Below are 72,089 nucleotides of genomic sequence, written 5' to 3' on the forward strand. Positions count from 1 at the left end.
ATTCAGTCTCCATCATAGCTGAACTCCCTGGGTTCTTCGACTTTGATTTCTCTCAACTGCTTAAAACTTTCTGACTTGGGCTTCTTTGACACCTGGCTGTCTTGAGGTTCTCTTCCTACCTCTGACAGTGTGTAGTTAGGCTTTATCCATAATTCCTTTTCCACCTAATCATCTAGTAGGTACTTTCCCATCCAACTTGTCTTCTCCCCGTCCCTACTCTTTCCAAGAAGCAACACCATGTACTAGGATTGCGCGTTGTCATGAAACATAACAACTCTTGAATACACATTTCCAAAGTTGACTTCTCTCTTGCAATTCAGCTCCATGTTACTTCTTTCTGCCTCCTTGAAGTCTTGACTAGAACATCCATGGGTACTTTTGTGTTCAACATGCGTAACATGGGGAACTCCTACAAAACTGGACCTCCCCAGATGAGTTCATGGCAACTTTCAAGTAATAAGAACAGGAATAATAACAGAAATTATTCCCTATAAAATTCACATGGAGGTCATATTGTTAATCCATTTCTATAATTTTTGTCTTTTGTGTCCAACAACATATCTTTAGACTCATACATTTTAAAAAGTTCTTATGAGTTATGATTTTTAAAATTTTTATGATTTAAACTTTTCTGGTTTATGAACTTGTGTTAGTCAGCTTTTCATTGCTGTGATCAAAAGACCCCAAAAGAACAACTTAGAATAGAAAACACTATGTGGAGCTCATAGTTTCAGAGGTTTGGTCCATGGTTATCTGACTTTATTCCACTGGTCCCGGGTGAAACAGAATATCATGAAGGAAAGGTGTGGCAGAGGAAGGTGCTCAGCTCCTGACTGCCTGAAAGCAGAGAGTGAGAGGAGGAGGATCAGGGACAAAATATAATCCCCCAAAGCATGCCTCCCAGTGACCTGCTTCCTCCAGCCATACCCTACTTGCATACAGTTACCGCCCAGCAATCCATTCACATTATTAAGCCATCAAATACAAACCATAACAGAACTGTTGTGTTCAAATCATCTCTTATCTTTTTACCACATCTCTGTAATATTTTCCCTGCACCTTTTCCTCATTTTGCTATGAGAGCACATCCCTGATATACAGGCATTACCAATGCCATATTGTATCATAGCCACACTTAATTTTCTACCTCTTGTACTGTGAGCTGCTTGGGTAAAATAAGATCATTTCCTCTCTATTGATATCTCCTGTTCATGCTGATGTTTGGGGACAGATGTAGACCTATTTGATTTAACTGCTGCCTAGAGTCCTCTCATAAGGACATATTATGTCATATTTATCTAATCCCAGTTAATATGCTCTTCAGTTATTTCCATATTTCATTGTTTTGAATAATATTGTGATGAACTACTGCAATGATTTCCTAAGCCCTAGTACTCATTTCCCATATTTTTCATTTATAAACAAAGAAATCTGGAGTATTTGTTTAATTATTTGAAACATATTTCTTTCCCCCCAAAAAATTAAACAATGTATTTTCTAGCTGTGAATAGAATATAAATACACCTTGGTAGAGATTTCAGCTTACAGTTGGCTAGAAATTCTCAAAATTCTTACAGTGGATGTGTTTACATGCATGCTAACAACTTGCCACCCTTCCTTCTTTTACGTGTATCATGTAAATTGCTGTTTAGATCGCTCTGTTTATAATGGTAATCTGCTTATGTTCGATATTTCTTGATCCTTTTGCATATTTGAAAACGTCTGTCTCTGAAACAATTGTAGTAAAAGGTATTCTAAGTGTTCTTCTTTGTTCAAAGAGCAGCTTATGGGTCTGTGTTAATTTTCTTTCCTCCCTTTCACAGATAATTAATAGAAGATACTGGGAAGTACTTAACTTCAACCTATTTGAAGTTTATTACCCTTGTGACACACATCACAACCACCCAAAATGGATAAATTGTAAAACCTACCCGAGTAGATCTCCCCTTGAAGAATTGTGACTCCCAAATCTCCGAACAGTACATTTTCAGACTGCCCTCTTTAATAACTCTGTTTCCCACAGAGTAAAAAGCTTTTAGTGCATTGCAAATGCTACACTGTTGGTCTTAGCAGCCGATTCTCAAACTCTCATTTCTGATGGGCTTCAGGTTGCTGCACTCTGATCCGCTCGCTCAGCGCTCCCTCTTCATGCCGTCAATATGAAGCTTTCTCTTTTGACCTTTAGTCATTTCAGGAAATGGGCATTTGATTCATGGCACAAAAATCTGTATCTCTAGAGGGCTGAATTTAAAAAGAAAAAAAAAAGTAAAGGAATGAAGTATTGAAACACTGCTTAGCAAACTTTCTATTCCTCAATGAATTATGTAGTAGTTTTATACTGATACAAGTCTGTAGCCTCATTCATTTTTCTTTTGCTTCTTCTGTTTTCTTTGCATTTCCCATTTGTGACTTTGCACATATTACCTGGGTTATATTTTGCTTCTAATCCATCTCTCTATGCTTTTTTTATTGTCTACCTTTCCCATACCCAGGGCTGACTCTTGATATCCTCATTACATGTTATGACAAGCATTCCATTTCTTTCCATGTCTGTACTATCTCCTTTGCATTTAGACAGACTCATGTGACTGGCTCTGGGTCAATGGGCGGCTAGCACTTCAAAGGTCTCCTCTCTAAATAATGCATCTTCAAGATGGGGAACCTGGTTGCTGAGCAACCTTGCACAGTACATGACAAGATGTGGTATACATGCAGAAATGAAGAAATAAACATCCGTGGAACTAGACTGAGGGGCTCATTTGTTCTAGAAGCATACCATAGCCTATCCTGACTGATAAACAGATCATAGCTATCTGGAGTCTCTTGATAAGAGGTTCAATTTTTTTTTTTTAAACTTGTCTCCCTGGGCTCAGTGGTAGAACACTTTCCTGACATGTGGAGGCACTGGATTCGATTCTCAGCACCAAATATAAATAAATGAATAAAATAAAGGTCCATCAACATCTAAAAAACAAACAAAAAACTTGTCTCCCGAGGTCTTTCAAAATCAAATTCTACTTTATTAATTTCATGGATCTCTCTTCCAAATAATTTGATCTATTCATTCTTCTATACTTGACTTTATCTTGCCCTATTTAATTTTAATTCTGCTTTTCCTACATTCTTCTTTTGCACACCATCTTTCAATTATTCCCAATTACTTACACAGTCCTTGATGTCCTGGCTCTTTCCTACATTTTCAGCTCCCTTGTTTTTTAGTCTTCTCTTTTCATTTTCTTTTTCTTGACTGGAGCCACCCCCTTCTCACAATCATCTCTCCCCCATTTTTACATCCTTATTTTGCTAATTCTTTCTTATCAGCAGATATCCACTAAACAGTCACTCTGGAGACCAAGGCAGGAGGATCACAAGTTTGAGGCCAGCCTCATCAACTTAGACCCTGTCTGAAAGTTAAAAAAAAAAAAAAAGACTGGGGATGTAGCTAGGTGGTAAAGTGCCCTTGGGCCCAATACAAAAAAAAAAAAAAAAGCCCATTTGTTTGAGAGCCTTCCCACATACCAAAAAGATACACAGTTCTTCCTATAGCTGCTCCATCACATGGTGTTCTCATTACCTGTTGCTTGCCTGCGCTCTGACAGTCTGCTGAATTCATGTGTATCCTTCTTCATTGCTAGAGTGGCCCTTGCACATCAAAGAAGTCAATATATATTTCATGCGGAGCACCCACTCCCTTAAAACGTCCTCTTCTTAGTACATACCCCAACTCTTCGTTAAGCCTTCCTTCCATGTGATTTCACCTAGACCAATATTCTCATTCTGAGGCATTTATAGACTTTCCTGTGACACCCCTTGCAGTCTACATAGTTGTTTTATTCCCTGAGTATTATTTCCCCAAGTATAATCTTTGGAAAGCTCAGTTTCAGAAAATTACGGCAATGAACAGAGGCTTAGCTTGAGCCATGCACTATGTTGGGATACAATTATGAATAGGAAAAGATCTGCCCTTGGGTTGTTCAGAAGTTAGCAGATAAAACAAAATATAAAGAGAGAACATATGGCAATCGTTTTATTTTTATAATAGTACGAAGAGCAATATTCTGTGTCCCAGGAGAATATTGCTACAAAAAGTTTTAACATATAAAAAGGCATAGAAAATGTCTTCCCAGAAATATAGTGAAATTATGGAAAGTGTAATTATCTACCCTCGTTGTCAGTCCTGATCACGTAAAGTAAAACTCTCAAGAAAAATAATATGCAAAATTTCTCAATTTTGTTCCCATCACTTAGGAGAAAGGAAGAGAAGAAAGGATGAAGGAAAGAAATAAGTCCTATTGATTTTCACTCTATCTTTCATTATTTCTTCTATGCTACTCTTTTTTCTTATGTATCATTCCAATCTCTCATCCATTACTCTGAAGATAAGATTCTTGTTTTTGTTTTATTGCCGTGCTAGGTGTTGAACCCAGGACCTTGTGTGTACTAGGCATGTGCTCTACCATTGAGCAACATCTCCAGCCCCTAAGAAGTTTTTGATTGCTTTAGGTCCATGCCAGTACTAACATACACACAGTCTAATTAACTAAACCATTTATCCAACCTTGTATTTTTCTGAGTTCTTTCTACATCCCTTATCATCTTGGCCCAATCAAGAGTATGTGAGCATCAAAAAAAAAAAAAAAATAGTGACATTCTTAGTATTTCACTTGTTATCCAAGACGTGCTGAATGGCTCACTGGATGAATTTCTGGTGCTTTCAGAAGATCATTCAATTTTCAAAGATATGCTGACTCTAAGTAGACAGAGATAAAATACCGACTATTCAATCAGCACTGTGATACTTATGGGAGAAAATATGTAAAATATAGCCCTTACTGAGTGCTGAGAATAAAAGAGATGTCATTTAAACCAACAGAAAGGTAAAAGGACCAATGAATTTGACATAGACTCTATTTAAAGAAAACCTAATTTTATGTTATGAATATTCACTCTCCCATCTTATTCTGAAATGTGAAATTGCTCATAGTTGTATTTATTTATTCCTCACTTTGTTCTAAAAAAAGGATTTAAAGTCGCTTACGAGAATATTTAAAATATATCAAAGCAACATAATTAGAAATAGGTGAGAAAGTAAAAAAATAACAAGACAAAGAACTTCAAGTAGAACCCGAAATAGGGCCAAATATAAGAATACTTTCATGAAAGTTTTATATACTTGCTATTGTTTCCAAGATTTTCAGCAATACATGTTGCAGAAATCAAATCAGTTATGACATTTACAATATTAAGTATAACAAAACAAATGAACTGTCGAAGAAGAGATGTTGAAAAGAGGTGGGGTGTTCTCTTGAGAGGTCTCAAGAAAGACACTATATAATATAATGAACAGTATTCACACCAGTCTCCTCAAGATCCTTGCAGCAACTACAGTAAGTTTCAAAAAGCAGTTCCCTGTAGCTTTCTTCTGTAGGCTGATGGCATCGTATTAAAATAAAACTCAGTTTAAGATTCTGTTATGCTGCCCTGCAGGAGGTAGAGGAATGAAGGGACAATAGAGATAGTCTAATATGGAGCTCCACTCAGGTTTGGCTGAATTATTTCTGGTTTGGAAATGTAGAATATTAATACAATGTACTGTTACCATGTCCTTCACTGGATCCTCAGTAAATAGGATGTATTGACATTTCTTTGCCAAAGAAATCAAGAGCTATCTAACCTAACACATTCTAATTCATAAACTCAGAAAGGATTTGCTCTGGTTGTGGACAAATGGACCAAGGTTACAAACAATTAGTAATGTTGTGTAATAGTCTATCCAATAAAAACAGAAGAACAGATGCCCTGAGGATAATAGAGGAACTACAAGTAAAACTATAAAGAATAAAAAGTGGTTTATACTCAGAAACATAAATGTCGAGTCATACATTTTGTTTTTCAATAATTACCAAGGTAAAAGAACTGTTCTTTAAGATTTGTTTTCATATATCACCATATTTTTAAAAAATTTCTATTAATGTTTAGACATGGTCCTGTGAGAGCTGGAAAGTGAGGTTTGGGTGGAGATTCTCCAATATGGCGACTGAGTTGATTTACTTGAAGCCTTGGAATCAGTTCACTCAGTTTCTCTGTAGTTTCTCAGTTTCACCACATGACAATCACCTCCAGTGTTTCCACCCTCCAAACATCTTATGTCAGGTGGATCAAGTTATTGGCATTACAGAACATTTCCACCTAGTCACAGGGTTCTATTGTGCATCACCCCAAGGAAAGAATTAAAGCATAGCATAAATGATACTTTAAATCACTAGTTTGTGACTGAGTGGCCTGTCAGTTATAGGCATGGAGGGGCAGAGACACTCCCTCTGATGTGACAAGCAGCCTTTGACATTAAAATAAGCCTTTCCATTCTTTGCATATTCTGTGCCTGAAAAGTCACTCCTTCTTAGTGGCTATCAGTCCTCAAGGATGGTGTGAAGGGAATGGCATATTAAATCACCAAGAATCCTAACACGGTGATTGCAATGCTTGTTTCCAACTCTCTGTCAGCCACTTACAGATGTTATGTTAAACACCTTCCCTGGGCTGGGGATGTGGCTCAAGCGGTAGCGCGCTCGCCTGGCATGCCTGCAGCCCGGGTTCTGATCCTCAGCACCACATACAAACAAAGATGTTGTGTCCGCCGAAAACTAAAAAATAAATATTAAGAAAATTCTCTCTCTCTCTTTAAAAAAAAACACGACACCTTTCCTCTCCCCTTTGTGAAAAATCGGTGTCTTCCATTGAAAGTCACAAATTAAATTAAATATTTATTTCTGTTTTGATAAATTGTTGGTATTAATGATAAAGCTCTTTATAGGAAAAGTGCATGAAGAAAACACTTCACAAACTGCTTATTTTGTATAAATTATGTCAATAATTTTCCAACCATAACAATAATAATTCAGAAATGAAGGCATTTTATAAAGGATGAGAAACATTTTAATATCTCTGTGCATTAAAGTCCTGCAGCTAATGAGCTATACAATCACAATTTCAACCCAGGTGCCCTGTCCTAAGCCCCCTACACTTGCCCCAGTGTGGGCTGCCATTCACTTTCTTTCTATCACAATCAAAATCTCCCGACATCTAAGGTACCCGAATAGTCTTCAATTTCATCACATTTCTAATTTTAGGTATTTGTTTTCTTTGAAAAGGAAAGTTGACTATTAAAATTCTAATGATAAAGAAATGATAGTTATTAGATTAGGATATATTACAATGTTACTCTAAATTGTGTTCGGTACATTCTGATAATAGATAATGAATTATAATCTTGCTGGGAGAGAATTCAATGCAACTCCTAATTTAATGAAATGACTATTTCTTTGTGTGACATTTCATTACAACACCAGAATCAAGGACTTGAAAATTTATTTTTTCTCCTATTATTCAAGAAATATTACAAAATGCAGTCTCATTGTCATTAGGATGTGCTTAAACTACCGGGTGTTACAGGATCTAATCTGTGGGATAATGTCTGCATTAAAGAGTCTGTGTCAGCTCAACCCTTTCTCTTCCCTGCGAATAATAACAGAAAGCATAACTAAGTGATCTTTAAGGTAGCAATAAAAGCTTTCCCTGCTTTACAATTTCTCATTGCTGGTTTCTTTTCTGATGAGCTCTCAAAATTCCAAAGCTAAAACTTTAGATAAATGAGAGAAACAGTCCCCATTACACGTTCAAACTTATTCCAATGGTGTCTATTTCCTTTCCAATAATAGCACCAAAGATAGTAGACTTAAAAGAGGTGTGCATTTGAATCTCTATATGTCCAGTCTAAACAGGAGGGAAGTCTCTATTCACAGATAACTTAATTAAAGGAATATGAGGAGTGAAAGCTTTGGAAGAAAATATTTGATTAAGAGTGCTTGTGCCGTGAATGACTTTCTTTCTTGAACAGAGATTTAATGGTGGGAGAGCTTGTTTCAAGGTCATAGGCCTTGCTGGATTAATTTATTTTCTATAGCTTTGAAGAGATCTATTCATTTGGGGGCAGAAGGACAAGAGGACTGCATAAATGCAGACTCTAGGTAATTACTGCTACATCTAAACATCTGTGCCTTAGATGCAAAAGACTCCTTCCTGAAAGATTCACATGTGTGTGCCACCGTTCACTTCTAACTCATCTGCCGGAGTGCCAAGTGGGTCAAGACAGCCCGAATATTCCAATTTGCACCAGGCTCCTTCTTGATCATATTTCGTTTTACTGTTTGAGCTTGTCAAGTCTTCATTACAACATGGGGGTATTACAAAGGTCTACATTTCACTCTCCATAATAAGAAATTCCTAAAGGGAATCTTTATTGTCTTTTACGGCAGGAAAGCAATTCATCTTTCATTTTTTATAAAGCATCATGAGTCTTAAATTCAGGAAAAAGGGGAAAAATATAGTCCAAGTTATGAGATTTTAAACATATATATATCCATACATCTATCTATCTATCTATCTATCTATCTATCTATCTATCTATTATCTATCGAAACCTCAAATTCCCCAAATGTTTATGCAGGGATGATTGTTATCAATTTACTATATACTGTACACACACACACACACACACACAACTTGGTTAACATGATTTATTGGGGAGAAAACCGGCAGACCAGAATAAGATCAAGTCTCTGGAAAAATAACAGCAATCACTTTTTTTTTTTCCCCAGCAGATGTTTATTGAGCTTCTACTGTGGGCCAAGCATTGTGCAAAGGTTGGTAAGGATCACAGCAATATTTTTGAACAAGATTCTACTTTCATAAAAGTTATAGCTGAGAAGGACAGATATATCATATGTACAGATCATAACATTGTAAGACAGAAAGTGATGCATGAGCCACATAAGGATCTAGGGAGAAAAGTGTTATGGATATTTAGGGGAGATCTTGGGAAGAAGTTCATGGAGGATAACATACAAGAAAAAACATTTAAAGATCTGATTGAACAGGAAAATTACATAATTCAGTTATCAAGTGATATATTTTAGAAAGGAACTTGCTGAAAGATATGTGTATGTTTAGCAAGATGTGCATTTAACTTGTAGGTCGCTCTTTGAACACGATTCTGAATGCTCTTGTGGTAATTTGAATGGGGATTTTTGAACCTAATTTGTTGAGTAGGATGATAATAACCATAACCTGTTGAAAGAAGGTCTGATGGCCTTCACAGCCCAGGCCATGTCCTGCTGGATAGCTCCCAGCTGGGAACTAAACACAGGATGGTACTAGATCCTGGCCCTTTGGGTCCAATGCAGGACTCCCCTGGGGCCATCCTTGTGCCAGGGTTCACCATGGAACTGGAAAAGGTCCTCAGATATGCACCACCATCTGGTTTTTTCCTTCCTATCCCCTTTCATGTTGCTGTATTGAGGCTCTCCCTGCTGATAGCAGGCCCCTCTCATTTATCTTTAAGAAACACAAACCTCAATTAATTTCTTGGTATCTGCTTTCTGGAGGACCCAAACTGACACTATAGTGGTCACATACTGTGTCCTCAAAACATTGCTTAAATAGTGGAAAGTACTCATAATCATATTTTATCTGTAAAGAAAGAGCCAGGGAGGTAAAAGGGTTTGCCCAATTTCACAAAGCTGGTGAGAGTGGGATTTAATCTCCTTTCAGAATTGAGGATATATGTCCGTAAATACAATTTTCTGTTTAAAGGAACCTATTGTAGTGTATTTTTGTCCAGTGAAATGTCATTTTGAATTGCAAACAATCAAGTTGGCCATTCTCTCTCCCCTCTCAAACCTAGATTTGCATGTACTGGGTTCAAAAGGATTCCTAATAGAAATGTATGTTGTGCTTGATTTGGATGCTTTTTTCTATATAGATAGATACAGGGTAGCATCTATCTATATATCAGGACTGTTCATAGCTTCATTTCATGCTCTAGTTTCAGAAGAATTCTGTGCACACACACAATTTTTTTTTTTTGCACAAACATGGACAAAATATTGCCCTGGCTCTTATTGCTCTGAACTCTTCCATTTTTAAGGTGCAATCATTGCTTATCTTTCTCTCATTCTTCAATCAGCCTGATGGCCTGACTCCTTAGCTTGACATCCAACGTCTCTTCTTCCACTAATTATAAATCTACTTTATACATAATCTGTGTGGCTACAACCACAGAATTTCAGTCATTCTGCAGAAAATCCTGTAAGCCTGAGTACTCTCATAGTCTTTTGACTTCAGTATATTCTTTCTTTCAAATCAGGAGTTTATATATTAAAAGCCCCTTCTCCTTCCAGAAATTTTAAGCCAGGTGAGTTGGGGTGTGGTGGGATGGGTCCTACTATACTTTCAGTCTCTTCTAAATATTTCTTCTATCAGAAGACTTTACTAACTCACTAACATTGATTCAGTGTCCCTGCCACTAGCTCCATACACTAAAGAAAGGCGCAAACTTACAATAGGAGAGACTCTTCAGAGCAGAGCTGAGTCTAAGACAGCACCTTGCACACAGTACAAAGGTTACTTAAATGAATACTGAAATGTTTTTCATTGTAAAAATATCTGTGTCACTAGAGTCTGAATCACTGCGAAATGGAATTCTGTCATTTTGCGTCTTTGAATCTTTTCTCCTTAAAAAAATCTTGCACATATGGCTGCTTGATAAATGTATAACCAGAAAATTAAATTCAAATGGATCAAATTTGAAATCTCAAATGTATAACCAGGGAAACTCATATCCAGAAAATATAGGAATTAAATGTTGAAATGGTATGTAGAAATACATAATCCCAAACTGACTAATTCTATAAAAGGAGCATGGACTATCCATTTTCAATTTGGAAAATAGTATATTTTGCTAAAAGTGATTACTTCTTTTTTAGGTAATGTAGTATAATTGGAAGAAAATATACAGTGCATTTTCAATATGATCTGTCTCCATGAATTAAAATAGCTGCAAAGCTATTCAGCATTCCTGTTATTTTGTGTCAAAAAAAATCACTTTGTTAAAGATTCTTATCCTTCAGTGGAGAAAAGTGCCATAGTCTAAAAGTCATGAATTGCTGCTCTTCTTTACTCATTACATGCTAATAGTTACCCAAAGGTTTTTATGGCTATACCATTAATTGGAATTGAGCAGGGGAAATCACCCGTTATAGTGTTAACCTCTAGGACCTCTTTCAATATATCTGCCCTTAGGGGCAAAAGAATTCCCTGGAGTAGTTGTTTGGAACTTGTCAATTTTTCCAAGAATTGTTAAATTCTCTGGATGACATCTCTAGTGTAAACTTTCTCCAAATAATAAATTTGTATCCCAGCCATACGCTAGATATATCTCAGTGACATTTCCACCTTTGTATGTACGTAGTATGCCCAGACTCTGAGCAAGTGTTCGCTAAAATACAAATTTGATGGAAAAAAATTAAAATATCACCCTCGCATTTTTTTAAAAGAGAAATATTTATAATAGCTGGAAGTCACATTTAAGATGATAACATTTTGGGATATGGCATGTTTGCAGTCAGATGTGAAATCAATGTACTATGTATGGGTCAAGGCAAAAACTATTTCTCCTCTAGGCATTTCTAAAAAGGAAAAAAAAAAAGACTATAGCCTCAACATCTCCAATGACCTAAATTCTCCAGGCAGTTAATAGAAAATGAAAATTTTAAAAGAACACGAGAGAAGAAGAGCATTTCATGATTTGATGATGTTTCTTGGGCAAGTCTGTCTGCAGAAACAGAATATGAACTTCCTTTGAGCCTTGCAACACCCAACCATTAACTTCTTCCTTGCCTCTGCACATTAACTTGTAGTAAGTTGCACCATAAACACAGTGACTTACAAGAAGAAAAGTGACACATTCTTTTTATAAAAGGAGGAAAATCTGTAAAGCTAGAGCTGGGGAAATAAAACCAAAGCACTCAGCAGATAAACTCTGAGTCATTTATCACTTCTCTAGGACTTTGAACAAGGCAAGTCTCCAGAGCTCATAAAATTGGCTAGACAATTCCAGTGATCTATGGGGACTGACCAATACCTTTCTGAACTCTGAGAAGCATAAGTCAGAAGTGCAACCAGAGTCAGAAGCTCTAGGTCTGACAATTGGAAAAAAAAAAGATGTAAAGCAAAATTAAAACCTCATTGGTCATGGTGGTAAAATATTGATCATCAGAAGTTTGTAGAGTTCAATGAGACTGTCACTGGAGTGAAAGGATTCAAGTTTGAATGCTTTTCTTATATGAAGAGGCATGGAGTTGATAGTGTGCCCTTGAGTCCCTTGGAACCCATTTGATTTTGTTTAATGGCATCCTGGTCTTCCATAATCTTCCCTCTCTCAGGATTGTCAAGGATCTACGATCAGGGAAAGTGTAGGAATTAAATGCTGATTAAATGCACGATCCCAAACTGACCAAGTCTATAAATGGAAGATGGACTTTGATTTCTTTTTAAGGCCATAGCTTAGAATAAAAAATGCTTTTCCTCTGGGCATTTTTAAGAATACATGAATTGCAGTTTATCTTCTTTGCTCCACAACTCTGTGCCCCTAGAAAAAAGATTCAGTGGGCTTTATAAATTCTCTGCTCAAGGGAAAAAAAAAAGAGACTCTTCACTTCTCTGATGGGGATATTGAGGCTCAAGGAGCATAAATGAGTTACATGTTAAAAGGTGAAGTAGGCACATGCCAGGAATAGATTCCAGGTGACCCTATGTCACTATTGTAAATAACTATACAAAATTATTTTTAAGTTTTACTCTTCTTATTTCCCCAAGGAAAAGTTGATATGAATTCCAGGATTCCTGGCTACTTTTCCCAGAATGTGATTTTTTTTTTCATTTATCTTTTTTAGGATGAATGAAAAAAAAATTCTCAGCATTTTAAACAAACATTTACTGGTGTCACACAGAAAACGTGCTAGTTTTAGGCATCAGGTATATGGAGAGACAAACATCAAGGATATTAATGAAGGAATAGAATTTATTCCAATGCCACCTACTGATGGGTTTAATTTTTCCATCTCTAATAGCTCATTAGCTGCCTCATAGAGTTTCATCTGTTGAACAGGATATCTTGAGATTGCCAGCTCCTTGCTGATTGCCAAAATTATGTTAGACCCCTCTGGGAAATGTCAGTGGATGTCTGCATGAAGGTTGAGAGGTGTTCATACACAAAATTTGACATCTTTGGGAAAAAAGGAGAAACAGATTTTAATACTCATCTGCCTCTGATAAACTGTGATGTGGGACAAGTGACATTTTCTCCTAAAAATCATGGTTTTATTAAGCAATGTTCTTCAGTTACTTTTAAATATAAAGAACAGTTGAGGATTCCAGGAATTTAACATCAAGAGTTGACTGAAAGAGACAAATTTTAACTAAAGATGTCAAACAGATGACATTTATAATTTAATTATTGTCATTATGAATATAATTATAGTTGCAAGTCCTTGAAATACGAGAACTTTTATTTTTTTCATGGAGTAATTGCTTGTTATATCATGGTGTTAATGGACATCAAGGCCAGGAACTTTTCATCTTACTGGCCACACAGGTGATGTCTCTCTGTTACTCTCCTACAATGCTAATTTGAAGGACATGATCACATTCTATTGTCCTGAGAAGGGCACATTTTTAAAACTCTTAAGAGATCCCTAGACTGAAAATAAAGATAGCTGGATTTGAGGTGTCATTTCCACTGTTTATGAGTACTTGACTAAGTAGCTTAGCTCCCCCAATTGTAAAAGTGAGGTGCTTGTGACAGATTGATTTCAATACTCTTTTTCATAGTTGAAGACCAGAACTTACTCCTTTTGCTGAGACATTCCTCACCTTGGTCTGCTGTGTAGTCTGCAGAATGGGAATGTACGTGACCTTCTCCTCCTTATGCCTAACATTGTCTAGAGCACTGTGTGGAGGAGTATTATGAGACCCCCATCCTCCAGCACTTGCATCATCTAATTGTGATGGGTGTTGGAGATACTGAAATTCTGTGCCATATGTCAGTTTCCTGAAAATCATGCTCATCGAACTTTTCTAGTTGTCCGACATCTTGGCTTAATGATGAGAGTATTTGCTCCCCTGTAGTATTTGTGGGGAGAGCTGGGCTTTGGGAAGAACCCAGGGTCAATGCCAGGGTTTTGTCTTGGGATTCATCATATGCATCCTGTTTCTAGCATCTGTCTGCCAAGCAAGTGTCTGCCAAGCTACTCTGCTGTTCTGTACTATGTAGGGATTTTTATTCCTATGAAAATTGTGAATAATATTCCTCCTAAATAGTAATGAGATATTATTTCAACTACATCAAGAAGAAAGCAGAAGTTAAAGGAAATAACTGAAGTTTGGAGAAGTTGAATAATTTACATAAGATGATTTATTACTAATCAACCATTCCAGCATGTAAACATTCACCTGACTGATTTAAAGCCTATCATGGAATATATAGAAGGTAATATACCATACTAGCATTAAAATCAGGAAAATCTATTTAAGATAGTGTCTTGTCAAACACCTTAATTTTACAAATGAAGTCACTGAGATTTAAAAAGATTGTTGATCTTCCCAAGTCCACCAAGTATCAGCACTGGAAATAGACAAGTAGTATTCCTAGGTCCCATCCCTAAATTCTCCTCACTGTGAGAATTTTTCCTCTTAGAAATATGTGATAATTTCCCTCTCTGCCTCCCATTGGGAATGTGCTTATCATGTGTGAGTTAGTAACCAATGACATCAAGAGGAAAGAGGGGAGTGTTTTTACTGAGCACCTATTTTATTTGAGGCTCCAAGTGAGCCAATTTTGCCCATTAATCCCCCAAAACCATGAAGTGCCAGAGGCAGAGAGGGACACTACTGTCAGAGGTGACATGTCTCCACAAGAGTCAGAGTAGAGCTGGGATTCTAATTCATTGTTAGTTTGGCTCAAAAGCTCTTTAGGTAAAACACTTTGGAAAGTTTAAGTTTGAATCTTAGATTTCATTTATAATACTAAACAGTTTAAGTTAAAACTTGTATTATGTCACCTCATTATATATTAAATTTTATAATGCTCCTTGGGTTCCTATGTTCCCATTTTCCCCCCCAGAAAGCAAGAATAGTTTCTTTAAACTGTGACTGCTGCGGTTTTCTTTTGAGTCACTTTTGGTGTGCTAACTGTGAGTATCTGAATGGTTATTGAGCTACTGATGTCTAGCTGGTACAGTTGTGTCCTGTCATAGCTCTAATACCCAGAGAAGACTAGGAAATGAAATTTCTTTGAATTTATATAATACCTGCATAAGGCATGACTATTGACAAAATTGTAAAAATCTGTTGGGACAGTAATGATCGGAGCTTGATCTTACCATAGAGATATATTTTTAGTATATTTATTGTCTTGATGTTTAGATAAGGCAATACATATGTTGAAATAAATTTCATGGACTTATGGCAAAAAATGCTGAAATTATTTTTTTGTTTCAGGAAGAGACAAGGGAGGAGGAAGGACTAGATAGATTAAATAGATGATTAATTATTAGGAAGAGTTTTATTAACTTTTATCCAGGGTTCAGGCAATCACACATGACAGAGGTAGGTAGGGGAGGGAAGGAAGGAATGAGAAGAGTCACTTTTCTAAGTTAGAGAAGGTGCTAGATAGTTGCAGTTCAGTATCTTGTATAGATTTTTTTTTTTTTTTTTTTTTTTTTTTGGTACCAAGGATTGAACCCAGGAGCACTTAACCACTGAGCCACATCTTCAGCCCTTTTTATATTTTATTTAGAGACAGGGTCTTGCTTAAGGCCTCCCTAAATTACTGAGTCTGGCTTTGAACTCACAATCCTCCTGCCTCAGCCTTCCAAGCCGCTGGGATTAAGGGCCTGTGCCACCTTGCCAGACTCTTACATAGTTTAAAAATAAACAAACAAATGCAAACATGGCTGGACAGAGAGCTCCTGCTGAAAAAAAATATTTTTTTTTTCCAGTTAGGTCCTCACTTTTAACACTACACCTATTAATTCCCTGAGGATTTTTTTTTTCCCTTTAGAGCAAGCTATAGGAATTCTATTCTTTGGGAACTGCACAAAGATACATTCTTAATTAAGAACAACATCCTTTGCTGTTTTTGTTCTGAGTATAGAAAAGCTGCATATCATAAAGACTTTCCATATAAATATTTTAGAATAAAAATTATGCAATACAACTGTGTTTCGCTTAACATTTCAAAACTCAGAATATGGTTTAATGAATAAGCAATGTGGTGAGGAGAAAATATGGAGCAGGGGTCAGCAAACTACATCCCCTAGGCTGAGTTGCACTGCCTGAAGCTAAGAAAGGTTTTTACATTTTTAAAGGCTTATAACCAGAAAAAAAAAGAATATATGTGTGTGTCCCACAAAACGTAAAATATTTACTATATGGCCCTTTACTGAAAAAGGCTTTTTGTACTTCTGATTTAGAACAATATTTTAAAAATATTTAAACTTTATAACTTATTTCTGTTCTTAATAAAATATTTTATCCATGACTTATTTTATTGGAGATTACCTTTTGTATAGGTAGATTATTAGAGACTCTCCTTTATAGGTGAGGAACAGAATTAATCTTTCAAATTTTTGGATTATGTTAGACTTCTAAATTGCACCTGCTGTTTTAGAGCACCAGGGCACCAAAAATCAGTGGTAACATATGTAATATTTTGTCTCTCCATCAATAAGATGGGATCAAACTGAATAAAGCTTTCATTTATATCCATATACTACAATTTACGCAAATGCTGACAAAACTTGATTTGACAGCATCTGCATAGCAAACTCTACACCTTTTTTAGACATGAGTCAATTATGAACCAAACATGTACTATTATTGTTAAATATAGTCTCTAGAATACAGACAGTCCTAGTCTTTTTGAAATTTATATTGGGTACAGTTAGGCCTTACCAGTATTTCAGAATCATGAGAATCACAGAAAATATAAGGGGTAATTTGTAACACATCTGACAGTGCGTCTATCTAAATTCATTCATATAAAGAAAACATTAATGTTAATTAGAATCCCTTAGTATGGAAATAAGAATATATTCTGGAGGTCGATTTATGATGTTAAAGGAAAATGAGGTTCATTGTATTCTCTGGATCAATAATTACAATCACTCAAAATATGTGATGAATTCTGAAAACAGATGAATACTGAAGCACTTCCTAAATGACTCACCAAGAGGGTAACAGACACTCTGTCTTCATTATAATATAATCAATAAGGTGGATGATGATTTAAGAAGCCTCATTAGCAAATATGTAAATTGCACAAAGCTGGGAGAGAAGTATCCAGTTCAATGGCAGTGAGTTTTATCAATCTGTTCTAATATATTCTAGTCTTTTTTTACATTTTGCTTGAAAATATCTTAATAAATGTCTTAGTCAACTAACTGCCATGAAGTTTCAAAACATCAGTTTCAACCGTGGTTGTTTTAGGTATTTTTCTTCATGTGTGGCATGGTTGTTGTCTTGGGTGATGCCTAAAGTGTCCAGATGAATGTAGTAAACAGTTCCCATTTATTTAGCTACCAACTGTTAACGATTAAATGGATTTGAAAAACTAAAAGGATAATTTTATAAGGTCTGTACATACGTGCTCACACTGTGACAGTAAGTGTGCTGAGACAGTGTCAGAAGCACTGGTGCACTATCACATGTGATGGACGGCAGTCAGTTTTGAGAGCAATGCTCACCATACTGGGGTAGATTGAAAACACAGAGCAGAATAGAGTGTTATGATTTGGAAAGGAGATGTCGTCCAAAAGCTCCTGTGCTGATGTTCAGAAGTGAAATTGTTAGATTATGAGAGCTGTAATCTAATCAGTGGGTTAATCTCTTTGATGAATTAATAATTTGAAAGGACACCTGTACTGGGTGTTCAACTGTGAGCTGGTGTGGTGTGACTGGAGGTCACAGGTCCCTGAGTGTATGCCCTTTGGAGATCTCTCTCTCTCTCTCTCTCTCTCTCTCTCTCTCTCTCTCTCTCTCTCTCTCTCTCTCCCCCCCCCTCTCTCTCTCCCTCCCTCCCTCCCTCCCTCTCTCTCTCTCCCTCCCTCCCTCCCTCCTTCTCTCTCTCTCCCTCCCTCCCTCTTTCTCTCTCTCCTTCCTGGCTGCCATGAGGGGAATAGCTTTCCTGCCTCACTTTTCCTGCCTCACTCCAGGCCTAGATTATTAGAGTCAGCTGAGTATGGACTGAACCTCTGAACCTTTGACACCATGAGTCCAAAATAAATTTCTTCTCCTCTAAGTTGTTCTGGTCGGTTTTGTTTTGTTTTTTCTTTTTGGTCACAGTGGCAAAAAATTGCCTAAAACATAGAGCAATAAATCTGAACATTTATCATTTGGTTCTTCCATTTTTTTTAAGCTTTAAATGAGAAATAGCCTCGAATAGTAGCCTTTGGTCACTTTCTTTAGGTCTATACTCTGGACTTTTATCATCTAACTCTTATCATTCTGAGGGTGAAAAACAAGAAAAACCAAAAGAATTTTATTTTCATTAACTAAAATAAAGGTCACTTAAATCAGAGGGCACTAAGTGCTCTTTTTATTCTGATTCTTTTAAATCCTTTTTAGAATGTCATCATTGGGTCTTTGAAGTCTAAACAGGAGATATCTTTGACCTCAAATTATTATACGATCCTACAGGAGACGTAGCAATTGCCCCCTATGCTTTTCTGAACCCAGGAGCATGAAAACAACTGAAGTGATTAAGTAATAGATGTTCTGAGAATAAAGTGTAGTCCCAAATATTCAAGAAAATTGCTTCTTTGAAGAGAATAATTAAATGAACAATTCATTGACAGATTGTTGAGGAAATGTAAGAAATATTTTTTTGCATTACAATTCTTATTACACATATACAGCACAATTTTTCATATCTCTGGTTGAATATAAAGTATGTTGACACTAATTCATGTCTTCATACATGTACTTTGAATAATGAAGAAATATTTTAAAATATGACATATGGCAAAGCATCACTATATATGTGTGTGTTTATTTATAATATATAACATTAGATGCAAATTGTTTAAAATGTAAGTACTGTGAATGACTTCATTTCAGACCTGATAAAAAAATATAAGAAAATAAAATAAAAGACCATCTGTAATGCATCATTTGAGCTTGCTATTACAGAGAGGAAAGTTTAATACTGTCCCTAAGTTTGCACATTTGTGTGCATATGTGTGCACTCTTGAATGTTGCTGATAACTACTGAAATAACTACTGAACTTTGAAATGTCGGACCCATTTCCTATGACCTAAAGCCCCAAACAAGATTAAATTTACTATAAAACTTTTATTTTACAGTGAATCAGAGTATTCCAAAAGAGTAATATACAACATGAATCACTATAAATATGTGCAAAGGAGTTAGAAATCACTGTTATTCATATACATGTTTTTCTGCATAATTTATCTTTAAAAATCTTTAGGGTATCTATTGGGACTAATAAGAAAGAAAGCAAGATTATTAATTGAGATCATGGTATACAGATATTAAAAGCATCCTTACATACTAGTAATAAATAATTAGAAAATATTTTATTATAATCATAATAAATATGATCTTTCCCAGGAAAAAATGAAAATTGATGTCTAACAACTTTATTATTGTAAAAAATAGTGTGCTTTTAATAAACAGAAAAACACTGTTTATTTCTGGAAAGGAACACCTATTATTATAAATATTTAAACTGTTTAAAATAATCTATATTACATTATAATTTAAATCAAAATCACACCTTCACTTTTTATAAAATTTTGCAATATGATCCCCAAAATAAAATGGAAGAACTAATTTAATATTGTCAAAAAATAAAGAAAAAATACCTGAATAGTTGTTAAACCTCATTTTAAAGATGAAGTAATTAAAAATGTTTATTTGTTCAAGAAGGAACAAACAGAGCCATGTGACTTCAAAGCATATCTATCCATCTAAGTGTAAAATATTGACTATCCAAAAATTGGTGTGGGGAGAATTTCTTTTTGGTTTAGTCAGCTTTTTGGCCTCTGCAACCAAAAGACCTAATAAGAACAATTTTAGAGGAGGAAAATTTTATTTTGGGGCTCTTGTTTCAGAGGTCTCAGTCCATAGAGAGCTAGCTCCATGGAGTCAAGTGAGGCAGAACATCATGGCAGAAGTGTGACAGAGGAAAGCATTTGGGAACATGGCACCAGGAAGCAGAGAGAGAGAGAGAGCTCTATGCAACAAGGACAAATTTAAATTACAAAGGCACGCCCCCAAGGACACACCTCCTCCAGTCACAACCTCTCTGCCTATAGTTATCAAATACCCTGATTGGGTTAAGACTCTCATAACCCAAATATTTCATCTCTAAACTTTCTTGCATTGTCTTATACATGAGCTGTTGGGGGGGGCACCTAATATCTAGACCATAATACTATCCTTTTGGAAGGCAGAAAGAAATTTTGGTCTCTACTCCATAAACAAAAAATAAATTTTAGATATATGAAAGATCTTAGGGTGAAAAAAATATAAAGATATTTTAATATCAGGGTAGTACAGGAGTCTTTTTAAAGAAAAATGCAAAATCACAAGGCAATATCTTTTTTGTCATATTTTCATGAAGATAATTTTATTGCCTTCAAATTTATCAGTTAAACAAACCATAGATTTACATATCTAAGTTTGTCGCATGGGAGGCAGGTAGAGATCTAATGAGGTCTCTTTATAAGGCTTGACTCTACATGCACTTCTCTTCATCCTAATTAAAAATGTTCCTTCCATGTATTTTGGATTGAAGATTGAACTATGTGGTCTCTAAGTGCTTTGCAAAGTAGTACACCATAATTATGAACATCCCACACTTAACATCTGTAATTGTAATTAGCAATTTTGTAGTGAAAAGAAATTAGCTCTAATATTGACTCTGACTTCTCCAACATGCATGTATAATATGTAGATACAAGTGTATGAAGGTTTATGCAAGAAGTGAGAGGTGAGTTGCTATTACAGCTGCATCATGAGACCTAAAATCGCCACTCCCTGGTGACAGCAGTCCTGCCCAAAGGGAGTAGAGCTTTATATGTAACCAACTGTCCATAGATAAATGTCTACAGTTAAGACAGACGGACATGCTGTTAGAGATCAACTCATTAGGAAATAACCCCACAAAACACAAAGCCAAAATGCCAGGGGTGTAGCCCAGGTTTTGGAGATTTTATTCCTAGTGAGGCGCTGTTGGGAGATGGTGGAACCTTTAAAGGGGGGGGGGTCCTAGTGGGAGGTCTTTAGGTCTTTGGTAGTGTGCCCTTGAAGGTGATAGTTAAACCCTGACCTCTTCTTCCTTACTTTTGTTTCTTGGCTGTGAGATGAATGGTTTTGCTTTGCCATGTTTTCCAGCCATGATGTGCTACCACAAGCCTAACCAATGGGGTCAATGGATCATGGACGATGACCTTCCAAACTATGAGCCCCCAAACCCCTTTTCTCTATACAAGTTGGTTATCTCAGATACTTGCTATAGTTATGGAAAACTGACATGCATTTAGACTAGACAAAGAAAATACCATAAACAATAACTTGAACTGGCTGATTCCTTCATTAGCAAAGTTCTAGTAGTACCTGGTCTTGCTAACAAGTATCTACTAAAGGGTTATAATACATGAACTGAAATAGCTAAGTTATACTGCCACACAAAATATTTTCAATTAAGCTTAAAACGCATACTTAAGTATAGTTGGGACACAAATTTGCTAATTCATGCTTAGATTAGTAGAGGTTAAATAGTTTCAACTATTAATTTCCCATATCCCTTATAGCTAAAAATGTCATGTTTTATCACTTCCAACTATTAAATAAAGCATATTAAGTGGTTTTTTAAAAAAGTTTTTACCAGCAGATGCATATTTAATTTCAGTGAAACAAACAAACAGACAAACCAGAGATCTGTGATGTGATCATCTTTGGAAATTATCATCATAATTCTTACACTTGACATAGCTGTTCATAAAAGCAAATTATGCTTAAATAATCATTGAACATAATAAAAATAGATGGTGTTCACTGAGCACTTATTATGGGTTAGGCTCCATGCAAATCACTTAACATGTGATAATTTATTTTATGTTTTCACTACTCTATGTAGAAAGTGGCCTTGTTATTTTGGTGTTAGGGAAGAACTAATGGAAACTTAGAGAAATTAAGTGATTTTTTCAAACTCACACATTCAAGAAATAGAAAAAAATCAGAATTTTATCAATTGATTTTGTGTCCTGTGTTATTAAAATGCATACTATATTCCATGAACAATATTTTATATAAATCTTTAAAATTAAATAGTACACTGTTAAAACAAAAAAACTAAGCAGTATATCAACTGAATTATTTGAATTGAATTATTTCATTTATTCATATTCTTTTTGTCAATTTCCTTTCTGTAGGAAAATTGTATGCATATTCGAAATAGTTTCATGTGTTTTAAAAACCATAATTTTCATCTTGCTTTATCACATAGAAGAGCAATTTAATTGACCATTCCCCATCCTTGAATTTACAGGCTATTGTCAACTTGATATTGTTATATATGAAACTTTACTTTGTGCTATTTCTTTAGAAATGCCAGGAAAGTGACTCCTAGGTCATGATCTATTTGTGTGTGTGTGTGTGTGTGTGTGTGTGTGTGTAGGTATACATACCACATTTATACATGTAGTTCAGACACCTCTGTACCTTTTCTGATGTTTTGTGGGTTTTCTTTTCTTTTTTGTTTTTTATTGCTGTAAAACACTAGCGATTTGCTTTAAGAATATGTTTATGGCATCTATATGACATGGATTGAAGAGTTTATCTGGTTAAACTGGTCAACAGAAGCTTCTCCTTCTTGTCCCACTCTGATATTTAAGTTGCCCTGGATCAAGATGCCCTATAGAACTTATGTAATAGGAGCTAACTTATTCTTGGCTAAGAAGTAGCAGAAATTATGTTTAACTACAGAAACATCTTTTAATAATTATCATCTGACACCATGATGAATATGCAAATTAGTAATGTAAAGATATGCTTGCAAAGCATGTTGCAGTTATTTAATGAACATTTATCTTTAATAAACACAATTTAATAAAAGTTTATATTTACATTAACTCACATATACAAGGTAAGTAAAATAAGCTCCTAACATTTGTTTCTACATCTAGAAACCTGAAAAAATTAAATAGAACTTAATTCACACAGCTAGTAATAGCAATGCACTAGAAGTATCTTCAAAGATGATGTTACATTTCACCTCACATCATCTTGTCCCACCTTTTTTGACTTTAGTCATTATAGGAAACCATTGTACACAGAAATACTCTTATATATGCAAACCTGGAGGTAAGAATTAACATTTCATGGGGCAACTCCTTGCTAGGTGCTGGTAGATTGATATTCCTCTCCGCTATCCTGTGGGGGTCTTCTGAGGTACAATCTCCATAGTTGCAGAGAGGGTGCTGTAAGGGAGTATGGCCCAGATGTTTACACTGCGGATCAGATCCACCTTTGAATTTGCTTTATCACTTTCCTGTTTCTCTCTTTCAATTCTGTAAATCCTGTTACTTGGTATAATTTTCAAAATTGTAGTACCTGGGAAAAAAATCTGGGCTGAGACATGAAGAATTTGTGTATTTAATTTGAATAGAGAAAAAAAATTCAAAATAAGATCTTAGAATAAAAATTCTGAAACTTGGGAGAAATGATAAAGGTTTTCAATATCGGAATGCTTATGTTTCCAATATGTGCTAATTGCAGTAAGATTTAAAACCATGAGTCCTTTTTATAGAAAAGAATATTTTCAACCCCAGCAGTGAAAGCTATTAATATGTAGACATATGTACAGAATCTAGATTTTTAAAAAATATTTTTAGTATCATTTTAATTTATTTTTATGTGGCACTGAAAATTGAACCCAGTGCCCTCTACATGCAAGGTGAGCACTCCTCCACTGAGCTACAGCCCCAGCCCTATAATCTATATTTTTATACATATAAATGTATTTATTTGCAATACTACATGAAATATATGATCCTAATTTTGTGTATAAAGATGATTATTGTATCATTATATAGACTGTTACATGGCCTTTATACTTGCATCATTGTAGTGTACCATATGGATTTGCTTGATTATCTTACTATTTTCCTATTTTGGGATATTACCTATAGATCTATAAATATTATCTAATTTAATATTTGAAAAAATATTGTCAAAATAAAATAATGATAAATAAGCTAATTTCTGCTGGGAATTTTGTAATATATTAGATTTCAATCAGTGGTATATAAAAGTTCTGTCTTTGCTACACTGTCTTAGTTATTCTTTCTGTGTATATATTTAGGATTTGAAGGGAAGTGTGTCTAAATTCATTCCTTGGTATTCACAAGATTAGTAAAAGTGAGAATGGTTTCAGGTTTTTAATATGTTGTTGGCTATTTGTACTTTTTACCTTTGTGAATTAACCTGTCTTAAAATATTTCTTCACACACACACACACACACACACACACGCACACATACGTAGACAACACATGTATACAGCCAACACATACACATAGACTTCTTTTCATGTAGAAATCTGAAGAATACATGTGGGAATTCACTGTGTTCCTAGAAGACACACACGTACATTTCCATCAAAAGTTCATGAAGCTGAAGAAAGTAAATTATGAAAAAGACAAGATTAATGCTCTCAGTAAAGGTGATTTAAACTTTACACATACACATTAACATAGGTATTACATATATGCACATAAATGGGTAATTAAATGAAATGAAAATTTTCAGATATAAATGTTGCTAGTCAGTATTTCAATTTCGAGTGGACATGAGAACAGAAAATATTAAAAACTATCATTAAGAGAAATGAGAATGGAAAAAAAAAAACCGGGCTATTACTATATCTCATTCCCTAAGTAGCCAACACATATATACAGCCAACACATACACATAGACTTCTTTTCATGCAGAAATCTGAAGAATACACATGGGAATTCATACTGAGGGTATGGGATAATGGAGTAAGGAACATAAAGTTGAATCAGAATGAATTCATCAATAGGAGCTCATGAGCAAAAGTTCTAGATTCACTCTTACAGCTGGGAGAGTAAGAGAGTGCTCTAACCCTTTGGTTTGAATTGTGGGCCAAAATGTGGCCTACGCTCAATGAAACTGAAATGCCAGAGTTGCTTTGGGTAGTAGAGGAAAATATCCAAGGACATAGCGAAGCTGAAATGTTAGAGGGGTTCAGAGGAGACACCTTTGCCCAGGCTGTTAGAAATAACAGGTGAGGTGAGGCACAGCATCATTGCAAAGTGCTGGGGTCACTCCTCTCTTTAGGTCATAAAGTACAGTGGAAACTACTGTCACTGGACTAGGATCCTTTAATGCAATGGGGATAATTGGATTCCAGCATGGCAGGTCCTGGTGGCAGTACTTAATCACCAAGGACAAGGTGGGCGTGGCTGCCATAATGGACAGCAGAGTCAAGGCAGTAATCAGAATAGTCTGACTTGCTGAGACCTATGGCACGGGCTGATTTGTCACTGTGTCCCTAGAAGAGAAATAGATGGACTGGCTACTAAATTCTCACTTGATCTGTATAAGCAGAAGAATTCTAGGTCAAGGGAACTAAAGTATAGTTTGAATCACTAAAGACAGTGTCATGATCCCTTAATCAATTCCCAAACTTGAACAGTTTAAAGGTCCAGAATCCTTTAAATGAAGGACAGGCTAGATCCCTTTGAGAAAGGACCCTGCTACATGGCCCAAAATTTATATTGTTAATATTTCTCCCATCCTTCCCCAGAGGCATTTGTAGATTTTTTTTACCAGCCACTTGGGAAAAGGAAATTAGCATACTCTTCGGAGACCAATGGACACAGGCTCTAAATGGACACATAGAAAACCCTAAAATCACTTTGTCCCACCAGTCAGAGATGGGGTTTATGGAGGTCAGATTACCAATGGAGTTTTATTTCGTTTCTATCTCATAGTGGCTTCAGTAGTTCTTGAAACCCATCCTGTGGCTATTGCCTGAGTTCTAGAAGGCATATTCCCAAACCGGTGCTGTGCTCAGTTGGTAAATCCAGCCCAAAGCCCTTGCTGCCTGGGCAATGTCCATCACCCATCCTTTTTATATGCTTAGCATAATATCAGCAACTCTATAAATTTTTGAAGTGATCATTGAATAAAACCGTGCACCCACAATTCTTTTGTATAATACCTGTAATAATGACTTCTGGCTAGCCACTTCTATTATTATTGTGAACATAATTATTCAAGGACTATAAAGAGTTCTACACAGGAATACAAGAGCTGAACTCTAACCATGGTTAACATTGCTTTGGTTTGTGCCTATATTTTACATTCTTGAAGACTAATGTTTATTATTTGCCACAATACAACAGTTACTGTACATTTTAACTCACACTGAGAGAGTAGTTAAAATGTAATCTCCCTAAAGCTTGGCATTCAAGTTACTCTTCAATGGAAAAAAAAAGAAAAAAAAGATACAAGTAATTCAGTTACATTTCCACACACCCCATTTGGTACTGATTTTACTGAAAACCACACTTTTAAGATGTTTAAATTGTATTTTCACCCACTGAAGTGAAAAGCTACCCTTTCACAAATGGGCTGTGCTATAGTTTAGTCCATCAACCAGTTTATTTCAACCTTGTGTGCTTAGCCTTGCTAGAAGCATCTTAAGTGCATGCTGGAAGAATTCTGTAGGAAATGAATATGAAAACAATGATCTCCTAGCTGGGCACCCCCAAAACATTTCTTAAAGGCATTTTTATTTTAGACAAGAAATGGTTCAAGATTTCAACCGCATTATGCAATCTAATAAGGATGAGGAAGATGGCGTCACTAATGATCAGGAAATGAAATATGCAAAGCAAGTCCAACCTCTTTCACAGAGCAGTGCCTGAGACAGATGTTGAGACAGATCGACAATTCAGAACAGGCATTCTGTATGATTCAGCAGAGAGGAGAGGAAGTGAAGTTAGAAAACTACAGAATAACTTCCCCGTGCTACATTTTGACTGCTCTGAAGTACATGCAGTGGCAGTCTTTCTTGTTTTATATAAAAGTATGCGTGGGTGGAAAGGCAAGAATTATGGCTTATAGAAGACTTTAGCTATCAGGGGAAATTCCTGTTGCAAAGGCAGAGGAACTAGGTTGGGGAAATGCACAATTTATTGGCCCCTAACTCACAGTTTTCTCTTTGCAAAGCAACTTCAATAGATAGAAGCTGCTTCATAGAAAAGAAACCACCAATGTTGTGTCCTTTTGTTTAAGGACTTTGTTTTTGTCTTTTCTCATATTTCTTTTTATTATTTTCTTTTTTATTTAAAAAAAAGAAACCATAGTGATGCATCAAAAACTGTGTGACTTATGCACTTATCCATTATTAGGAAAGAAAGATATTCAATGATAAGGTTTTTTGGAATTAATCTATAGGATATAAGGTTGCTTCAGTCTTGGTCATAAACACTCTGATAATCGCATATCCTTTTTTCTCTCTACGAGGTGGATGGATTAAGAGCACTGTTAGCTTTGGCCTCAGTGCTACGTAATACAAATAAGCATTTATTTTTGTTTTTGAATTTGTAACAGCTTTACTAAAAGGTTCTGGATTTTCCATGTTCACAGATATATTGCTATGCTATATATCACAATGAGAGTAAACATGTATTGCAACCTCTGTATAATGAGATATTTTTGTCTGCTTCGTAGATTTAATTTTAAAAAGTAAAATAAATTTATGTTATCTTAAAGGCACTAATTTCATGAATAATATAGAACAAAACTATACAGAGTTGAAGCTATGGCAAAAATCCAGAACTTATTGCTGCTATGGTTAAATTGTATTCCATTAAGTTAGAAATGACAAAAGAATTAAATAGAAAGGTACTTTGCTGAAATATTTGAAAGGAAAAAAAAATCAACTACTCTCCCACTCTGTCCCTTCCATGACCAATGAGATCATCTTGGTATACAAGGAAAATAGTATCATACAATGTAGACTTTGGTACTGAAAATTATAAATTTGGTGTTCTACAACTTAGTTCCTCCTGGTTATCACCTGTGAACAGCACATTGGGTTTCAGCAATAATGCTAGAAATATATTCTCTTGTACAAGATTATGGTGAAGTCATGTAAAACATGCTATAAAATAAATACACAGTTACTGAACATCAATACTTAGGAATTATGGATTTAGTAATGGCTTAAGCTAGCCTAATTAAAGAAATAGATTAGCGTGGGTTCCATATAAAAAGCTTGATGATAGAAAATATTTACTGTGTAATCGAAAAAAAAACAGACTTCTGTTTGCCACAGTCCATCTTTGTAACCACTGAAATGTCTGTGCACTCCAATTTTTCTCACATACTGGGACTTTGTTTCTCATATCTTTTGGGATCCATTGTGATTGGTTATTTGCCTGAAATTGAGATATTATTTTTCTTTTCATTTGGTGCTTCAGGTAATGAACCAAAAGTCTTATGTAATGCTATCCATATTAGCCTATAAATAATTAACCTATTATAAACTGAAGAAGATGCCCATTTGTGCACATGGTTACCTAAACTTTAGTTCAATATCTGGAAATAGAGACATAGGGTCATTTCTTCCACTTTGAAGCAGAGGCTCTCCATTACTTTGGCCAGTTTTATATATTCCTCTATCATTCTTGCTGGGGTCTCCAAAAGTGAGATTGAACAATCCTCTCTGCAAAACAAAAAAAAAAGAAAAAAGAAAAAAGAAAAAGAAAGAAAGAAAAAGAGAAACGGGATCTTTCTGATTTTTTTTTTTTTAATACAGATAGTGAGCTAGACTTTCCCTTTGCCTGTACAAATAAATTTGTCTGGGGGCTTGGGAGCAATAGCTTTTTGCCACCATCCGCCTCTTCACTTGCTCTTTTACTACATAGCAATTATTTTCTCTCTCTTAGTAGATTAGTGGTTTGTAGTTGTCCAAGGACACATTACAGCAATACAAAAGGAGTCTTATGTTCTTCTAGATATATTTTTAAAAATCTTAGTAAGTGCCCTTAAATAGTAAAGTAATATAATCCCTTACAGATTCTTCTCTTGTTGTTTTACCAAGTGTAGGCAATTGATTGATTCATATATGTACTAAGGATATTGGTTAAACATCTATTTTATGCCAAAACAAATGCTCAGCATCAGGGAAAGGACAATCTACTTATATTCTAGCATCTCACAATCTTTTGGAGAAGAAAAATGTGAATATGTTTATAATCATCTTCAGATCAGAGATAGATCAGTTCCCGAGAGGTGTGTTCACAGGGCCTTTGGGAAGGTCTGCAAACATCTTTCCAAAGGCTGAAGCCAAATCAAGTGGTGGGGGAGGGGGCTTCCAAGGTGGAAGAAGAGCCAAAGTCAAGGACCAAGCAAACTGAGCAGAAGAGTAAGGCACAAATAGAACAAAGCTGAGAGAAGGTGCTGATTAGGAAGGTTGGCATCTTTTCATGGAGGGCCTTTAATATTGAGTTAATAAAATTAAAGTTTATTTACTAGGTACTGGGACACCATCAATGATTTTTGAGCTAATAAATGAAAAAAAAAAAAAACTACTGGTAATGTGTGCAGGCATGGAGCTTAGAGATAATGGAGGCAGGGCAGTTATTGCAGAAGGCCAAGCAAGAGGTGATGAAGACAGAATCAATATGTGTCAGTGTGAACCGCCCTGTAATAATAATGTGAGCCTTTAAAACCCATTTCCTGTGATTAGATTACACTCAGAATATTCAGAATTTAAATGACCTATCAAATTTTATGTAATCATCCTTATGTAATGCTATCCATATTAACCTATATCTACTGGGTCACTTACTTATTTTTTATTAACTCTAGGCACTAGAGTCTGATAAATTCAACACTATTTTAAGAAAAAGAAACAACTTCCACAGCACGGATACAGAGCAGGATTCACTATCTGTGTCTTCAACAAATAGGAAAGAATTTACATTTTTGCCAGAAATTCAATGTCAACAGATCTCAGCTCCCCAGGAATACGTTTTATTAAGGTAGTGACAGTATATAAAACTTCCAAATGACTAAAGGAGAAAAACAGGCCTTGATATAAAGGTAAACTTAAAACCCAACAAGGACACACTTATTATTGATGTCATTTGTTTAAGTTTCTACTCTAAAAAAGCACTTCAATTACCATATGCTTATCATGTTGGTTGAATTCATTTATAGAGAGAATACAATCATTAATTATCATAATTAAGACACCTGAATTCAAAATGAATGGCATTCATTCTAACCTCAGTTGTAGCTATGTTTTATCTCTGACAGTTGGGTTTCCAATCAAATGTTATCTGATTTTTTCCCCTTAATCATTAAGAAATGCTTTACTAATTAGCACATGAAATTCATGCCACATCAGACTGAATTGAATCAAGGCCTATTATCTTGAGCAGTGAGACACTTTGAAATTCTCAGTAATAGGGCATGAATATGTTATACGGTTCATACACATTTCATGAACCTCCACATTAGCACTTTTTTTTTTTCCAAGACAGTGCCATCAGTTATGCCATTTTCAGGACCTTTAATTCGATCATGCTGTTTAACAGCCTGTTAGAGTGTGGTGTATAAAGTCATACATTAATTTACCTTTGGTTACACTTTGGCAAAATGATTGCATTTGGTTGTAAATATCCTGCATAGAATGAGAACTAGCAGGCTACCTGAAAGGTACATAGCATTTCTGAGATGATTTTTAACACTTTATGAACATTATATAATTTAGGATTTGCAACAGATGTCCGCACTTGGACCTCTTGATCCTCTCTCTCTATCCTCTTCACTTTCCTCTCTGCCCAGGGGGCTGATCTGTAGGACCACATCAACAGCCTCTCTATGGATGGTTTTGAATTTGGCTGAGGGTTTCCAGCCAGAGTCGGAGGGACCTGGATCCTGTCCTGTGATATTGCCTAAGAATGGCTATGACCTCAGTTGAAAGTCCCCACCTTTGATCAAAACAAACTTGATTTCAGGATTCTCTATTTCCAGTCCTATTGAACCTCCTCTTTATTATCCCTTCTTGTGCTTCTGCTGTTGCTTGTCCTGGACTATTGCATCATCCCTTTCTACTCCTGTGTACCCTGCCTGCACCTTTGTAAATTAATCCTACTCAGTTGCCATATCCTCAATGTGCTGGCTGTTTCTGTGGGACTCTGATTCATGCTGCATGGCACACTTACCATCCTGGAGGTTCAAAGCAACAAAAGGAATGGTCTTTTGTCTGACTGAATGTCACATATATGATGTACAATATTATCGCCATTGGGGTGTTAAAAATAACAATGAAGACAAAAGTTCTCCACGTGATGGTCAACATTGAGAGACTATCATAAAGAATCTGGGTTTCCTGTCAATAATCTGGCAATGCAGAACCTTTATTCCCATGTGGCAACAGTCACAAGGGATACGTGAGTTAGCACACTCTGGACCCCTGGAATGTATGTTTTCTAATCCGACACATTCCTCTTCAGGACCTCTGGCCTCATTTTTGCTTAATGGCTCCTTTCAATCAACAGCCTTCCTTGCATACTGTTCATTATTAGTAGGCATCTGAGTTTGTACCGTCTGTACAAAAGGGTCTTATAATGAATGGATGGTGTACCTTTGTAGTTCAAATATAGCCGTCTCTCCTCCACAGGAGATATATCCCAAGACCCCAATTGGATACCTGATGGTACTAAACTCTATACATAGGTAGTTATGATAAAGTTAATTTATAAGATACAGTAGGAGATTAATAACTAATAATGAAATAGAACAATTACAATAGCATACTGCACGAAAAGTTGTGTGAATTGATCTCTTTCAAAATACCATATTGTATCATACATATCCTCCTTCTTTGAATGAGGACGTGAGGTGATGTCATGCCCATGTGAGGGGATGAAGCATGGTGAACGGTTGTGTTACAATGCAGCTTTAAGCTACTATTAACCTTTTCCATTTTTTTCCTGAGATGATGTTCTTTTATTGTTTTTAGGGCCTACTAGTTACACAGAATAGTGGGTTTCATTGCAGTATATTCATATATACAGAAGATGTATTTTGGTTATTTCTATGACTCACTACTCCCACTTATCTCCCCTACCCTCTCCTTTTCCCGAATGCCCTTCCTCTTCACTATAGTCTCCATTCTAGCTTTATGTGGTGTATCTCTCTCTCTCTCTCTCTCTCTCTCTCTCTCTCTCTCTCTCTCTCATAATACACCTATGAGAGAAAACATGCAATACTTGTCCTTCTGAGTTTAACTGATTTTGCTTAACATGATGATCTTCAGTTCCATTCATTTTCCTTCAACCGACATGATTTCATTCCTCTTTGGGGCTGAATGGAACTCTTCTATGTATATGTACCACATTTTCTTATCTAATCATTTATTGATGGAACCTTGGCTGATTCTGTAACTTGGCTACTATGAATCATGTCACGGTAAACATGGGTATGCAGATGTCCCTATAGTATTCCTACTTTAATTCTTTTGTATATACATATATATGGAAAAGTGGTAGTGCTGGGTTTCGTGGGAGTTCTTTTTTTTTAATATTAGGAGGAACCTCCGTACTTATTTCTATAGTGGTTATACTAATTTACATTCCCACCAACAGTACATGGGAAGCCATTCAGAGTAGCATAGTAAAATCTAGAGCCTTCCCGTTCTATACTATATGGGCAGGAATCATGCCTTTGTGCTGCATGCCCATGCTGTATAAGCTGTCTGCCTATTGAGTCTCTTAGTAGCTTTCCCTGTTATCAGATTGACTGCCATGGTATCTCTGTTCAGGTAACCCTCAGAACAGCATGTATTTAAAACTTATGATAATTTATTGCTGAAATTTCCCCTTTTGTATTTTGCACTGTGATTGACCATGTAATGGGGGAAAGTGAAGCCACAGATAAAGCAATGGGAATCTACTGTATTCCTCAAAATTTAATATGACTTTTCAATTGATGCTTTTACATGCATTAAATAATGATTGAGTGACAAACTTTCTCCGTTGGCTAGTTCATTTCTTGGATGGTACAGTGGTTTTCAGTTGAGACTTTCCTTATTGTTTTACAAAGAAGAAATGGAAGACAACTTGAGTTTGTCCAAGTTCCACCAAGTAGTAGTGCTAAAATTGAAACAGAAATATGTTTCAAAAAGTCAGGTAAAATTCCTTTTAAAAGTTTATGTGCCCCCAAATTTATAATGCACGAAGAATTAAAATCTAATCATAGTTTGAAGACATAATATAGTTAATGTCAGTATTAAAAATTTTTATGTTGTGTGTTACTCTATTATGTGTAATTATAATGTGTCATATATAAATTAATTAAATTTTTAAAAATACAATAAAATAATTAGTTAATTAGATGATGCAAAATAAAAATATTCTACTATATATACAATTTTAATTTATATTAGCAAAATATATTTCTATAAACAGTGTTAGGAAACTATAAAATTTCTATTCTATTTTTTATTTAAAAATAACAAATGTATATATTATTGTCCTTTTAAAAATGCATCTTGTAGATGCCCTTTATTACCTTAACCAATTCAATTTTTAACAGATTATATAAAATGTTTTGCCATTACAAATTCTTATATTTATCATTTTTACACAATACCTTTGTTATGTGTTCTTTTATTTCTTTAGCAAGTTCATGATATAATCTCAGAAAAAAATTAAAAGCTGAGCCTTTTAAACAAATGCTTTGAACAATTTTTTGTTTAAATAAATGGATTAATTAATTAGAAGTTTATTTTTCCATGTATTAGGTACTGATCAGACTGCTTGGTTTTGGCAAGCATTGGCTACTCTTTTCACTCAAATAATTATAAAGCATGGAATCATAAAATTCCAAAGATTAGGAAATATTTATTTAGCATCTACTATGTGCAAGTGAAAGCTCTAGGCTCCAATAAGACATAATGGATTAATCCAACTTTCTTCTTTTTATGTATCCTTAACATAGATTTTATTGTTATTAAATCTATAAATTTCTTACTGCATCATGCCCAATATCCTAAAAAGATATAGTAACATGATAACACAAACAGGATTTTTTAAATATAATGAATTAGCATTACTTTTATTCACTTTTTTTCCACTGTGATATTCGTTCAGTATGTAAAGAGAGTCTGGATACTGTAAAATCAAGCCTGAAATGAGCTATTACATAGGAATTTCATTTTGTAATTATGTTAAAGCCTTACTTAGTATTGTGTGTCTCTATGTGTTTGTGTGTAGACAGAGAAACAACTTCTGGGGAGGGGAAGATGATACTACACAATATTGGACTCTATGTTATTCAAACTGAGCCCTTAGTTCATCAGTATCTTAGACCTAGAGAACCCTATACTTTTCACCTAGTCTAGCCCTTCTTTATACAAGTCAGAAAACAAAGTCAGAAAGATACAGTAACTTACATTAGCTATGCAGCTAATTAGTGCCAGGACTATTTCTTACGATTTATTAATCCAGAGGCTATCATCTAGATGAAGTTTGAAAACATACTGCGTTTTTGTAGTTGACTTTGTTTTCTTTCTTTCACAGGGAAGCAGTGAGATTTGCAGTCACACTGTGTGGGGTCTTTCACATTGTCCCAATAGACTAAATAAAAGACTGTGGATTGCATGCAATGTTATTTGAAGATCATAAGATGTTTTAAAAACAGATGGCAGTACACATGAAAGATCACAGGAGATGCAGTTCACAGCAGTAATTAAAACGATCCTGTACAATAGAAAGGCTTTTAAATTAAGCAGTAAACTTTACATAATTAGGCATTCTTTTTTGTGTTCATGTTCGGCACAGGTTTTTGACAAAATTTCTGCCCTCCCCCCACCCGACTCAATAATATCTTTTTCTGTATTTTATGCAGAAAAGGCATTTGAACATTGTACCCAGTGAGACATCAGAATGGAAGAGTGAAATAACTACCAGCAAAATCACTGAAACACAGAATAAGAATTTTCCTCAGGCCTTGAGCAAGCCCATTCCGTCATCTGAAAAAAAATGTCCATAATATCTACAGAAAGGAGAGGATTGCTTTGAAGAGGAAATGCCGTAACGTAGAAATTCTTTGAAACATTAAACAGGGCAATATAAAGGCATTAAGATACACTTTCTCCAATTTTTAGTCCTGAAAATGTGCCTTGTTTCTAAAACAAAAGATAAATCAAAATAGAAAAATTGGATCTGGTGTAAATTTCATGGATTTATTTGCTACATTGCATAAGTCGAGACATAGATATCAAAAAATGGCCAAGACTTTCAACAACATCATGTAGCCCAAGAAATGGAGTCTTTTGATTCACACTTTACAGAGTCACTGCTGTGGGCCAGTCATTGAGTTGGGTATTCGTAATTGCTAAGGCAAGCTCAGTTACCTGAGGCATTTATCTATTAACACTGTGTGTAGGAATTTTAATGAAGTGTAGTATATGAACCAAAATCACCTTTCATAGATTAAACAGTCAAGTTTTTAGCATGGGGAAGATAGGCTTATTGTGGTAGAGTATAAAACATTATAAGCCCTCCTACAGAAGAAAATTTTGTGCAACAATGAGTTTAGATTACCCACAGAGTGTCCTATTACCACATAGAAAATTTTATTTTTAACCTTTCTAACATGGAACCCTGAAGAAATTTCCAGATTCTTGCTTTCATACTTGCATGGTTCTGATTTTGGGCAGTTCAAAAATCTCTTTTACTCTTTGGATTTGCATCTTTATTCACTCCTTGACCATCATGAATGGAAAGTCTCTCAGGTAGAGGTCATGGGATTTAAATAGCATCAGATAAGAGGCTGAAATGCAATATGGCCTTTGTGGATTTCAAACTATCCTCCATTATCAACCATTCTAAAAGAAATGCAAGTTTCTCCAACTTGATTAACCAAAGTTAATGCAAATTAACCAAAGCCAGTTTTTGCAACTCTCTGGAGCACAGGTGACATTCTTATTTGTGTACTCATTTGTTCTAAAAATTTGCATCCATAGATAATGGATCTATGTAAATGGAAGCAGTTTCATTCCTTTGGAGAACTGTACCTCCCCATCCAATGCAGTTGTGCCAGGCTGGTCCAGCAGTGCCATGTCCTGATGTCCTGTGCTTGTACTGTCTGGGTCCTTCCTTGTCATATGATAGTCAGATAATGGGAGAGTCTCCCACACATAACACATGGGCAAGGGAAAGAGTTCCCCTCTGGAGGGAAAGGTTGGCTGAGAAATAAAAGTTAAGAAAATAGTAAGATGAAGTAGATACAGGACATATAGTATAGTATAGTCTTGGTGCATGCTTCTTTAGGAAAAACAGGATATAGGCAGGGGTGGTCAGGCTGTTTGGCTCTTAAGGGGTCACACCCATCTCCTGTGTTGCCCCGGACCTCTTGGAAGAGCTTGGTGGAAGTTCATGTGTATGGGGCCATCGTACCAACAGGAGTGCAGCTGTGAGTTTTCACATATAGATCTTCCCACTCAACAGCTTCAATGCCTATCTTGTCCATGCATATTTCATGGGTGGCTTCTTGCAGGAGAGAGTGAATTTTCTGGAATCACAGGTTGTGAGCCTGGAGTTGCCAATAATCATCTTCCTGACTACATGAAAGAAGCACTTGATAAAACCAAACTCAACGAAACTCTAAGGATGCAAGCAAAGCTGAAATCTGGATGATACAGAGTCTTGGTGGATTTACAAGGGCAACTGTTATAGCCCACCCTGCATTTGGATCTTTTTGGTTTTCTTTTTCTGAGGCTAATTTAAGAAATTGTCAAGGAAAAGTTCTGAAAAAATGAGTGAATGAATATAACCTAAGTTCCTAAGTAGTAGGACCTAAGTAGTAGGTCTTCCATATAAGAAAATTTCTGAGTTCTAGTAGATAAGTAAGTTATTAAATTACAGATTTTTCCACAATTTAGCTATTGTGAATTGTGCTGTTACAAACACTGATGTGGCTGCATCCCTGTAGTATACTGTTTTTAAGTCCTTTGGGTGTAGACCGAGGAGTGCGTCCATTGGTTGTTCCATTCCAAGTTTTCCAAGGAATCCTTACTTTCTGCTTACATACTGCTTTCCAGACTGGCTGCACCAATTTACAGACCCATCAGTAATGTATGAGTGTGCCTTTCTCTCCACATCCTTGCCAACACTTATTGTTTGTATTCTTAATAGCTACCATTCTGACTAGAGTGAGATGAAATCTTAGAATAGTTTTGATTTGCATTTCTCTAACTGCTAGGAATGTGGAACATTTTTTTCATATATTTGTTGATTGATTGTATACCCTCATTTGAGAAGTGTCTCTTCAGTTTCTTGGCCCATTTATTGATTTTTTTTTTTTTTTTGGTGTTCAGCTTTACTGATTATTTATTTTGCTAAGAAGAAGCTTTATAGTAATCGTGGAACCAACCCAGATACCCTTCAGTAGAAGAATAGATAGAGAAAATGTGGTATACATACACAATGGAATATAACTCAGCATTAAAAGAGAATAAAATAATGGCATTTACAAGTAAATGGATGGAGTTGGAGAATATTATGCTGAACAAAGTAAGCCAATCCCAAAAAAAACAAATGTCAAATGTTTTCTCTGATATGAGGGTGTAGACTCATAATGGGAATGAGGTGGGGGATCATGGGAGGTGAAGGAAAGGAGCTCGGGAGTAGGAATGATGGTGGAATGAGATGGGACATCATTACTCTAAGTACATGTATGAAGACGCAAATGGTATGAATCTACTTTGTGTACAGAGATATGAAAAATTGTGCTCTATAAATGTAATATGAATTGAATTGCATTTTGCCATCATATATAACAAATTAGAATAAATAAATAATTTTTAAAAATTACAGATGACATTTGCATTGAATTGTATTCTGAGTACAAAATTGTGCTTCTGTATCAGTGAGGCATGTTCAGCAGGTATTTCTCAGCAGAGGTCATGCTTAGCTAAGTCAAGTATGAGATATGCAGCGATGGAGGGGTAGGACTTATGTGAAAATAGGATGAAAAACCTGAATCAAAAAGTAAGATGTATTTGCAGTTGATTAGAGAATCACAATCTAATAGTTTCATCTCTTGAATAATGTTACCTGCCTTAAATGAAAGAGAATACTGACCTCATTACTGCAGGTGGTCAAACAGATGGCTGTATCACCTTTGGCTGGAGAATTAGCAGAGGAAATTCAGACACTAGGAAGGAAATGGGAGCTTCACATTCCGTGTAAGAAGCCCTGATTTCTTTAAAATACAGATCATAAATAATGGCATACAACACAATAAAGCCTTAAATCTATTCCTATTTAAACAGAAGATATCATCCTTTGTACACATGGGTCTTTTGTAGAAGCAATGTCACTTTCAAGATAAATCTTTCTGGGAATAAAGAAGCAGGTTTACTTCAATTTGCAGGGATAATACATCTGTCAGAGAACATCCAGCATAGCTCACATGTGGGCAACTTGTCAATGGGTGACATAGGACATCCAGAAACCCAGGTAAATCAGACCAAACCATGGCACTGGATCTGACAGTGCTATCAGACCTATAATCACAGCCATTAACGATATAATTCAATGCTTAGTCCAGACAGAGGTAATTTGTGCAGATATTCTAAACTCACTAGAAATGGAAAAGGCAAAGGGGTGGACATCATGAATAACATTGCCAACTAGAAGGAATCAGGAAACAAATTAGAGATCACTGATCATCAGAGAAATAAAAATTCAGGAAATAGGTTAAATAACACTAATGGGCAATCATAACCAAGGATTAGCAAAATACCAATAAATACCAATTTTTAGGAATCAGATGTTTATTTCCCCTCATATTTCATTCATGAAGTATATTCAACATCACAGAACAAACATATTCATGTAAAGTACAAGTAAATGTACACATGTATTTGTATGCAAATGTATATATAGATATATATTTATGTATGCATACATAAAGGTGAATACATATATTGACATACAAGTGTACATTTACCTGCCATCAAAAATGAAATATAGCTATCATAGAGTCTCATTAGTGATTCAAAGTTAATAAATATTTGGAACACAAATTAACAAATAATTACTATGCCTGGAATTACAGTGGAGCATTTCAGGGACATACTCCCCAAATCGTTTCAGTTGCTTCTCAGTACTGTTACCAATTCTGATTCCAACATTCAGGACACCAGCAGGATTTAGTGCTAGGTAGAGTGGATTTGCCCCTGTCCTCAATGATCCCAACATGCTGTGTATTGTTAAGTTTCTTGGTGCTCTTTAGCTGTCATTATCCACAGCCGGCTGTGCACCACTGCCCCAAAGAATGTTTGAACTACATCATAAGTTTCTGCAGATGCATCAAAGACAATCTTCATGGACTTCAAGGCAGGTGTTTTCATTGTTCAAGCTTTGTTTATTTCTTTTCTTTTCATGAACATAGCTATGAAATTATTAGGTGTTTGATATCTGGGTGAGCAAGGAGTTACCATAAATAAAATATGCTGAGAAACAGTTGAAAGAAGAAAGTTTGATGCTTGGTAAAGAAAGTGAGGAAAAACAGCTATTTTGACCTGAGTGATCTTACAGGTACTGCTGCCCTTTTGTGAAACAAGTATAAACTTTAGACTTGGAAAGTTTTACAAGGAAACCAGAGAATAAGATGACTGCTAGAGAATAAATTAAGGTATTAATTTCATTGTTTAAATATATATGGTTTTTAGAAAGATTCAATATTCATTTCAACTTCATTTATAGAAAATATATTGTCCTCTCTTTCAGATGACTAATTGAAATATTTTATGTAGGACCAGTTGATGTATGAAAAAAAATCCTTAAAAATTATTCTGCAGTAGTATGTTGAATTTGTGATATTTATCCATGAATCCCATACATTCATTTTAAAATACAGAACATTTGTAGGTAGGTAGAGAAATGCACTTGTATACATACACATACGGGTGTTCCAGTGCATTTTTGGACTAGAATCTTTATTTTTCAATTAGCTTGATAACTACTTTTTTATTAAGAGGAGGAAATGTTTATTTGAGCTCATTATTTCGGAGCTTCAGTCCATGATCAGCCAACTACATAGCTCTGAACCAGAGATGAGGCAGAATATCATGGTGGAAGGTCACCGCAGACGAATCCAGCCCAGGACATGACACCACGAAACAGAGAGCGCTAAAAAATACTCTTGATTAAAATGAGGAAAACTTTAGGCCCTGTTTGGCACATTGTAAGTTCAAGAGCTGGCCAAAAATACATCTGAGGTCACAGTTTTACTTGAACAAAAATATTTTTGGATGGTTATAGTGCACACGGCGTTAAATTCCTTTATTTGTCCTCAAGGATTTTGCGATGACATAATGTTACTTAGTTTTCAGATGAAAGATCCTTCCAGCATCCCCTCATTTCCTACAGTCAATTCTCTGTATCTTCTCATTGAGTCACTGTGGTTTGCTTCATGAAGGGTATGTAAAGCTATTTGAATATGCATAGGTGGCCTAGCACTCAATCTAATGTCTTCTGTTTACATCTGGAATGTTCTGAATATTTTCAATGAATAATATATCAAAATAGCAAAATTCCTTTCTCTGTAACCCATTTGAACTAGTCTTTGACCTCAGTGTGAGTTTGGTTGACTTGGATCCACAGAATGATTTCCTGTACTCTGAATAGCTGTGGGAAATCATTCTGCAGATCCAAGTCAACCAAACTCACACCACTGAGGTCAAGAGAATGGTGGTTCTTTTTTTTTTTTTTTAATTTCAAATGGCACAAATTGATCCTTAAGATTCAAATACTTTTTGTTTTAATCTATCAGATAATTTTAATAAAATTGAACAAAGATACATAAAACAAATTGGGATGATACGTTGATCTCAAGTTTCTTAAACTCTTCAGTGATAAAATGGTACCCAGAATATTTGTGGGTTTTGGTATTTTTAAGCAATGTTGCCTTTTCTTGTAATTCTAACATGTATGAGGATCAGTCATATATTTAAATATTAGAGATAGTTTAAAGAATTAACTGATGTACAAGAGATATCTACAATTCCATGTCTGTTTCAGCATTATTTACAAACAGTCAGTATATGGAAATAACTAAAAGATCCATTAACAGATGAATGCATAAAGAATGTGTGTTACATACACATACACACTACTATTCAATTTTTAGAAAGGAGAAAATTCTATCATGCATGACAACATATGCTAAGTGAGAGAAGCCAGTCAAAGAAAAGGATTAATACTACAGAATTTCCCTGTACATGAGGTAACCAGGATGGTCAAACTCAGAAAGAAGGAATGTAATGATGGTTATCAGGACCTTGGAGGAAGGGGACATAGGAATTGTTTTTGATGGGTATAGTTGTGAGAATTTGAGAGATCTGTTATATAATACACTACTATCTATAATTGACAACATAGTACTGTGCACATTGTGTATACTTAACAGTGCATATTTTGAAATATGTTAAGAAGATAATTTCATATTGTGTTTTTATCAAAATTGAAAATACATACACACAAACATTCCAAAGACAATAAGGAAAAATTTAAAAGAGACAGACTTGGATATGGTAGTCGTACACAGGTGTATGCCTATGGCCAAACTCATCAAGACATATATATTTTAAATGTGTACAATTTCTTACATGTTACTTATATGTACACAAAGCATCAAAAAAGAATCAACATGTTCACTTTAAGTGTAAAAACAAAAAAATGGAAATCTCATTCTTTTGTATGCTAGTATTCTGCTCATATGAAATCATCTTGCTGTGGTAGAGCTTAATAATGATGCTCTCAGTGGAAGTAGGTGATGGAACTCCTCACTCCAGAGCATGTGTTGGGACACTGGAAACATGCCCTGTGGTGGAACATACCCTACAGGGACTCAGGGCATGCCATCATTCTCTGTGGGGAACAGAACTTCTAAGAGGAAGTACCAGTTTGACATTTTGTGTCGTGTGGGTCTGTGTGTGAGGGTACAGAAGTCAGGAAAGAGATTCTCAATCTCTGAAATCATAATAGGAAGTTTTATCCTTTTCAAGTAGAAACCAAATTATACTTTAATCTAGAAATTGCTTCTTTAATTACCTTGATTTGTGTATGTGAAATTGTGATTTCTTCATTTCAGGGGACATTGGTTCACTTCATGAATTCATTTTTTCATTTGTTAATAAACATTTGATGAATTAACTGACTTTTTTTTTTTTTTTGATTGTATAGTCCAAGGAAGATGAGCTGGTAGCACTATTGCAGTCTACAGATAAAATGGATCTTACAATGGGTGGAGCCATCCCTTTGAGGTGGTGAACTTTTTACCTAACTAAGTTTGAATCTGACAAATCTTAATCTTGTATACATGCCATAATCAGAATCCTTTCCTAAGACTAATGCATTCATGATGGTAGATTTGTAGAGAAAATTATTTTACATTTTTGAAAAAAATTGCTTTGGTATATTCAGGTATAATATGGAGACAACATCAGAGGTTTTTGAGTATATATACTTAAATTAGAATTCTGGTCCTACTACTTATGAGATTTATGACTTTTATACAGTTTACATAAAATCATGATATTAAGAATATCTGTTTAGGATTGTTGTGATCATTAAATCACAAAGGGACCATGTTCAGTACTAACCTATCACTCAATGAATGTTAGTATAATTGTTATTATTACCTGATTTTCACGAAGCTAAATGATTTTTGTACTGATTGTACAAATGTTGGTGCTATAAACGTTGAATCTACATTGAAGGTTTTCTTTTATGGGCTGCTTCTTAAGGATAGGTATGTTTGTTAACTACTGATATCTTAAGGCTAAAGTACTTACAGGGACTTTTTTCATCAGAAACGACTGTTTTATTTTGCAGAATTCAAAGAAACACAGCATAAACTATTCTCTTAAGACTAATTGCATTTGTTCAATAATTATTAAACAAATACACATACTCAGAAGTATAATTTCTGACATTTAATACCCTAGTCAAAAGTAAAATTTGAATTAAATGTGGGAAAAAGTGTCATTTATTTTTTAAGGAGAGCATAAGGTGATAAAAATAGTCTTTCAATTAATGTTCATGCCCTTAGAGTCATACTTTGGAATTAATGTAAATTAGTCCCCAGAAATCTATTTCAATAAGTCATTGGAGGAGAGAGAGAAAAAAATGATATAATCATATCCCCTGAGAAATAAATAACTTTTCTTCAAGATGAACTTGAGCTTCTGGACCAAAAGTGACTGGATCAAGAAACTCAGGTTAAAACAGAAGTAGAAATAAAAAAAAAAAAGAACATTATTCTTAAGCAGGACAGTCTACTTTTGATGAGATTTGCATAAATCCCAAAGTCCAGCAGAGAAAAATGGACAAGGAAAAAAAAAGACCAGTAAGATAAAAATTACTTAATAGAATTCACAAGTCTTAGGGGATTAACAAAGAAACAACAAAAGACTGCAAAACCATTTCTGTATCCTTAAGAGGAGATCATTCAAAGCTATTCTGAAATCAAAGAAAACAAAAGCTACCTCTCAAGTCCATCTTTGTGACAAAAGAAATTAAATCTGAGCCCAATTTATATTGGACCTTGTTCCTAAGAATAAAATGACTTAAAATAATGTATAAATTCACTTTGGTAGGACTATAACCAAATTATAAAAAGTTTTAACATTATGTTTGAATATTTTGCCAATTGTTTTAATTTTTTTCTTTTGTGCTGGGAATTGAACTCAGGGCCTTATGTATGCTAGGCAAGTGCTCTACCACCAAGCTGCATTCCCTACTCTGTCAATATTTAAAAAATATATTATTTAAGATTCTATCTACTTGATAACCCTCTTTCTATACGATTCACATTTATGAATTGTTATTTTAAGTATCAAGTTACCTGGTGATTAAATCCATTAACACAAATACACACAGAGCAAGGTGTCTTCCAGAACTGTATGGTTTCATTTCTTTCTCATTTAAAGGTGTAATAAGGGAATACTATCACATCTCTTCACTTGCAATGCATTTGGTTTTGTTTCAGATGTGAAAAAAACCAAATGCATTTTTTTTCTAAGAATCTTATTTTGTTTTGCTTGGCAATAAGTGTTTATCTAAATGTTTGATTTTTTATCTTATTTTTTTTTCCATCCAGTGGGACATTTCCAGAATCGAAACTGTATTACTTTAAAGACTTGTGCATATGAAAACAATACTATCAAAAACCTTTCCATAATTAAAAGTTGTCTCCTTAATGCTCAGATCACATTTCACAGGAGAAAATCTGTTACGGGAAAGGCTTTGGGTTCTTTTCCTAGTTGAGTCTGGAAATCAGGATTAAATGTGTCTGCTAATAATGGTGGTTCTTCCTATAATGAATGAAGTTGAGGATAAGGTCTAGAAGGTGAGAGTAAGTATAGGTGTTAACAGAACAAAGCATCAATTCATAGGTAGTGGGCAATTCTTTCTTTTCTTATCTGAGACTTCACATAGTGCTTAAAAAGCAAAGTTAACAATTAGGGGGCTAAGGAGGGGACCGCACACTCTTGAAGGTGACCACAACTCTTGTTAAGCCTGAGTGTGAATGACAATTTGCTCAGTCTTATTACACATGGCAAACCTTACTACCTTAAAGGTACAATTCAAGAAGTCTAGGTTCAAGCCTAAGAAATGGCATATTTAAGGAGACTCCTAGGTGATTCTGATGCTGAGGGATGCTGAGGGTAAATCTAATGATGACAAAGCCTGTTTTGACGCGTCCAAATGGAGCTGATGTAGCACGATGAATTATTCTGTTTTATTGGTGTTACCTGTTACATTTTCTCTTTTTTCCCCTCCATTCTTGGACAAATCAAATTCTTTGAAGCTGGGACTTCTTATTTTACTTTGTACCTTTAGCATTCTGTACTTCTTCCCTTTTAATTTGCTTTACTGGGATCTCATTAAGGTTTTCACTCCACAAGCCCAAAAGTTGAGTGCAGGGGTCAGAAAAGCTCCCAGGTCAACTCTGGCTGCACGTACTTATTTACATATGGTCTCCGAGGCTTCTGTGCTACAGTGGTAGAGGTGAGCAGTTGCAACAGATACCATATGGCCCAGAAAGCCTAAATATTTATTATCTGGCTCTTTACAGGAGAAGTTGGCTGAACCCTAGTAAATTCACAACAGATGGCATCTTTGGGCCTATTTAGGATCATGTTCTAAGAAATCTGAGAGGGGATGTAAAGGTGATGACTTAATAGCAGCCAGAAGCCTAGATTGAATTTTTCTAAGTTCATATATTGGATCATGATAAAGTATTGTCTGGTGGTATTGGGAAAGCTGATATCCAATTTCAGGAGTGAAGCATTTTGGGCCAATATCTCAGGATATGGACTTCAATCTGAAAGACCAGCTCTTACTATAACCCATGCTTAGTGGCTAGCTAGCTAATCAATTGTTCATTTAAGTCTAAAATTCTTTTGTATCATGTTGAGTCTCATGACAGACCCCCTGGTTTGCTGTAGCCAGGGCTTACACAGATACAAATCAAGCTGATAAGGCATTAGAAAGGGATTATGAAAGCCAGCTTAATTAAAGAAACTTCAATGGGATCATAAATAATCAGTACAAGTTATTAACTTTTGACAACTGCTCATCCGTATTGAGTTCCAATGACTTCTGGCCTATGAAGTCCTTAATCGAATTCTGAGTTCATGAGGGAAAAATACCCTTTGTAAAACATTGACAATAATCTACAAATCTCTGAGGAGAAAATTTCCCAAATACACACGCTATATTTTCTTATATTTGTATCTTAGATCCCATTCTTCTTTTTAATGTGGAAACTCCCCTGGTTAAACTTCAATCTTTCTTTGTAAATATTTCTTTCTTTGTAAATTCTATATTAGCCATTGTTGGAATTGTTATTGCCCTTTCTATTAATTTAGTGCACTTTAATATTTTCCATAATAGTAGTAATCCAATCTGGCAATAGTACTGCCTTCTCAATAGAACATAAACTCTGTGTGGCCACAGCCTATAGCTTATTCTGTTCTACATGCCTGAAATAGTGACCTACATATAATGGATAATCAATATACTAGCTGAACTAACCACACTTTACTCTCTCATCTCATCTATGTGTGTGTTTGCTTGGTTCATATATGTATACATATGTTCTGTATATGGAAGTTTCTAAATTTTCACAACAGGAAAAACTTTAAACTTTGCTTCTATAATCATTCTGAGAATTCAGCACCATTTATAATTTTGTTAACTTTTACTAGCTCTTTGTTTAATCATATCATCAGAAACAGCAAAATAAATAGTGCTCATTTTAGGAAGAATTACCAAATTGCATGATATTATTTTATAATTTGTCAGAGAGAGAGAGAGAGAGAAACATTGTGTTGTGTTATGCTTTCACAAAGAAGTGTCTCCTTTGTCCAATATATCTATAAAATAGATTCCTGCATGGTTTTACATGTAAAAATGTGGAATAGAGAAGGATAGGTTACGTCATATGAATGAAATGATGTCAGCAGTGTCCAGTGACCCACAGGAGGTCACCAACAGCTTCTTAGAGGTTTTAGTAGGTGTCATCTAAAATTTCATATTCCAAACTATGCTACAAAGGATATTGGTTGGTGTGGCAGACATTGGCTTAGGTAATTATTCATAGATCTTTAGTTATGATGCTATTTTTTTAAAATCTACAAAATAATTCTGATTATTTCTTAATCTAGCAGTAATGCAATTGGTTGAGAAAAGAAAGAATATTCAAGTAAGAAAGACTGATGTCTTTGACCCAATCAATTGTGGAAGGCCCCCCTTCCTAATAACCATCCTCTCGAGTATGAGGATTTGAACAATGAATTCTGGAGAAGGGAACACAGCATTCAGGACACAGCTTATGCAAACATAATTAACATGAAAAGAAAAGAAGAAATGAAAAATGTGGCGTCATTTTACAAACTCAAGTCTCAATAAAAGACAGCTGGATTCTATTATCTTCATTGTCTGTTGGTGAAGCTCTTCTCTCCTAGGTGTGCTGTTGGAAGGGGAAGGACCAGAATGCCAACTATGTATGCTATAAAAATGATTTTCTTCTGTTATATCTTCCTTTTGCAAGAGTACACCAAAAAGAAAGAACCAGCCCAGTGTGCAGAGAAGATGGGTAGAAAGATCCATCAACAGCACGGATTCTCCTTTAGACTTCTCTTCAAAGGAAGACAGAGCTGGGCAAAGGCCTTTACCATTCTAAACTAAACAGCAGTTAGAATAGGTAGGTGCTTCAGCCTAAGGGCAAAAACAACAGCAAAACCCATTCGAGAAACTGTGACCGAAAGTAATAAACCTTAATTAAGATTTTGAAAAAACCCAACATCAAATACCCTCAGGTCAATAACCTTTGTAATTCCAACAGATTTAATAGTGTCTGGATGTGAAACAGGGTTTTTTGTTTTATTTTGTTTTGTTTTGTTTTAGTTTTTCTGTGTTTAACTGCAGTATTTCTCAGAGGGAATAGTGGAAGAGAGGCCCAGGAGGCCTGGATTGGCTGAAGTCCTTCCCCTTCCAACGGCACACCTAGGAGAGAATAGCTTCACCAACAGACAATGAAGATAATAGAATCCAGCTGTCTTTTATTGAGACTTGAGTTTGTAAAATGACGCCACATTTTTCATTTCTTCTTTTCTTTTCATGTTTATTATGTTTGCATAAGCTGTGTCCTGAATGCTGTGCTCCCTCCTCCAGAATTCATAGGTTCAAATCCTCATACCCGAGAGGATGGTTAGTAGGAGGCGGGGCCTTCCACAATTGATTAGGTCAAGGGGGCGGAGCCCTGGTGAGGCTGCGTGGCTATAAAAGGGGCCACGGAGGCAGCAACGGAGAGAAGGTTGTTTTGGGGCGTGGGTTTAGTTCAAGAAGCAAGCTTTCCTCAGAACTGGACCACGCTGGCGCCCTGGACTTCCAGCCTCTAGAACTGTGAGAGATAATGTTCCTACTATTTATAAGGCACCCAGACTCTGGCATTTGGTTACACCTGCCACAGGGCTGGGTTTGAAGTGGTTTTCCATTCTAAATGAAACAGTGACTATCAAGACATAGAACCCACGTAAAGAAAACTGCTTTGTAGTCGTCAATAGTTTGTGAGTGTAAAAGATTCAGGAGATAAGAAAAATTTGCGGTTCCAGAGGGAAGTCTAATGTAATGTGTTTACCAAAATTGTTTGGTAACAATACGCAGCTGCCCTTTGTTGAAATGAATAATGCCATCACTGTGACAAGTCAGGGAAAGAAACATGGAATCATGAGGAGGAACAACGGCTGCTTTTGAGGACAGGAGCTGTTTCTTACTTATCAGTTTCCATGTCTGGAAGTTGTTAGTGGGAAAATATCTCTTCCTAATGGGGGGAAACCTGAGGAAGAGTGCAGTTTTGAATTGTGATTTTTCTTTTTCCCCTCTTTGTTCTGAGGGCAAATGCCAGGAGTTGAATTTTGGGAGAAGTGTAGGATTCAAAGACCAAGGAGTGAATCTACTTCATGGTATGAAACATTGATAGTAGCCATAGAAGATGACTCTGAAAGTACCGTGTCTCAATTCAGGAGGAACTCACCTGGCAGGAATAAAGGAGGTTTTGTTGAATTGGCCAAACCTGTGGATAACTGGGTGAAAAGCTTGTTTGAAAACACATGTCCTCAATTCTTCTCTAGAATTCACTAAGTTGAGAGCGGGCCTTGGAATTTATTTTACATAAGGATGCCCAGGTGTGGCTAAAACACACCTGGGAGACTCAGGACTTGGAGAATGTCCTAGGTAATTTCTAGAATCGGTGCTAGCATCTATAAAGACTTCCCAGCAGGTGGGCTTGAGTGAAGAGGTTGGGTTTCTTACAGGACCCAAATGGATCCATCTAAGCTCACAAACAAGAGACCTTCTGGATATTTGTTTGAAATTGGAAGAGAAAGGAAGAAAGGCCCAAAGTAACTTGAGTAAAGGAAGAAAGCAGTTCAGCTTTCTTTAAAGAAATACGTGGCAGTTGAATTGCAACTGACTTATTATGCTTGTTTTGAATGGATGCTGGAGACAAATATCACCTGCGCAGAGATGGACCTGTCACTAGCAACTTAGAGGGAGATTGTAAATGGGGATTGAGAGCATCTGCAAGTCCTGCCGTGAAAAGGGCCCACCTGTCTCTGGATGAACGGAATAGCCATCACTGGTAAGTCACTTCTTATTTTCCCTTTGACAAGCAAATGCAAGTGTGATTTACTTGGTTTTTTATTGTTTTATGATGTGAAGTATAATGAAGATGTGCCTACATAGGGAAGGAACTCAAAGGGCGTAGGTGGTACATGGAAGAGAGATGATTATTGTAGAGAAGGGTAAGAACAGTTAATATTTTAAAAGTTTTGCAAAACTTTTATGATAGTTTTGAGAGATTGCTTTTAGTACTTTTCCCTCCAGGTTGCTGGCATGTACCACATCATCAAATGTTGTCTAAACTGCTGTGAGTAGATGCTAACTGTCGGGAACACATTGCCGTGGAGACAGTTGGGAAGATGTGCCACACAGGGTGTGGGGGAGGATGTGTCATTCTAGCATCAGGTCTATACATCAGTCATAAAAGACAGATTTATAAGAACATTAACCTTGTGCAAATAAAATGGGTGATGTGGCTTTGGTTGGCAATGAAGAAGGCAAAATGACATACAGCCCACAGCCTGTTCTTTTTCTTTGTGATGAAAAGGATTGCAAAATAAGATTTTAAGTATTTACAATCATCTAATAAAATGCTTCATGAGTATTTATGAGGTACTTCTTTAACAGGATAAATTGTAATATTAATCAAAATCAAGACTACTACTTGGAATTCTTCCAAGAACCCACATCACAGACAAAGCTTTTCAGGTATTTTCCAATTCATTAATTCTCAGTTAAGTTGTTTATTCCATTCTTTCTGCATGTACAAGAATGTTGCTATTTGACAGGAAGTCAAACAATCCCAATATGAATTGCTGTTTGCTGGCTTATTAGCTAAATCATGATGACTTGGGATATTGTTAATATTAAATAATATCCCTTCTAAGTGAATATGCATGAATGCAATTTTATTATGTTATGATTTCCTCTGTTCTGGTGATTGGGACCCCAGGAGGGCAAACTCGTACATCAAAGTTAATTCTTAGCACATTTTTCTCCCTCACTCCTTCTCTACTTTATCAATTGGCCATTAATCAGTAGGGTAGTGGTGGAGGTGCAGTGTTTTACTGGAGCAAAATAGACCATGGTGGCATTTAACTTGAAACCCAAAGATACAATTATCTTCAAATCATCTGTATTGGATTCAGGGGGAAAAAAAAATCTCAAGAATGACCTAGGTTGCCCTCACTTTGGGAAGCCCAGTTTGATAGCATAAAAAACATGAATCAATATTCTACAAATGGTTTGAGACAGATTGCAATAATTCCTACATGAGGGAATGTTTATTTTAACCGTAAGTTGTTTGATCGAAGTTGGGTTTGAGTCTCTTGGAATCTCACAAACAATATTTACAATTTACTCTTGCATCTTACTTTATCCCACTCCCAAACTGATGTTACAGATCTCCAGGGTAGAGAAAAAGTTAAAAGGTAGAGTTAAATAGTATGACCTGCCACGATAAGATTTCTCCTAATCCAAAAAGTATGTGACAATGCTGAATTTTTTCTGAGCCCAGTGTTCCTGAAAAACGGGAACAGGGAAAGCTCAGAATTATCCCTGTTCCTTTTGTGGTACTGGAAACGATGTCAAATACCATCATACACATGACTTGGGTAAAACTAAAAGGCAATCCCTTGTGCCTATGACAGGACTAGACACAGACCTTCTGAATCCTTATTTCTCTCAAATTATTTGCTGTTTTTCTTTTAACTGGTTTTGTCCACCAGGAAATGCCCACTTACTTTACTTGGTGAACTTTAATAATCAGCCTTATCTATTTAACCCTCCATGCTGGCCTACCCTTGAGCATGGGGAAAGGGCACTAGCCTCCTGAATGGCTCCTGATGAGCTGGGGAGGACATTGGTCAATAGCAGTCTAATCATGCCACCTGCTCATACCATGTCTCCACACTAGGTTCTTTCTAGCCTTGTTGTTTTAAAAAGGTGCCTGGGATTTGTTTTTATCGGCTTTGGTAAGATGCACAGGGATTCAAAGAGTTTTTACACTGAAGCAGTAGGCACAGAAAGCCACAAGGGGACATGTGAGAAAGCTCTGGGGCCACCAAGAAGCCAAAGGAGGAGGGGGGAATGGGTAACAGCCTCTACTGCCACTTCCACAGGAAGGAGTGCATGAGGGAGGGCAAGAGGCCTCAGAATTGGCTAGGTTGAGTAACTTCAGCAGGCTCTGGGACACAGACTGTCCCTAAGTTGTCTGGTACTTGACCTGAGGGTTATTAAGGTGGGATAATAACATCTCCCACCCTCCTGCATAAAAACCCTGTATGAATCTAGTAACGGAGGTGGGTGGCTCCAGATTGGTTGGTTACATATGAAAGCACTCTACAAGTAAATTGTTCACTGTCTCCAGGAATTTAGATGTGAGATGACCAGTCCCTTTAGGATCAAGGTATCAAGATGTCAAAGCTTCTAAAGTGCAAAATAAAGTTATTTCTGTACTTGTTTATTACTCCATAGAAAAGGAAAATCGTTTTCTGTTTGACCTTTGGAGTACCTGCAGATTACTATGGAGCAGTAGGGCTGGTTGCTTCTGGAGGCTTTAGGGGAGACTATTTCCTAACCATTTCTAGCTTCTAGAGGCTGCTTGCATTCCTTGGCTTATGACCCCTTCCAATTTCAGAGCCGGCAGTTGTCAAGTGAATCTGTCATTGTCTCCTTCTGACTCATTTGCTAATCTTTTAAAAGGACTTTTGTGAATACCTGGTGCCTACCTAGATAATCCTCTTTAAGGTTAGTTGATTAGCAACATTAAATCCATTTATAGTCTTAATTGCCTTTCACCATGTAAGGTAACATCTACAAACTCCAAAGATTAGGATGGAGACATATTTGAGAGGCCATTATTTTGTTTAGTGCAGTCAGACAAGAGTGCCCCTTGACTATTAGTCTATCTAGTGCCATCCTGGCCTGCCAGTCCTGGATGAAAAATAATGTGATATGTTCCCTCAATAACTTTGCCTGAAGAAAACTCAAAAGTCTTAAAAATTGTTTGACATTGAGAAATGGTACAGAATTGGCTCATCCATTTTTGGGAGTTAATGTCAGATGTAACTTATTTACGTATTTTATATATTTAGAGTATAAATAAAGATATTACCTAGGCAGGAACCTAGTACTTGGAGAGGTTTTCTGCCTCAGTTTCAGTGTTGATTCTTATGTAATTGTTGTATGCACTTTAATACCATTGATAGACCAACAGTTTTAGCATCAAACATAGCTGAAATTTGAGTGCAGGTTTAGTTGTGGGATATTGAGCCAATTACTTCAAAACTTTGTGTTTCATTTGTCTCCTTTGCACAACAGGTATGTAACTATTTGCCATGAAATATTTTGTAGTATTCATGAAAATAAATTATCAGAAAATATAATCTAAAACCTTCGTTAAAATAATTTCATGGAGTAAAAAAGACTTTTACCTTATTTCTCCCACCTGAACTGTATTTTTCTGCATCCCTACTTTAATTCCTGTTCACCTTCAATTCAGTTCAAGTGGATTTAAAATAGAATATAATTCAAAATACGAATCAAATCATGTTGTCTGATTAAATTGATTAGTAACTCGACATTGCACATTATCTTACCTAAAGGATAAACTCATTCATTAATTCAGTTAACATTTGAGTATCTTTAGGCTTTTAGAAAATTTTGCAGAAGAACCTTATAGATTTCAGAATCTGTTTTCCCCACTAAGGAGTCAATTATAAACTAAGATAATATGACTGGGAAACAAGGCAGAAAAAGATAGTATAGAGTGTCAGCATGAATACTTTCATGTTGTGGAGGTAGGGTTTATAAGTCGGTGTGACTGAGCTAGGAAATGATGTAATGGGATGTAGAAACACGGAAGGATCCGCAGGAAAATAGAGGGCTTGACAAATTCCACCTACATAGTAAGACTACACTTCAAACAACCATAACTCTTAAACAGAGCCATAGAGACTGTCTGTAGCTGTGATATGTGTGGATTCCATGATTGTAAATTTTTCCTTTGCTAAGGAGATGATCTGATCAGCTTTTGATGATAGGAAGACTTTGTTGTAAAATGATTCATTTCAGGAACTGGAGTTTGGTCAGAAGCTTCAGCCAAGATCACTGCAGTGCTCATTTAAAGAAGGTAGCATATGAGATCAGACCAGGTATCTGGCCACTTTCTTACTGAAATGTTTGATTCCATATGATCTTCAGAGGGACCCTAAAAATAATTTCATACCAACATAAGAAGTTATTGTGTGGGAGAAAGAAAAATGGACTCTGAAAAGACAGACTCACATTGTAGCCTTTGCATTCATAAGCTGCCTGGGCTTAGGCCAGCAATAGCCTGTCTGTTTCTTCACCATTAGGTAGATCATATCTTGGAGCTTTCTGACAAGGTTTACATACACCTTACACATTGTTGAGGATTTGCCTCCTTATTTATTTAGATGGTTTCTTAAAAGTGGGCCCCGATCTGGGAGGAAGGGGAATCTGGAATTCTTACAGAAATTCTTGACATTTCCACATGGTATAGTTTAAGAATATTTCAAAAATATTTCACCTATTTCTAGAAAGACTTCCAGCATCTAGAACTGTAGTTTTACATTTAAAGATGTCAGCAATTAGAACCTATAATAATTTTCCCCCTTAATTCTTAGTGCCTAAGTTAGTCTCTGCCACATGAAAGCATGCAATAACTATGTTGATAGATTAGTAAAATCATGTGATGAACAGGAACAGTAAAATATTCAAGTAAATAAAAATATAACTAAGACTGAAGCTTATTTAATATACATCTAGTAATCAGTGGCACCATACTAACACCTGCCATTATTATCATTGACACATTTTAATATTTATTTTATAAAATACCTAAAGTTGATAACAGTTTGGCATTTTCTCTAAACCTCTTTTAATATAGGTGATGTAATTTGGGTTAAGTAATTCTCATTCTTTGTGACAACAGACTGTATGTTCATCTGGAAGAAGGAATTGAAAAAGAAGATATATTCCCCAAAAGGACTGTACTGTCCCTTACATTGGTTTTGAGATCAATGCCAATATATCTCTTAGAACTTTTTTCTATAAATGGTATCCAGGAATATATTTATCTATAGTGACCAAAGTCAAGCTTGTGTATAAAATTCTGGAAATGTGATAAGCTGAAGTAATCACAGAATTCTCCTTCTTTCAGATTGAGATAATTTGATATCAACAGGGAATTTGAAGGCATCTTTCACCGGCTCACTAATTTCTGAAGTTGTTTTGATGGGTAGCTGTCCATTTTTCTTCGTTGTGTATTCTATCATTTAGGATGATATTGAACCACAGGCTTCCCTGCTGTTGATCTCTGTCTGCTTGGTTGTTTATGTAATAATGAACAATTGGAGAATAGGTGTCTACTGGTCTGTCTTTCAAATACATGATTTCCTACATATAAGATTAACAGATCAAATCTTGAGGTTGACAGTGGTGCTGTAGGTGTCTATGCCTAATTCTTTTCCTTGTATCCACTTCTGTCCTCGGCGCATTCTAAAGGCTGAGCTTTATGTATGTTTATGGCCTTCCCTTCATACCTATAGGTGAGTGGTTCTAGGACCCTCGTGGATACCACGGTATGTTCAAGTCCCTTATGTAAAATAGCATGGCTTTTGCATATAGACCTATGCACATCCTTCCATTATACTTTAAATCATCTCTAGATACTTATAATGCCTAATACTATGTAAATTAGTGTTATATTGTTTAGGGAGTAAAGACCCCAAAGTATACCTAATCAGTACAGATAAAATTTTCTTCAATTATTTTCCTCCATAATTTGTTGCATCTGTAGATACAGAACCTACAGATATAGAGGGTGGACTATTAATTCCCTTTAGTAATACCCACTTGGAAGTTGTTGAGCATCTTTTATTCATCCTATGGGAAATCAGTCATTCCCGTGAAACACAAATCAACCAAAAGCCCTTCCTCCACATCTGTCCTATTTTCCCTCCACACTCTCCTCCATGTATTGCTAGAAAGTGTATTTTTTTTTTTGTCACAACAAAGGAAATATCCTATGGAATCTTAAGCATATACATATTTATATATTTATGAACAAAACACTTAAAAAGGACTGCAAGGATTTATGTGGTCTTTCCTCTTTTGGTACCATATTCTTAGCTTTCTGCTCAAAAGTTGCTTCCTTTTCCATCTCTAGTCTTTTCACATGTTAATTACTGTATATAGGAAGACTTCCCCCTGACCCTTAGTAATGTGCAATGAAGGAAGGCTTTCCAGATTTCAGCTACAAAAGAAAGAACATCTTGTAGAATTGCCTATATAATATTTATATAATATCTTTCATACATGTTAGATATAAATTATAATTTTATATATAATATACAATATATAATTTACATTAATTTATATATTAGTAATATAATTTATAATTTAATATACAATTTATATAATACAATTGTACATATAATTTACTATTTCAACTAAACTGTTGTTAACTCTGGTAAAGTGAATCTCTAGATTTTTCAAGTTTATTTCTTTATCAAATTGCCATAATGTATTCTCCTTTTATGGCTATTAAGAATTCAAAACATCCAAATAAATGATTGTTAGTGGGTAAATTTTTATCATTTTCTTTCTATTTGATTATTTGATTATTTATATATTATATAATTATAATTTACATAATTACATATAATTAGTAATATCACCAGATAATTCTGATTGTATTACTAATATTGATTTCCTCCATTACATATTTTAGAATTTTTATAAATAGTTGTCTATTATAAAAATAAAGTTTATGGGAGGTCATTGCTTTACAGTAGCTGCCTGCACTGGGCCCCAGTTGTCCAGACCAAATCACATCAGTGACTTGTGCTATGAGCCACTAATGAAACTAAACTTTAAAACTAGCCCATTTCCAAAAAACGGGAGATTCCAGTCAACCCAAATAAGCATAATAAGGAACTCCTGTGTTTTAATGCTAAAAGGAAAATAACTTTGAGTGACATGTTTTTGTGCTCTGACTCTTCAGCCCTTCAACCTCCTCTGCTCAGCTCATGGGAACACTCATTCTCTGCACCAGAATGAGGTGTTGCTCAATTCTAGATTCACAATGAAAGCCAGTCAGGTCTTCAAAGGAATTTGTTATAATTTTGTATGACTCTATTCACATCACATTTGCCCTAGATTATGAGATCCTTTAATACTAGGGTATTTCCTGTCTTTCTCACCAATGTCTCACACGCTACTTGTGACAAAGTGAGCACTTTATGAATACCTGTCAAATAAATGAATGTTACCCATCAGTCACTAAACAAATTTAAAAGAATTGCATGGAGATCTAAAGTAAAATTTACAAGGTTAACTCATGACTCTAACACAAATATCAAGTGAAAATCTGTCATAGAATACATCTATACATTCATGTATATAACATCAATGGGGTAACAAGATGCTAAAAAATGGGTTCAAAGATGAATTTCAGAGATGGTGAAAACAGCAGTCAGCAATGCTGAAATGAACATAACAGGTGTAAAACTGGCTGGATTCCTATTGGGTAATAAAATGTGTGGTGTCAACTTTTCTACAGATTAGAAAATTAAATACTTACCAGGCCATGCTCATTTTATTGTTATGGACAACAATCATTTGCACAATCAGTTTTCCACAACTAAACTTCTGTCATCTGTAAGTTATAATACACAGTTAATAGTCTTACAGGTGCTTATCCTATGGCATCAGAGAATTTACATGTCTCCACTATGCTGAATGGACACCCAGTAATCTCCCTTGCTTTTGACTCATATATATATATATATATAAATATATATATATATATAAATATATATATATATATATATATATATATATAAATATATATATATATATATAAATATATATATATATATATATATAAATATATATATATATATAAAATCTACTTGCTTTTGTAGAAATTTAAAAATTTACTCTTGCATTCCTCCCAGAAGCCTAAATTACTATTTCTACTAAACTGTTGTTAAGCCTGGTAAAGTGAATCTCTAGATTTCAAGTCTGTTTCTTAATCAAATTGCCATAATGTATTCTCCTTTTATGTCTGTTAATAATTCAAAACATCCAAATAAATGATTTAGTTAGAAAGAAAATGATAAAAATTTACCCACTATTTGGTTATTTGTGTCTCCCCTTGGGCGACAAGCTTCAGGGTATTGAAAGACAGCCAAGTCTGCATTTCTCACAAAATGCTTTGAGTCTTGTCAACTGATTGAGCAAGATGGATTATGCAAATGATCGTAAAAATATTTTTATAAAAAGGAAAATAAAGGGTGCAGAGGTTAATTTCCCAAGGCACCTTGGCATCAAGGGGAAAGATCATTCAAATGAAAATTCATGCAGTTCCACTTAAGCAATAGATACGTGATCTGGAGCAGATGATGTATCTTCTCTGCAGCACAGAAAAAATGGTCTTCTGGTTGTCTAAGACCCTGGATTTACCTGTAAATTTTGATCCTTGGGATTCCAGAGTCTGAGCCTCCACTCTGAAGTCTTGCTGTTGCTTGAGAGACTGTCAGAGAGCTGGGGGTGGAAGGGAGGGGGAACCCATAGCATTGTCTTCTTTCTCATTGATGGACTCTTCCTGATCTTCTTTCTGCTTGTGGTAGTTATCATCTGTTTATCCCTGTGGATCTGTGTGCCAGAAGCACAAGGTGTACGACCAGCATCCAAGAATTCTTTTGCTTTCTGGATGCCTATGTCTTTTGATATTTCTGTAGGAGATAAGAGTGTGGGGTGGGAGGAGAGTGAGGCTGGAGTGCTGATTTCCTCGGTTCTACTCCTTGCTAAGTTACTGTGGGTTGGCCACATTCTCCTGAAGGCCACAGGTTCTGTCAGGGAGAACTTTGCAGCAGTAACCTACTTAGGATTCCATTCACAGGCTTCAGAGTACTAACAGCCCCTTGCTTCTGCTAATCTTGGTGCATTGTATTATTATGGTGGTTTTCCATGCACTCTGTTCAAAAACTTGTCAAGTCAATTAAACTCTTCTCAGTAGCCCAGTGTGGCCCCATTCCTTCAGACTCTGCTGGGACCAAGACCCATGCATTGCAGTGTGAAGCCCAGTCTCAAGAGCTGCAGGATTTCGATGACTGCTTTATCTTCACTAACATCTTGTCATGGGGGAAGGTGGAGCATGGCTACCTAGAAAAGATGAGAAAAGAGAAGTTATCACTTTAAACAAATTGTTCTGTTAACATGGTATAACAAACCAGGCACCTTACTCCTAGCCAGCACGCAATGTACTACATCTTTTTAAAAATTTTTATTGTTTCATATTAGTTATACATTAGGATAAACTTTGATATAAATACATGGAATATGATTTGCTCCAACTCATTCCCTAGTACTTAGGGTTACTGTCTTCTTCCTCCCTCCCTATTCCTTTTCCTCTACTGATCTTTCTATTTTCTTACTACTTTTGTGTCTTGTGAAGATACATAAGGGTGAGATTCATTGTAGTATATTCAACTACGTCTTTAAAAAAAAAAAAAAAATTCCTGCCTCCCATTCCAGTTCTCTTTCCTAAAAAGACAAGGACATAAACAACACATTTAGAATAGTAACAGAATGACTGAAGTATAAATTCGCCATGGAAGTTTATTATTTGGCACACTTTCTCCTTAATTTCACGTGACCTTCTAGATATTGGATCCTGATATCTATCAACTCTGTTACCTTAATTCTTTCCCTTGTGCGTTTCCCCATTTTTGCAAGTCAGAAGTAGTCTCATTCTCCTCCTTCCTATAGCAGATGGTCTTTCTTGTTTCTGTTTCACTTATTCGTCTCCCGTGTCCCTTGGCAGTTTTTATAAGGCTTAGATTTTTTTCCCCCTCGATGAATATATTCCCACATACCACACTTTATTGAGTGGTTAGAAGTCTGTTTGCCTTTAAGTTATTAACTGTAACATTTAAGAAAAGCAATAAGGAGAGCTTTTTTTTTTTTCCCATTTACTGAACTTTTACTCTGGTTCTATGCCAGTGGCTTCCCATACACCATTTTATTCTGTTCTCATAGAACCCCCATTTTCAGATGGATACACTGAGTGGAAGTGACCTGCTGAAGAAACACTTGTAGGAAGCAGTGGAATTTGAACTTTGCTACTTGACTCAAAGCCCAATTTGGAAGCAACTTACCAACGAAAAGAATGTCAAAAGGCAGCATGGTCATAGAGGAGTTGAATTGATCTTGCAGAAAGAAAACAAACGTTACCCCAGCTAACCTTGTGACATGGGAAAGCTACACAATTGTACTGGACCTTAGGTTCCTTATCCGTAGAAGGGCAATGGAAATACAATCACCCTTGGTATCCGAGCACTGGTTCCAGGAACCACTCTGAATACCAAGATCTATGAATTAAGTCCCTTATATAAAATGACAATATTCACAGATAACCACTACTCACATCTTCTGTTTATTTAAATCATTTCTAGGTTAATTGTAATACCTGATACAATGTAAATGCTGTATAAATGGTCATGCTGTATTTTTAGGGAATAATGACAAGTTTATGTGTTGGGTGTGGATGATTTCTTTTGGAATATTTTTAACCTGTGGTTGGTTGAATCTGGATACAGAACCCATGTTAGAAAAATATATAGACCAAATATATTAACTTGTGAGACCCCTAGAGTAGCCATTTAACACTAATGTTAAAGTATTTTAAAACATAGTATTAGAAGAATGAGCCAGATTATTACAAAAAGACCAGTAACTTCAAAATCTTTACAAATAATGTAGATATAACAAGCTTTGTATAAAAAATAAATTTATGCCAATCATAGGAGTTTTGAATGTTTCCCAAATAAATAATAAAGCACTTTTGCCTGTGAGGCCAGATCGTAATTTCCTTGGTTACTTCTCCATCTCTTTGGATCTTTTGATAGTTTCTACCAATCAGAAGTTTCACAGACCAGGACCAATTTGAGGAGAACCCTTCTTTTATGTTGTTAAATCTTAGACCCGAGAACAACAGTTTCAGTAATGGTTAATGATGACTGGGATGGATGAATCAACAAAGTGAATGTTTAAAACCGGTCTCTAGTCTGACTGACTTAGCCAATGAATATAATTACTTCATCACTCCTTAATCAAAAATTTGCTACCTAAAATGCTTAATTTTAGTCCCTCTTTTTCTAGGAATAATTATTAACCAAATACTTTTTTTCTGATTGTTTACTGAAATAGTAAATGCAAATGTATTAATTTACTCTGGTGTACTCAGATAAGCAGTATATTTTAAGTCTTTCCAGAGATGAAAGACCCTTCACATATGAGAAGTAGTTCATTAGAGGGTAAGAGAACAATTGAAACGAAGAAAAAAAACCAACCAAATGCTTTGTCATTGTAAACAAATGTAAGCCTTTCAGTATGCCATGTGCCTACCTGAACCTCAGTATTCTCATCTTAAAGTTGAATTGCATGCTACCTTGAGTTCCTTGAAATTCACTTCATGTATCATTTGGTGAAATGTATAAGCTTTCCAAAGACTCCTGCCTCTGCCCCTACATGCATGTACCCATTCTGTCCTAGTCCTAAGACTTGGGAGTGGAGGCCCACTCTGCCTTCATCTGGGTCACAGTTCTAGTCCTCTGAAGAATAGCAGTTATAGAAATATCTAAGCAAATGAGGAGACAAGCGTCTATGGCTACCCTTAAGATCCTCTTTTTTTTTTTTTTGTTTGCCCACTTGTGAATTTAAACAAGGGTGGAAGATACCAATCCCAGCCAATACCCAGCTTTTCTCTCCTTTACAAATTTAGAGAATTGAGTCACCTGAATGAATAGACTAAATACAGAGGAAGTAGGTGAAGCTGTTGGAATCTGGGGCCCATCTATACTCATGTACTCATGAGTGAGTTCTTGCAGATAAAAGTACCCTTTTCAGGTGAGAGATACAGACCTTGTTTGGCAGGTAGATACTATTGTTTTAGGTTTGGAAAAAGTTATAAAAGCAAAAACTAATCTACATTGTCTCCAGGGAGAGGTAAATTATTAGATTCATAGCAAGACATCTACCTTAAAGTGTATCTGCCTGTGTGTGTGTGTGTGTGTATACACATACACGTGTATGAAATATATGTATGTGTTTATATTCACATACACATAAAAGTTAGATTTTAGGCAGTTATACTTTATGCTTAAATTGTTCAGAGTATTTTCATGTGGTGCATGTAGCTACCTCTTTTTAGACAGTTTTCTTTGATTAAGTTGGTGGCGTCTTGCGTTTCTGCTATTATAAAGTCAAATGATTTGTTATTGATTTCACTTTGAACCTGAAGTAATGATATGGTGTCGGCACAGACTATAATGAATGTGGATCGGAGTGTTGCCCCAGGGTTTATTCTCAGACTAAGCCTTTTTCCCATGTAGCCAATGTGAGTTATTTTAAAAAATTAAATAAATTTGAAAGGATTCATGTTATCTTCTTGTTCCCAGTAAGCCCAGAATTTTCAAGGTGCTATCTTAAGATGAGAAAAAACCCTCAGACGTAAGTAATCCTACTGGAAAGATTATATAGGATTTGGTTTAATCCTTATTTTTTCCACATTTTTATCTTCAACTTTCATCAAACTAAATCAATGAATATGTCTAGTATTGAAGCTCTTCTTACCTTAATGGACTTTTTAAAACATCAGCTAAAGCTTGTTATATTTCTAATTTAGAATCTTAACTCCTCTTAATGAAATGTGTTCCTAAATTCTCATCAGATATTTACTTTGAAAGGATTTCTATAGCTTCAGAAATGTCTGGGACTAAAAATGAGAAATAAATTTAAGTCTAATTTATTGATATCTTTATAATTTTTTACCTTTATAATTGTTTTTAGAAATCCTTTAACTATTTTTTGATACTTTTGTGAACAGGTTTTTCTTTTACCTTGCTGGGTTTAAAGCCTGAGAATCTGTTTATTTAGAAAAAAAAATGAGAGTGGTCATTACTGTGTACCAGGTACTTAAGTGAGCAACTCTCACACACACAAACAACACACACACCCTCTCTATTCTTGCAGTTACTCCCAGCAGTAGGTATTCTTGTTATCCCATTTTAAAGTAAAGAAACTGAAGCTTCTGGAGAGTATAGCTTCCCTAGGGTTATACAACTAAGAGAAGAAGAGGGCATTTGAACCAGTTTTAACCCAGTGTATCAGCCAGGAATCTTGCAGAGAGGAAATAATGCAGTCTAACCGCTCTTTATTTTTTTAACTCAAATAATAGATATGTTTCTAAGTCACAAACTCTACAAACTCTATTTTTTTTTATTTCCTTACTTTCAGGGATAAGAATCCTTACCTATTTTTTTAATAGCTTTATGGAGATCTAATTGACATGCAATAAACTACCTATATTTGAAGTGCACAATTAAATCAGTTTGGACATATGTATTCACATGTGAAACTATCACAACAATCAAGAAAATAAAATTATCTATTATCCAGAGAAGATTCATTATGTTCTTGGTAATCTTTTCCCCAAGCCCTTCTGCTCCCGCCCAGTTGCCAGGCAACCACTGTTGTACTTTGTTACTAAACATTAGTTGGTATTTTCTAAAATTTTATATATATAGTAACATAGAATATATACTCTGTTGGGCTTCTGCTTCTCATGACAGTTATTTGGAGATGAATCCATGTTGCATGTATCCATATTTGATTCAAACTGGGTACTTTAGAGAAGAGTGTAATAATCAACATTTGCAATGTTTGGGCACAATGTATGGAAATAACCAGGGATAGTGTGGTTCCCTGGCACTTGTAGAAGTGAGGAGTCTTGTCCATTTGAGGGTTTGAGAGTTCCTCAAGAGATTGTGGAAACCTGGTGATTGCTGGAAACTGGGTTCCTGATATGAGCTGTCCTTGGTCCCATCTGGAGTTACACAATGCGAGGAGCCTGGGTATTTCATAGCCCATTATTCTTCTCTGATCTCCAGCTGGTGCTTCCAGTCATGGGAACCCCAAAAAGGAAGCTAAGGAGTCCTTGATGTAGCCCATATTCAATCTCCAAGAACAAGTTAAAGAAGTGAGAGACTAAATCTGCAGAAATACACTATGGATATCCAAGAAACTTGTCTTTTTTGTGATCTGATCTTGGGATCACCTGTCAGGACTCAGATGATGATGTACAAAACCACCAGATTGCTGAGTCTTTGGAGACAATGCCTAGGAGTCTGCATGTCTAAATAAGAGCCATAAGAGAATTTGTATGATTCTATATGGTTTCTTGAGTAGACTGAAAGGCATTGTTTTAAAGGAACTATTGCGTAGAAGAGGTACCAGGCTTAAAAAAAAAAAAAAATGCTGGGCCAACAAAGGCCATGGACAAATGAGTGAACCCTCCAGGGTCGTAGGTATCTATTCAGTGCAAGGAAGAACTATTTTGTAACCTAAGCTATTGATCCATGGGTGAGACTGTCTTAGCTATTATTGTTGTTGGAGGCATTCATGCAGTAAATATTTGATGAGATAATAAATGTAAAATGCTTTGGAAAATGTAAATTTAGGTGATGATAATGATGACAACAATGATGAGGACGGGAGCCAAAATGGTTTATTTGCATTGAAAAACTGAACTGTAAAAATTTAAAGATGTTAATGGTGAAGAAAGGCAGCAACTATAATTACACTGTTGTGCATCTATAATGCATCAGGTGCCGTGTTAGGTGTTTTCATCTGCTTTATCTAGTGGAATCAGTAGTCGCTCTGGCAAATAAAGATTAGGATCCTTCATCACAAATGAGGACAGAGAGCCTTGGAGGAATCACGTAGAAGGGACTAACACTTAGACATTTCGGTTTCAGGATCTAGATTGCTATCCCATATGCTACAAATAAGCGGGGGCAGATTAAATTATTGAAACTCTCACCTAGAATAACTGTAGTGTGACACCACTGTTATTTATTCTAGTTCCAAACCAGACACACCTAATCGAATCCAGAACAGGTAACCACTAGTTCATACCATTAGTTCATACTTCGGATAGAACCTAACCATCATTCTTGTGCAGAGTCAATAAATAGAAACAAGCCCTCAAGTTATTAAGTGAAATAACTTTTTCCCCATAGTCTGGAGTAGGACTAAGATGCCTCAGGAAGACTTGGGTTCATTATGTTTGATAATATAAAATTCTAAAGTGTTAACTGGAGCGTTCAAATATCTCTTCTGAGACTTGGGAAGCTTTGAGAGTCATTCTTGTTTTTAAATTTAGTTGACAAACCATTCTCTTAGTATTGATATTTGAACCTGCTTATTTCTCAAGTTGTCAGTCCTTAGAATGAGTTGCCATCTCTGTAGAATGTGGGAGCTAGAGATTTTTTTTTTTTTTCTCTTCTGGCTTCTGTAACAGTCACTGGAGAGTGCTTAATTTGTATAATAAAAGAGCAACATGAGAAGAAAATGGTCACCACGTTTAAAGGGCAAGCTCATTTTTCGCCTTGTGCTAGGCTATGTCAGGAATGAAGGGCTTTTAAATTGTGACAAGTGCTTGCCTCCTTCAATCGCAGTCCTCACCATTATCACCTTCAGACAAGACTGGGGGTACAAACCGAAAGGCAGTTGTGAGATATTTCACAAATTGGCTTGCATATTGAAGATTCAATTAGACACATCCTTTGACTTTGTTTGCATAGCTGTTGAAATGTGTGCTCCGTGAAGGTCTTTCAGCTATTAAGTGCAAGGAGGAGGGAGAGAAATCCATGTAATGCTTTATGAGTCGTCACAGTCACAGCTTTCTTATCCAGCCTGTTTCTTTTAAGAGAAAAATCTTTTTACATATAAATAATCATCCTGATGTATGGCTTCAGGGAACAGACTCCGCTTCGTGTGTTATTTTCTTGATGATTCATTTTTGGACTCAGATTCCCCACAACTTTGGAATATCTGCCTCATCTGTGTCACCTTGGTATGTGACTGGTGTTTGCTTTCAATTTTTTTTTTTTTTTTGTAAATATCTTACTACTTCCACTGAGATGTGAACTCTATGAGGATAAACCCATCCACTTCATTTTCGTCTTTTGGCATTGTGTAGCATAGTGCTCTGTATGGAGTAGGGACTCAAGACCTGGAATAGAAATATTGAATTCAGTTGAAGGTGGAGGGAGTGGGTAAGAATGTGATTTGAAACTCAGAGCAGAAAATAGCTATGGTTGGGAAGCTGGGTCCTTGAGCTCCACGAGGCAAGGCATACTAGGAATGAGCTTCTCGCCTCCAATAGAATATTTTACCTTATTTCCCAGCAGTTTTCACTCTTCTTGTTGATTTTCTTTGTGGAAGTTATGACTAAAACAGAGCTTACCAGCAGAGTTATGGCAAAGCTAAAGGAAAACGTAGATAATTTGGAAGAGATCTTGAACTTTGCTAAGAAGGAGGATGAGGAGTTTGTTCATAGTTGAATCCAACCTGAGACTTGAAACTGTGAAACTAGGGATCCAATTTCTGGTGAGTTATCACACCTGATACCCCCAGTGCCATTAAAACCAACACTCTGTTACTCAAATCATACAAACTTGCAAAGAGTGGCTTGAATAGAAGATCCAAAACTTAGCTTCTCTAGCCTTAGGAGAAGACATATCACTGTCAGCTAAATTCTTTACTCTTACTATAATCAGTACCTCTCCCAGTGTTATTTATATATGAAAATTAATCAATATCTGATGAATTCAGCCAACCGTGCACAGAAAATTAAAACTGTTGACTTGTTCTGTGTAGATGTCTTTGACTGCATCTGCATGGAACATGTGTGACCTTTAAATTTTTTTTATCCTTCCCTAAACAACACAGTATAACACCTATTCATATAGTACTTACATTCTATTAGGGACTATAAGTAATCTCAATATTTAGAATATACAGGATGTGCACAGGTTATGTGCACATTTTATGTAAGGGACTTGATCATCTGAAGATTTGGTATCTGCAGGGGTGCTGGAACCAGTTCCTCTCAGATACTGAATGATGATTTTATTTCCTTGGGAAGAAAAGAACACATCTCTCTTGGAATTAGTGTGTTGGTAGATACAAGATGGCAGTCAAAAACACATACTCACTTGACTTGGTCCTTCCATGTGGAAGGGGACCACATACTGGCCTTCACCAGAAAGACAGCAGTCTTGCCTCTTCACAATCTCAGATCTTCCAGCAGTATTTCTCACTGAAGGCTGAGCATTCAAGGAGGGCTTAGAACTAGGCTTAAAAGTTTAACATCCATATAATTGTGTAATGGCTTAGAACTTGGAAAGGATGCCAGGCTTAGGGAAATTTAAACAAACTAAAAGTTCATAAGATCAAGTGGACAAAGGTTGAAACAAAGAGCATTTTCCTGAAGGCATTAGAAATGAGACATTTGACCTGTGTCATTTCTGAGATTTGTTGCTCTTCAGAAAACATTTGTTAAATGAATAAATGGCTATATATGAAGCATTGAGAATAAAAGGTTTTGGGGAAGACTGACGTAATTTTAGTCCTAGAGTTATTTAGGATAAGACAGCTCTTTTAATCTTTGTTACATATAAAGTGTTTTGTCAAGTGACAAAGTTTCTGAGCCTTTAATGTTTTTATCAACTTCCTCTGCATAGTCTCTAGATATCTCTGGAAGCCTATATTATTACTGTCAGTTTCTACCTTTTTATAAGCTTGTATACAAAAACACTAGAGTCTAGTAAAATTATAGCCTCTTTCCAAAGAGTTCCATAATGACCTGGGATATGTACAAAATGATTTATAGGACTGAGTCTCTATGGAAACACATCACATCTCATAAGATATTTTTAAAAACTTTAAGGAAGAGGCATAAGTTGTGAATCCCAAAGCAGCAACATGTCGGGAGTGGAAGGCAATGCTAGGAGTTTGCAGCAACTGTAAATTGTGTTTTAGGGATCCCAGTGGAGCAAGTAGGAAATGAAGAGGGAAAGTTAGTGTTAAAAATCAGGGGAAAATCAAATAAAAAAGCAGGTGTGATGTGCCCACTTTCAGGTTGGCACTTGGAAAATGAACAAAAATTATTGTCGATATAAAAGAAGCAAAAAATGTCTTGGTAAATGCTACTGTAAATTTGCAATGAAATATAAGTCAGTAATAGACATTGGACTATGACTGAAAGGAATTTAAGTTACTGTTGATCAAAATTTGGATAGACTTCCTGAAAAAATAATTGCCTTTGTTTAGGGAATCAAAAATAATTCTGAATCAATGATTTTTTTAACACTGAAATGAAAGTTTTGGAGACTATGTTGAATCCAGAAAAACATAATGATTTAACAGATTTTAGGATATTAATGGAATATAGATGCTTCTGCTTCATGATTGTATTGGTGAGGATGTACAGTTGCTTAGGCAAGATGCAAATAGGAGTCAATGCTATTCTTTTGTAAGTTTCTTTTTTACATTATACCAACTTGATGGCTGTTTCCTTTTGAAGAATAAAAAATGACCAAAAGGAACCAACACATAGAAGTAGTTAGAGTTAGAGACTGGAACTTTTGTTATGTAAGTTTAATAATAGTCTTCATTTTATCATTGGCTCATGAAGGAATCCAATGTCCCATCTGGTGAACTTAATTATCCCCTCTGGTGTTTTTCCATATTCTATGCTAAATATTAAGCTGTGGTGTTATATCATTGAGTGGAACTGCTAGGCCATAAAAAAATACCGTAAGCCTTTCAGAATTGCAATTTTCAAAAGAAAAAGACTTTAATAATAAAAGCATCTAACTGAAAATACTTGGTATTAAGCTGGGGGCAAGAAATGGAAGGGTGACTTCATGAACCTTAAATGTCCCTGTGTGATTTATTCAACATCATTGTTCCTAAGTAAACCTTTCTTTTCATGAGCCATTTTATTGGTTATCATCTAGAAAGGACATGTTGAGACATTAATTTCTGATTCTAGCTCTGTAATTTCACTTTGAGATGACAAATGTCTTGGCGAATGCCAATTAAAAAATATAGCAGATTATGTAACTATTGTATCTGTAACCAGATCAATAAATAATTATGTATTCAGATGTGCAATGAAATATATGATGAAGGTATACAGACTCTGGGGTCTGCTGACTCAGATCCTTGAAAAATATTAAGGACTATGAAGTTGGGTAAGTTACTTCAACAGAATGTCTATTCTCATTTCTAATAATAATGAAGAGGAGTAAGATTGCCATTTTGTCTTAGCCTTTCAGTAGGCAGTGGACGTGATCTAATCAGCACCAAAGCTCCAGGAAAGAACAAAAAAGGAAGGAGAAACGAGAGGAAGGAGAAACGAGAGACACAGAGGATGTGGGAAAGTGCAACTGTCACTGGTTCTACGTTTTGACAGATGGTTTTGAGATGGCTCTTTATACTGTTGATCCACTCAGTCCCAAATGAGACCAGGGAAGTGGTGGGCTAGTGCAAAGGTTCCAATGAGAGGTAGTGATCCTTTAAACCTACATGTGCATATGGACACGTTCAACATAGACACCCTGCAAGAAGAGGACCTGTAGCCATCATTAAAAGTTCAATCCTTTTTTTTTTCTGGAGCATGGATTATGGCAGGGCTAGGACTGGAGTAAGACAAAGAGGTATCTAGGTTGCCTTAAGGAAGCACTCCTTATCAAGATGGTACGAATGCAGGATCATTGCCTGAATGGATTTGAGTGAATGCATCCTTAAGTTCCATACTCAAGCCGTCTCACTTAACCTGGAACTGTGGAGCCAAACTATTTTAACACTTACTATCCTTTTGACTTTTGGCATGTTATGTAAACACTGTTACAGATCCAGAAGGATAGCAACTTGCGTTGTCAGTTACCTGAACACTCTGTGGCAAGAGAGCTGAGTAGCATTTTCATGGTGGCCAACATATTATTTTAAGCCCTGGTTTTTTTTTTTGTTACATTTTACAGATTGAGTGATGTCTGTCAAAGTCAAAATTCTTTGTTTTTAACTGATCTCTAATTACCATAGAAATCCTGAAGGAATAGAGTCAAAGTCTTCTAAGTCTTAGGCATTAGAATTTGTCAAAGGCTCAGAAAACCCCTGTCTGAATTCTGGAAAGGCCATGAGGCACAGTTGGAGGCTGAGTGCTGATTCTAGAGTAAGTTAACCTTCCTTGATACAAATCTCTCCTTCACCAATTGGGTGAATAATTTTACGTCTAAGCCTTGGTATCTTTACCTACAAAGTAGACAGTAATCCTCAAAACAAATTGATAGGCATTCTGAGAATGTTTTAAAAGTGTTGACTGCTGTACCTTTGTACAGCGAAAGAGCCCAAGAGGTTGCCAGCTATCTGCCAATCATACTGGAAGTAAATAGGAAATATGCTAATTTAGCAAGGGTCTCACAGCCTAAGAGGGGAGAGAGTAGCTCGTGGGTACAGAGATGAAGAAATGGAATCAAAAACCCAATAACTGACTGGGTGTTGGTATTTCAGGGGAGAAAACATCCAGGATGGTTCTGTTTTTCTTGCATGGGAAACTTGGTGAATGGTGGAGACAAGGAACTAGAGCCCATGAAAGAGGTAGATTTGTGGGGAGAGTAATAAGTTCCATTTGAGATGTTTCCCACCCTGAAGAGAATAGAACTGGACTTAAATGATTGGGGATTTTGGAACATGTTACCAGTATTCACTTACTTACCTACATTATTTTCTCTAACAATGCTCTCCTCCATCCACACCAGGCAAACATTGTCCTCATCCTTTATATTCATTTTTTTCTGTCTCTACTCTCACTAGTTCATCCATCAGAAATACTTAGTAATAATTCTATTTGTCTACTAACTACCTTTCATCTCTCTCCTGACTTATCGTGGGGCATTTCTTATTACTATTGCATTTGTATATAGGATAGAACAAAATTGTTATAGGCCCACATTCAGGATTTGCTACTTACAAGATTCTCTCAGCTTGGAGAAGTTACTTAGACTTTCAAAGCTTTTTATTTTTTTTATTTCATAAAGTTAGAGAAGTTAGCATGAAAGAGCTATAGAAATACCAATTGATTTTGCTTAAAGTGAACTAATCTTGGTGCTAAATTATGGTTAACGATTATCAGTACCTGTTGATAAAATTAAATTTAGTGACCCACTTCTAGTAAATTCTGAGTTACTTTATGAGATTAATAACAGCACTTACCTTGTAGAGTAGTTGTATGGATTGGAGACAGTAATTTATGCAAATGTATGCAAATCACCTACCACCATCCTATTTGCTGTTAGTACTTTTTTTTTTTTTTTGCAACACTTTGAGTTCTACTGTGCCTAACACTAGATGAATGTTTAAAAACCACCTGTTGATTTAATTTTTTGCCACCTCCAGTTTTTCTTTAGCTTTAATCCATGGAAGAAACCTTGGCAGAATGTGACTGTAGGAGTTATTTTGATGGAATAAGCACTCCATACTTGTTCAAAGACTTCTATAATTATTTTTCTATAGTGTGTTTATTTAGAATAAATTTTGTGTATATTTAAGATATATAACATATATATTATATATGTAATACATATGTACGTAATATAAGATGGTTACTATAGTGAATCCAAGGAACATATCCATTATTTTACCTGTTTTCCTGCCTGTGGCAAGAGCAACTATAATCTACTCATTTGGCAAAAATTCTGAATGCAGTGCACTATTATTAACTGTAATTTCCATGTTGTACATTACATTCTTATTCAAATTCTAAATCTCACAAAGAGTAATGTTCTCTTCCTAGGATAAGTAGGCAGAATGGCTGGCAGGTCTGTTGTTCTTAGTAGCTGTCTTAGGAGCTTCGAGATGTATAACTAAACCATTGCTTCCTAACTGGGCTTGTGCAAATAGAGATTGTTTTTATTGCTCCTCCACCCTTGGAAGTAAAATCTGACAGAATACTATAAGGAAAGGTGAGTTCCTCCTCATTTTTTGCCATTTTTGATGTAGTGTAATAGACACTTCTAAGAATCACACCTGTGATATTTTCAAGGACAATTAAAAGAACTCTTAAGTGCTCTTAATATGGATGGGTTTTAAAGCACATAGCAAATGTCCAATCTTGGGAATATGTCTCAAAACAAGGGAAGGATAGGACATTAGCCTCTGCTCAGTATCCTCTGTCTACAAATTTAGGAATTACACTGAGAGATTGTATTAGCTTACCTTTTATTAGTTGGAAGAAATAGCTCAGAAATTGAATGGGTACATGCAAAATAGGGAAGCACTTCAAATTTTATTTGGGTAGGATATTGAGATTTTAAGTAAATTTTGACATATTCTTATATCATCTGTTACTCGATTCAAATTAGGAATATATGATTTATTATTCAAAATATCTTTCCTATAGCTACGTGTAGTCCTTGGAATTCATAAAATGAAATCTGTTCATTCAGCATGTGTTTATGGTGATTCTACTGTTTAAAATGCAGTGATTGGGACTGGGCATGGGGCTCAAGTAGTAGCGTGCTTGCCTGGCATGCATGAGGCACTGGGTTCGATTCATAGCACCACATAAAAATAAAGATATTGTGTCCACCTGAAACAAAAAAATAAATATTTTTTAAAAATGCAGTGACAAAGTAAATTTGTTTGATACTTCAAATAACCGAGTTGAATGTTCATACAATTATTTAGCTTATAGAAACTTAGTGTTGGTTGGGACCTCAGAAACCTTTTGGGCCCATGATACTGTAAAGAATTATAATGAAGAGGAAGCAAAGACAAGGTGCAGGGGCAGGGAAGGTGGCAGAGTGGCTCTTTGTCCAAGTGGCCACGTTCATTTATACCAGTAGGTTACATTAGGTCATTAGTACCATAACCACATTATTTTTAAAAATATTTTTAAATTATGGATGGATGCAATTTCATTTTGTTTGTTCATTTTTTTTTTTTTATGTGGTGCTGAGGATCGAACCC

The sequence above is a fragment of the Callospermophilus lateralis genome, chromosome 18 (assembly GCF_048772815.1).
Source record: "Callospermophilus lateralis isolate mCalLat2 chromosome 18, mCalLat2.hap1, whole genome shotgun sequence".
NCBI lineage: Eukaryota > Metazoa > Chordata > Mammalia > Rodentia > Sciuridae > Callospermophilus > Callospermophilus lateralis.